Source organism: Megascapheus bottae, chromosome 7 (genome assembly GCF_031878675.1).
Source record: "Megascapheus bottae isolate mThoBot1 chromosome 7, mThoBot2.hap1, whole genome shotgun sequence".
Classification (NCBI taxonomy): Eukaryota; Metazoa; Chordata; class Mammalia; order Rodentia; family Geomyidae; genus Megascapheus; species Megascapheus bottae.
Window position 1 is genome coordinate 53,755,187 of NC_143515.1, and position 71,707 is coordinate 53,826,893.

At 47.7% G+C, this 71,707-nt stretch overlaps 1 protein-coding gene across 1 annotated transcript; it reads right to left on the reverse strand.

Moving 5' to 3' along the window:
- Positions 1-38,352: 38,352 nt before the first annotated feature.
- Positions 38,353-41,199, reverse strand: Six3 (SIX homeobox 3). The gene is given in 6 exon segments (XM_090336159.1): positions 38,353-38,545; positions 40,289-40,491; positions 40,493-40,519; positions 40,521-40,694; positions 40,696-40,800; positions 40,802-41,199. Coding segments are annotated over 6 exon segments (1,026 nt in total). The 5' UTR covers positions 41,126-41,199.
- Between the last annotated feature and the right edge of the window lie 30,508 nt (positions 41,200-71,707).

Consider the following 71,707-nt stretch of genomic DNA (forward strand, 5'->3'; position numbering starts at 1 on the left):
TTATTATTATTATTATTATTATTATTATATGAAGGTATTTAGTAGATCAGAAATATTAGATACATTTTCAACTTATGATAATTTTCTGGGAGATAAGCCCGTGGTAAGCTGAGCAGCAACTGTACTAGCCATTGCTGCAACAAATTTTAAAACGTGTGAACTTACTTCTCAGCTACAAGATCGTCTAAGAGGAATGTTTCTGATCTTCCTGAAGATGGTGGTCTCCCTGAAGGGTGGTGATCGAGGTATGAGGTGCCTTTCAAGGTGGTTGCATCTTGACCTAGGACCTGAGACTCCTGTGCATTCAGTTGCTGGATGAGTAGGTTAGTGGAAGATAGTCATGAGAGATCTAGCATGGGAGCAGATTTAGAAACATTTGTTTCTACTTACATTCTGTTGGTTAGGGTTTAGTCATCTGACCAATCCAATTGTAAAGGAGGCTGGGAAAGGGAGCTACCAGTGTGACTAGGAAAAAGGTTAAAACAGAAAAAAAAAAATTTTCATGAGTCTGTGTGAAGTTAGTTATCAGTGATTTCAGAACATAGGTCTTTGTGCTTTGTAATTTTTTTTTGCCAGTCCTGGCTTGAATTCATAGCCTAAACAGTCCTTGGGCTTTCTCAAGGCTAGAGCTCTACCACTTGCACCACAGCACCACTTCCAGCTTTGTCTATATATATGGTACCGAGGAATCAAACCAGGTCCTTGTGCATGCTAGGCAAGTACTCTACCACTAGGCCAAACTCCCTGCCCCTGTAAATTTTCTTATATGAAGTTACTGTTGGTACAGTTTTTACTATTATGGTTTTGGTAAACAGTAGTATAAGAGATAGAAAACCAGCCAATGTCAACATTGAGGTAAAGTCTGATTTTCAGATTTTATACATTATAATATTCATAGTATCCAGCTTCCACAAAAGGAGGCATACAAAGAAACAAGAAAATGTTTGCTGTAGGTACCAAGACATGTGAAAGGGTATCAATGTATGTGAATTAATGCACCTTCTATCTGGCAAATATCATGTAACCCTTTTACTAATTACAATAAAAAAAAATTTAAAAAAACAGAAAATGTTTGCTGTAAACAGAAAAAATAGGGTTGTTCAAAGCCATCACTGAAAAAAAGAAAAAATGAAACAACAACAAAAAACAATGGACTTATTAGATAAGTACTCTGAGATGCATTTAAGGAGCTAAAGGGAAAAGTGTCCAGAAGAACTAATGGAAAGTATTAGAATGATATCTCATCAACAAAACATTGAAACTATAAAAGGAAGCAAATAGAATCTCTGAAGTTGAAAAGTACAGTAACTGAAATTTAAACTTCACTAGAGAGATTCAAGAGAAGATCGAGAAGAATCAATAAAGCTAAAGATCGCAGGATGAAGAGACGTGAACAGATTTTATGAGACTTGTGGGACACTGGGAAGTGTAGCATATCATAAATATGATCAAAGTCCCAGAAGATGAGAAAGAACACTTGATAAAATAGTGGCCCCAAACATCCCAATCTTGATGAAAAACATAACACTGTACACTCAAATACAAAATGAACTCCAAGTAGAAAATCCTCACAGGGATCCGTGCTGAGATACATTATATACATTCAAAGTAACAAAAGACCAAGAGAATCCTAAAAACATCCAGAGAGAAGCAGCTTATGCATATGGGATCCTCAAAAGATTAACAGCTCATTTCTCATCAAAAATTATGGAAGCCATCAGGCACCAGTGGCTCATGCTTGTAATTCTAGCTAATCAGGAGTCTGAGATCAGAGATTGAAGCCAGCCCAGGATGGAAAGGTTGTGAGACTTTTATCTCTAATTAACCACCAGAAAACCCAAAGAAGAACTGTGGCTCAAAGTGGTAGAGTAGTAGCCTTGAGCACAAAGGCTCAGGCCCTGCGTTCAAGCCCCATAGCTGAAAAAAAAATTTTTTTACAGAAGAAATGAAAAGATTCCTAGGTTAAGTGTGTTTTGCTTACTTACAAAAATCTTCAGATACTACCAGAATGTGTTTTGAAAAAGCCTAGGTCTCTAGCCAGGATGCAAAAAGACATGGGCCTGCCTTTGGTTGTTACCCTGAGCCATCACTTAGTTCTCACTGAGATTCACTCCCATTGGTAGAAATTCTATTCATTTCTAAATAACACATATAAAATCTAGGTCTAGATTCAAAGAAGTAAGCCTCCAGACTCCTTTCTCAGTCTTTAAGGATTCCACTGTCTCTTCGCTTTACAGTTGAGAAGGCTAGGTGAATTGTAAATGGATCTGAGGCTTCCAACGATGTTCCTGTTTTCAGTGCAGGCTTCTCTCAGGCTGAGCTATAGGAAAACAGACTTGTTCTTTCCCAGTTCATAGGGTCTGTAACACATTTGTTTTGTTGTTGTTGTTGTTTGTTTGCTTGCTTTTGGCCATGGGGCTTGAACTCAGGGTTTGGGCACTGTCCCTGAATTTTTTCATTCAAGTCTAATGCTCTACCACTTTAAGCCACAGATCCAGTTCTGGCTTTCTGTTGATTAATTAGAGGTCAAAATCTCATAGACTTTCCTGCCCATCTGGCTTCTGAACTGTGATCCGCAGATCTCAGCCTCCTAAGTAGCTAGTGTGGGGCAGGTCACATCAAGGGCCTACCTCGTGGTCCAGTGCTCACTTCCTGGTTTTGGAAATCCAACCTGCCTGTAGCCTTGTTGGGAGGTTTGGCTGTGGTTTGTGATGTAAAATAAGGCTACCTCCAACCCACGGATTGGCCCCACTTCCCTCTCTGACCACACCTACCTCCCCCTGTATGCTGATAGACTCCTGCATCTTACTTTGGCCCCTTGTACTTTCCCAATAAAGGAGTTCTGCTGTGACAGCCTCCCTGGCCCATCCGTGTCTTCCCTCTAGAGAGGGAGGCTGGGTGAAGGCAGCCAGTTGGCCCTAACCTTTCTCGGTCTTAGTTGGGGCGTGTTCTCCTTGCCCCTCCTGTGGGTCAGGAGGCAAGGAGCACTAAAAACCCCTGACAGCTAGGATTACAAATGTGAGCCCCAGGGGCTCCCTATATCAGAACTCTTTTATCTGACTGTTGTCTGTGATCTGGAAAAACATATTGATATCTAAAATGATCAAGAGGATGGGAACTAATCTGGGAAGCTCAAGCTCGTGGGGGATAAATAAACTGAGGCACATGACTAGCAGCCTGCGGCTAGATGGTAACCTAAGTTCATAAATTTAGTCATGGAATATTGCTGGCTGTTCTACAAATGCATTAACTAATAATGAGCTAGTGTTGTCAAATAGTTCATAAAGTCCAACTACACAGCATTAATCACTAATCCTAGTCACTCAAGAGGCTGAGACCTAAAAGATCAAGGTTCAAAGCCAGCCCATGCTGAAAAGTCCGTGCAACTCCAGCTCCAAATAGCCAGCAAAAGGCTATAATGGAGACATGGCTCAAGTGATAAAACACCAGTCATGACCCAATGAAAGCATGAAGTCCTAAGCTCAAGTCTTTATACACACACACACACACACACACACACACACACACGAATCTATGATGTGCCTGGTATCATAACAAATGCCAGTTTGCAAATTGTGTGAAAGGGCTCTGCCCTCAGGAGGTATCTGGTCCAATGCCAGGCATTAAAAGGAAGGGCTTTACGGGATACCATAATGATACCTGCACATCCATGTTCCTTGCTGCACTATTCACAATATCCAAGCTGTAGAAACACTCTAGATGCCCCACAATACATAAGTGGATCTGAAAAATGTAGTACCTATACACAATGGAATTTTACATAGCCATTAGAAAGAATAACATGCCATCTGCAGGGAAATAGATGGACCTAAAACAAATCATGTTAAGTGAGGTAAGCCAAGCTCAGAGAGACAAACAGTGCATGTTTTCTTTCATATTCAGGAGCTAGATCTAAAATACCAGGACATGATAAATTATACAGGTCTCTAGGCATTCACTCACAGTGAGACCAAGAGGAGATAGTCCTAGGAACAGAAAGGAACAATGCCTAAGTACCTCTGATCATATAAAATAATATTTATTGACATGAACTCCAGAAAATGAAAACAAGAGGTTTTTTTTTTCCTTTTTGTTGTTTTTCTTTTCTTTCCTTTCCTTTTTGTGTATATATGTTTGGGAGTGTAAGGGGAGGCATAGAAGTGAAGGGACAAAGGGTGAACAAATGAAACAATGAGACTGGACACTGTTGAAAATGAACTGTACAACATGTGGGTAGAGATGGGAAGAGCCAGGAAAGGGGTGACATTGTCCAAAAAGAAATGTATTCTTTTTTTTTTTGCCAGTCCTGCGGCTTGAATTCAGGGCCTGAGCACTGTCCTTGGGCTTTTTCTTGAAGGCTAGCACTCTGCCACGTGAGCCACAGCACCACTTCCAGATTTTCTATGTATGTGGTATGAGGAATCGAACCCAGGTCTTCTTGCATGCTAGGCCAAACTCCTGGCCCCCAAAAGAAATGTATTATTATTTTTTTTTTTGCCATTCGTGGGCTTGAGCTCAGGGCCTGAGCACTGTCCTTGGACTTTCTCAAGGCTAGAGCTCCACCACTTGAGCCTTAGCACCATTTCTGGCTTTTTTTTTTTATGTATATGGTACCGAGGAATTGAACCTGGGTCTTCGTGCATGCTAGGCAAGCACTCCACCACTAGGCCAAACTCCCGGTCCCCAAGAAATGTATTCTTTACCTGACTTATGTAATTGTAACTGCTCTGTACATCAGCTTTTTTTTTTTTTTTTTTTTTTTTTTGCCAGTCCTGGGCTTGAGCTCAGGGCCTGAGCACTGTCCTTGGACTTTCTCAAGGCTCTACCACTTGAGCCTCAGCACCACTTCTGGCTTTTTTGTATGTATGTGGTACCAAGGAATCGAACCCGGGTCTTCATGCATGCTAGGCAAGCACTTTAACCACTAGGCCAAACTCCCGGCCCAACATCAGCTTTATAATAACCATTTTTAAAAGAATTTTAAAGGGAAGAACTTTATCCCTACTTCACTGAAAATTATATATAAAATGGATCACTGTCTTTACTGGGACCCTTAAGAGAGGTAGAGAATGCCCAAGGAAGAGGTGCAAAAGGAGGGAAAGTGTCTGTTCCTATGTTCTATTTTCATTTTGACCCTGGATCAAATATTACTTCTTCATAAAGTCTATTTGATTGGCTCCCTCTGGTAGAATTGACGAGTATTCCACATTTCATAAACAATTCTGTCATGATACTTTATTCTAACTAGTTTGTAAGCAAGTGATGTTTAAAACAAGTGAAGGTGAAAGCCTTACTTGTTTCTGTGTTATTAGTACTTGGTATAGTCTGTACATGCATATAGTTCATGCTCAATAAATACTTTCTAAATTAATGATAAGATGGTCTCTTTTTTTCTGATTCTGGGGCTTGAATTCTGGGGGCCTACGCACTGACTCTGGGCTTCTTTTGTTCAAGGCTATCATTCTACCACTTGAGCCACGGTGCCACAGTTTTTCTATGATTTATTGGCGATAAGAGTCACTAGAACTTTCCTGCCCCTGCTGGCTTTGAGCCATAATCCTCAGATCTAGCTAGTTTTACAGGCATGAGCCACCAGCACCTGGCTCTAAATTTTTTCTTGATATACTGCATTAAAGAAATATCTAAATCCATGCTCCAAATGCCTATTTTAAATACACTGTATATGGTATTTTGCACCAGTAAACAACAGATTAAGATAATGAATTTAGTGTTAGTGGCTCATACCTATAATTATAGCTACTCAGGAGGCTGAAATCTGAGGATCATATTTTTTTTTGCCAGTCTTGGGCTTGAGCTCAGGGCCTGAGCACTGTTCTTGGACTTTCTCAAGGCCAGAGCTCTACCACTTGAGCCTCAGCACCACTTCAGGCTTTTTTTCTATGTATGTGGTACCAAGGAATCGAACCCGGGTCTTCATGCATGCTAGGCAAGCATTTTAACCACTAGGCTAAACTCCCAGCCCTGAGGATCATATTTTGAAGCCAGTCTGTGCAGGAAATCCCATGAGACTCTTTTCTCCAATCAATCACAGAAAAAGCAGGAAGCGGCACTGTGGTTCAAGTGGTAGAGTGCTAGCCTTAAGCAAAAGGAGTTCAGGCACAGTGTTCAAGCCCCAGGACTGACAAAAAAAATAATAAAAATTTAATTAGATATAAGATTTTCTATTGCAGAGCCAGCACGGTGGAGCCCACTTGTAATTTCAGCATTCAGGAGGCTGAGATAGGAGATTTATAAGTTCCAGGCCAGGCTGGCTTACATAAAAAGAACTTGTCTTGAAAAGCCAAATTGCTAACATTTTGCTATAACATAATCAAATCAATAACACTAATAGGTGTGCATTCAGGCTATCATTATTTTTACCTCATAGCAGACTAGATGAAGTGACAAAAATAGGAGCTAAGTACCTGCTTTGTCTTGGTTTGCTTTAAAAACAAAAAACAAAACTTTTGGAGATGGGAGCATAGCGTAGTGGTAGAGTGCTCACCTAGCATGCATAAAGCCCTGGGTTCGATTCCTGGATGCCACATACTCAGAAAAAGCCAGAAGTGGTGCTGTGTGGTTCAAGTGGCAGAGCACTAGCCTGGAGCAAAAAAAGTGTCCAAGGATAGTGTCCAGACCCTGAATTCAAGCCCCAAGACTGGCAGGAGGAGGAGGAGGAGGAGGAGGAGGAGGAGGAGGAGGAGGAGGAGGAGGAAGAGGAGGAGAAAATGCTGAAATTGTAACCTCAGCACTAAAATGAAACACAACATTTAAACAAAAACCTTTTTGGTGGTACTGGGGTTTGAACTCAGAGCCTTAGCACTTACAAGGCTGATGCCCCCTACCACTTCCAGTTGACATTTTGCTGGTTAGTTGGAGACAAGAGTCTCAAAAGATTTTTCCACCTAAGTTGGCTTTGACTACCATCTTCAAATCTAAGTCTTCTGGTAGTTAGGACTGGTGTGAGTACTGGTGCCCAGCTTTTTTTTTTTTTTTTTTTTTTTTTTTTTTTTTTTTTTTGCCAGTCCTGGGCTTGAGCTCAGGGCCTGAGCACTGTCCTTGGACTTTCTCAAGGCTAGCACTCTACCACTTGAGCCTCAGCACCACTTCTGGCTTTTTTCTATGTATGTGGTACCGAGGAATCGAACCCGGGTCTTCATGCATGCTAGGCAAGCACTTTAACCACTAGGCCAAACTCCCGGCCCCTGGTGCCCAGCTTTTGATGGTTATTTTCTTTAAAACTTCAGTACTGTGAGCTTTCCTGTGAGGGCTTGCTGCAAGCCCTGATCTTCCTGCTCTCAGACTCCCAGGTAGCTAGAGCACAGGTGTAAGACCACCACTTAGATGTTTTGCCATTTTCTTAACATTATTTTGTTTGTAGTTAGGGCTTTATTTAAAACTAAAGATTGTTTATAAACATCTTTATAAAATTCTTGATAACTTGGAATGGGTAATGATATTAGAACTAGAAATGAGACTAGGTTTGGTAGGGCACTTGCCCAGCATGCACAAAATCCTGTGTTTAGTCCCTGGCTTAGAAAGATGAAAGAGAGAGAGAGAGAGAGAGAGAGAGAGAGAGAGAGAGAGAGAGAGAGAGAGAGAGAGAGAGAGAGAGAGAGAGAGAGAGAGAGAGAGAGAGAGAGAGAGGAAGAGGAGGAAGGGAGGGAGGGAGGGAAAGAAAGGAATAAAAAAGTAGAAAAGAAGGAAATAAAGGGAGAGAAAAAAAGGAAAGGAAAAAAAGAGAAAAACAAAGCAGACTGGATCATCCTGGCACCTACAATGTGTGGCACTTTGGGGACACAGAGGATAAAGGGCTCCCCCAGTGGCCCCTGTCAGGGAACATCTACATTTCCTGAGTGTTACTTTTACACAGCAGGTGACAGATTTCCACCTGGGCTACACCCTGTGGATGAACTCTACCATTAGCTCACACAAGAAATGCTAGCAAAACTTAGTTTTTTAAAAAGCAAACTAACATAAACCATTCTATTCATGTCTCACCCTGAGTGATCATTTCATAGATATAGCCCCATCTACGACATGATTATTTGAGTTGACTGAAAACTTGAGAAGTATTTTTTCTTTTGTTTTGCCAGGTTAGGAATTGAACCCAGTGCTTTACGTATGCTAATCAAACTCCCTACCACTAAGCTACATCCCCTTCCCCACCCCAACCAGCCCTATAGAAAAAGTTTGAATAGAAAAGAAAGATTACATTAGTAAGTGTGCAGCCAGAGGCAGATTCAGACAAAACTTAATCCAATCCAATAGCATGGTTTCTGAACAGGATGGCTCTTTTTTGTTTTTGTTTTATATTCATTACACCAAGAGGCAGAATTTATCTTCCTCACTCCCAACCCAGAAGATATGGTGACAGTGGCATAAAGTGACCTTCAAGGTCACAGGGCTCTCACTTGATCACTCCGGGAGTCTCACCAAGAAGCCCAGTCATGTGGAGGCCTCCCTGCTGGAGAGGCCTCACCGGGAGTTGAGAGGCTTCCAGCCTTCCTGCCAGACAGCAAGAAAAGGTGTCAGACTCTCCTCAGGTCACTGAAAAACAAACGCCACCATACCAGCTCTGTCAACATCACATAGAACACAAGAATCCAGCCAAGCAGGTGCCCTGAATTCCTGACACACAGCATTGTGAGACATAACAACAGGGTTATTATAAATCATTAAGTTTGGGGGTAGCAGTGGATTACCAGACAAGGAAAGTGTTTTCCAGAATCAGATGACTGGGAGCAGGTAACCTCGGGAGGAGGTGACTAAAAGGCTGGATTCTCGGGTTTCTGTAATCCTAGCTATCCAGGAGACTGAGATCTGACAATCCCTCTTCAGAACCACTCCAGGCAGACAAATCCATGAGAATTGGGTCTATGGTTAACTATTCAAAAACTAGAATTGAAGATATGACTCAAGTGGTAGAGCACCTGCCTTGAGCAAAGAAGGCAATCAACAGCACAAAACCCTGAGTTCAACCACAGGACCAGCATCTACACAGCAAAAGCTGGACTTATGTACCAGCGGTTACCAGGAGGTAGTTGGGTGGTTATAAGTGATGCTGAAAGGCTCAGAGGTAGAATGAGCACTTAGTGTGTATCAACACAGGGTTTGATCCACAATACAGGAAGAAAACAAGGAAGCAGGAGGGCAAGAAAGCAGAAGAGAAGGAGAGAAGGAAGGAAGAAGGGGAGGGAGGGAGAGGGAAGAAAGAAGGAGAAAAAAGGAGGAAAAAAAGGAAAGGAGTGAAGGAGGGAGGGAGGCAGGGAGGGAGGAAAATCTATACTGACCTTGAAGTCAGACACTATTAGATTCTGCTACTTGGTAGCTAAACTCCTTGGGCAGTAAAGTCACCATATACATCACAGGACTGTCATGAGCATTAAAAGGAATATAACACCACTGGCAGACAGGAAGAAACTTTTCAGGTTGTCATATTTCAGGAAATATTCTTGTATTGGGTAAGCAGTTGAATTAGGTGAATTAGCTCTGAGATGGTAGAAAAAAAAAAGAGCTGACCTAGTACATCTGGTAAGGTATACACATCTGTAAACATCTGTGCCCCCAACCTTTGGGAAAGGATTTCATCTTCCCCAAACTGCCTCAAGTTACATCTAGAAGCTGTTATTGCTGTTTCCCTTAGCCTCTGAAAGAGGAGAAGGTCAGCCAGGCAAGCAATCTCATGATTAGGCTCCAAACAAAGGAAATCAAATCTCAATCTGGATTCAGAGTTGTGAGTGGAGGCTGAGGGATCTGGGGACAATCCAGAATTTGAGCTTGATTTGTAATTTTCCCAAGTTCTTTCTCACTGGTGTGGGTCTATGGAGAATCGGATTTTCTGACAAGTTTGTAGGGGATGTTCCATGATGCTCAGATGAAGAAATGGAATTATTGAGGACCTCATGAGGAAGTGGCATGAAGAAACAGTTTGAGAAAGGTAAGGGTCTTGGTGAAATGTAAAAGCCCTAAATACCCAGAAGGAAAGCACAGCTGCAGGCACTGGAGAGGCGGCGCAGAAGGTAAAGTGATGGCGCCACCTGCTGGAAAAACATAGGCTCTGCGTCTCTCCGCTTCAAACTGAGCCAGAAGCTCAACACTCCAGACAGCCAAAACTAGCAGTGGAATCCATGTCCTGACCAGGTGGGAACCTCCATCCCTGCTTGCACACATGCCTCCAACTCGACGAAGCCTGTGGTTTGGTATCTCAGAATGATATATGTTAAAAGCCTTACCATCTTGTTCTTAATGACTGGGATCCGATAAACTTGCTCTTTAACACTGGTAGGTCCAGAACAGGAATGCCATCCCTGGAGTTTCTCCTTGTCAGCGAACAGGTCACAGTCCCTGTCCAGCCAGGATGAGGAGGGTCCTGGCCTGGAGCTTTCAGGGCAGACCCTACTACGGTTCTGGGGGAAGAGGCAGGACTATGGATAGACAGGAGTCCGGCTGAGATTGTTGAACCTGGAAGCGCCCACCTTGGGAAGATAGCATCTGAAAAGACCCCAATGACCATGTAAGCGAGGAGAAACTTTGAAATGGCTCCCTGCTCTTGGCATCACAGGAAAGACTGTCTACTTGCTTCTTAGGGCTAATAACAGTGCCAATACACCCCACAAGTTTTCTCACTTTTATGGAAATAGAGGGTTGATTATTTCTTTATGTGCATAAAGGAGTAAAAACCTTACCTGTCTCAGCGGCTGTATTTTATTCTGCAGCTGAATTGTAGCACTTTGTTATGCATTAGTGGAGATCTTGGGCTTTTAACCTTACCACAGTCAACCTCTGGTTTGGGATTATTCTGAAGGAAGCTGGGTACAGTGTGGAAATAATCCATAGCTCCTTCTCTGGGATTTATGGGATACACGGTGATCTTGGCTGTCAGAAGTTGTATCTCATCTTCTTCTGGGATAAAAAGATTCTCAGCAGGGCACTGATGGCTCACACTTTTAATCCTAGCAACTCAGGAGGCTGAGATCTGACGATCACAGTTCAAAGTCAGCCAGGACAGGAAAGTCCATGAGATTCTTATCTCCAGTTAAGCACCAGAAAACAGGAAGTGGTACAGTAGCTCAGAGTGATAGAGTGCTAGCCTTGAGTAAAAGAGCTCAGAGCCAGTGCCCAGACCCTGAGTTCAAGCCCCATGACCCCTTCCCCGCACCCTCCCCTGCAAAAAAAAATAAGAAAAGAAAAAGGGTTGTAAGGTTGAGCATCCAATGGTGTCCCCTGGAGCTTTATTCATGTACAATTGCTGGGCTCCATCTCAGAGTTTCAGACTCTGATTTTCTACTTCTCATGTTACATTAACAGAACTGATTCTGGGAGTACATGGTATCAGGTTCGCTGAGCTAAGAACAGGAGTGTTTGTGTTTGCCAATCACAAGTGGTTCACCTTTGGAATCTTAGCTACAGAGGAGGCTGAAATCTGAGAATCTCAAAGCCAGCCAGGGCATGAAAGACTCTTATCTCCAATTAACTAGCAAAATCCAGAAGTGGAGGTATGGCTTAAGTGGTAGAGCTCCAGCCATGTGTGAAAAACTAAGGGACAGCACCCACGCCCCCTGAGTTAAAGTCTTAGTACTGGCGTGGTGGGCAAGCAGACAGACAGACACACACACACACCACAGGGGCATTGAACTCTTAGGAGCCTCCTCCTACCATGAGAAACTCATGGATGAAATCCAAAGGACATTTGATATTTGCCAGGAGTTTGAGAGAATCTTACATCTTATCTTCACTGACTTCAAACTTAATATGTTCTTAGATTATAAACGTTAGCAATAGACCATTCTAGCATGATCACAGATATTTTAAATCTCACAACAATGTGGCAGGTATCTGAAAATATTATCTCTATGCGTATTACTATTTCAAAACTCTGCTGGTTATTAGTCCTGCCAGTAGATTTTATTCTTTAATCCATTAATGCAGAAGCACACATTAGTATATCAACTACTCTTAAGAAAATATTGTGATCACTGTATTTCAAAATGATTGGTTTCTTTTGAGGTCCTATGTATTTTCTTTTATGCATTTGAGAATGGTATTCTGGCTGCCCGGGGAGGTGTGGGGAGGGAGGCTGGGCCCATGGGATGAATAAAGAAGTAAAAACCCTGCTCTTAGAATGTGAGGGCAAGGGTAGTAGTCTACAGGAGATCCATGGAAATTCCTTCAAGGGGAAGTTTGGAGGAATTGGTAATTCTTGGATGGAAGAGAAGAGGTAGAGGAGCAGGGCGGGTTGTTAGCACTGTGCTGCTAGGAGAGCTGGAACTGTGTGCAGACTCACAGGCCCCTGCTCACGAGGGAGATGAGCAGTGCTGAAGGTCACAGGATTGTGAATAGATTTGAAGCAGACTTCATTCAGGAGCTCGTGAACGACTTACATGTGTGGCTGCACTTTGTTTGAGATTTGGTGGTCAGGATTTTAGGAAGGGCAAAGATGGGAGGAGCTTATCACTCAGTGAGCAGTACTTTTTAATCCCTTGAAGGTGTGTGTGTGTGTGTGTGTGTGTGTGTGTGTGTGTGTCTGTGTGTCTGTCTGTCTGTCTGTCTGTCTGTCCATCCATCTGTCTGTCCATCCATCCATCTGGAGATGGGAGATTTCTCTACACAAGTCTTGCCAGTCACCCCCAGATCCAGACCCAAAGTTCTACCCTCGATACCTGCGCTTGTGAAGGAAGAGGAAGCTGTGACCTTAGGCCCTGGGCACTGGAGCGGCAGGCTTGTGGACAATGGAGCCAGTGGACATGTTCAGTGCTGTCCTGTCCTCTCCAGGTGTGGAGGGAATGGCTGGCTCCTCCTGGAAGCAGCTCAGATCTCGCTGTGTCCTGGGCACCTATACCTTAGGATGAGGGAAAGGAAAGACAAGTGACATCGCACATCTGGGGAGTAATATTTAGTGACCAACCTAGAGTACAAAAGAAAAGATGGAGCGTTGCTGTAAAAGATGTGGATAAAAATGTCCCTGCACGTAGATGTGCCAGGTGTTTGACATGGCATGTTAGAGCTACGAAGCCACAATCCAAGAGCCTGTGAACCCCAGGGCTTTCCAGAGGACAAGGCAACAGAGTAACTCTGATCACCATCATAAGTGTGATGGCTGCAGTGGTGCTCTGCCTTCGGTGAGCACATACTGTATGCCAGGAGGTGGCTGGATGTTTTGCTTTGTTATTTCATTTGCATAATAAACCCACCAGGTGAGGATTATTGTTTTCAATTTGTAGCTAAGAAAACTGGAGCAGACACATGACAGGCTCACAAATGCACACCACTGTGTGTCCTAGCGCCACTGTGGTGCTCTGGTGAGCCAGGCAGACTCTGGGAAGACTCTTTCAACTCTAGCTCCAGGGTCAGGAGCCAGTGTGGACTCTGAACTTCAGTGGCTCCAATGATGACACACCACGGACCGCTTAATAATGGGATCCGGGCACTAATGGCTCATGCTTGTAATCCCAGCTACCAGGAGGCTGAGACTTGAGGATCTCATGAGACTCATGTCCAGTTAACCACCAAAAAGCCGAAAGTAGGGGGCTGGCTCAAGCAGTTTAGCACCAGCCTTGAGCAAAAAAAAAAAAAGGTCTAAGGGATAGCACCCAGGCCCTGAGATTAAGACCCAATACTGGCACCAAAATAATAATAATAATAATGATAATAATAATAATAATATTAAGTCCACTGCTGAGTAGAGCCAGGCTCCAGGCCCAGGTCCTCTCCCCTGGCCATGGGTGTGTGGGCCACCACCAAGCGGGAGGCAGAAGAGGCAGGCAGATGGCAGGAGGGAACTTTTGCCCTCCAGAACCAGCCTAGCTTCTCTGATCCTAAATCAACTTCCTCAGCCCCCTTCTCCTGCTGGACCAGGGAGGGGCATGTTCTTGCCCAGGATTCTTTGCTGAGAGGGACTGGCAGGCAGAGAGGGGACTCTACACCAATTCCTTCTGCACCTGCTCCTACTAACTCCCTGGGGTCAGCAGAGCCCTGGATCCAGAATTGCCAAGGGACCAGACTAAGAAGTTTTGTGCTTACAGGGCCTGGGAATTGAGTGAGAGTTGGGGGTGGGAAATGCTTTCAGGTGCCTGAGCTAGGGTCCTGTCTACAGCTGTGCAGCTTCCCTCTCCTCTCTTTCTCTTTCTCTCTCCCTCTCCCTCTCCCTCTACCCTTTCCCTCTTGAACTCTTGGCCTGGTCATTGTCCCTGAGCTCTTCAGATCAAGGCTACCACTCTACCATGTGAGCCACAGTACCACTTCCACTCTTCTGGTGGTTAATTGGAGATAAGAATCTCACAGACATTAGTGCCTGGGCTGGCTTTGAACCATGGTCCTCAGATCTCAGCCTCCTGTGTAGATAAGGTTATAGGCGTGAGCCACGGCGTGAGCCACCAATGTCCGGAAAATGTGAAGCTTCTCTTTGAAAGCTAGGGTCTCCATTTGCCCTCTTGTCATCTCACAAAGCCCCCTAAGCAGATCTCCCCTTTACCCTACCCCACCCCAGTGTGGAGGAACACAGCAGCTGCTGTGATGAACAAGGAGAGAGTACCTCAGCTCTTGTTGACCCCAAATATCTGTCCAAAAGTCCTAGCATCTTAATCTCTCAGCCTCTGTTTCCTCATCTGTAAAGTGAAATGAACAGATGGAATGTGACCATGCAGCCAAAATGCTGTCTTAAAGCCATGCGCTATGGTGCAAGAAGCCCTGGGTTTAATTCCTCAGTACCACATACACAGAAAAAGTCAGAAATGGTGCTGTAGCTCAAGTGGTAGAGGAGCACTAGCCTTGAGAAAGCTCAAGCATAGTGCCCAGGTCATCAGTTCAAGCCCATCGAGGACTGGCAACCAAGAAAGAAAGAAATGTCTTTATTACCTTACTTATGTAATGATAACCCCTCTGTTCAATAAAGATATAATAAAAAAAGAAAAAGCTGTGTGCTATGGCTCATGCCTATAATCCTTGATACTTGAGAGGCTGAGACAGAGAAAATCATAGTTCAAGGCTAGCCCAGGAAGAAAAGTTGGTGAAATCCCTTCTCAACTGAGAGCTATGCCTAGTGGTGCATGCCTGATATCCTAGCTACAAAGGCAAGCTTAAATTAGGTAGGGTACCAGGGAGGCAGGAAGTGAGACTGTATCTCAGAAATCAATAGCATCAAAAATAGTCAGAGGTATGGCTCAATGGTAGAACAGCTATCTAACATGTGCTCTACACAAGCACAGAAAGGAAGGAAGGAAGGAAGGAAGGGAGGAAGGAAGGAAGGAAGGAAGGAAGGAAGGAAGGAAGGAAGGAAGGAAAGAAGGAACAAAGGAAGGAAGCAAGCAAGCAAGCTATATTCATCTTTTCTGGCCAGTATCACAAAATGCCTTGAACTCTGGGCCTGGGTGCTGTCCCTGAGCCTCTGAATGGCCACATTACCATTCAGTTGTACACAGAAAAAATGATTACGATGGACACTTGTGTTTTATACATATATATATGCATATATATGTGTGTATAGTACATAATAATGTAGTGAAATATATTACACTGATCTATTATAGTGTAGGGTAATATGTATGTATGTCATTACAATGAAAAATTACACATTAGAGTCTGAGGTTCAGAGGTTCAGTGTATCTTTGGTTTATAAGCATGCAGCCCTCCTCACAGGTTGCCATGGATACCTGCATGTTGACTCCTGTTTGTGGAATAGTGGTTGAACCCCTAAGTTCTTAGAGAAAGAGAAGGGGTCCAGGACTAGCACTCTCAGGGTGAGAAGACCCCCCAAAAATCATATAGCTCTCTTGGCTCTAATCCTAAGAACAGGGCTGGAGTAGTGGCTGAATGAAGCATGGCGTTGACCCATTGCCTGAGGGCACCCTGGGACCCCAGAGAGGAGGAGATGAAGCTCACTAGAGACAAAAATCCCATCAAGTTTTCTCCCATCAGATCCTCATGTGAGGTGCCAGTGGCTCACACCTGCAACCCTAGCTGCTCAGGAGGTTGGGATCTGAGGATAGCAGTGCAAAGCCAGAGCAAGCAAGAAAAGTTTCTGAGCCTCTTACCTCCCATTAACCAGTAAAAAGCCAGAAGTGAAGATCTAGTTCGAGTGGTAGAGCATCATCCTTCAGTAAAAAAGCTATGCAAGAGCAGGAATATTGAGTTCAAGTCCCAGTATTGGTATGTGTGAGCTGTCGCCTGTCAAGATCTCTTGTCTCTGCATACCATTTCTACAGTGAAAATCACAGAATGCTATCTCAAACAGCCCAAGGATGAGAGCCAGAAGAGAAATACCATCCCTACTGGAGTTTCACCTTGCAGGATCAGAGACCAGGCGGCAGTACAAGCTCATGTATACTTAGCTCAGGAGCATCCTGCATGAAAACTTTACTGCACATGCACTAATTTCTGAAGATGGGTGGATGGAAGAGAAGCAGTGCCTAGCCTTAAGACAGCCAGCACACTGTTTGGTGATTTATCCAGTTATCTAGATCCTCACATTGGTCCCATCTGTCAGCACTGCCCAGCAGACAACCACATGCCAGCCAAACTCCAGGGAAATCAGAAACTCTCCAAGGCCCTTCCCCGGGCTCTGCTGGAACCTTCATCCAGCCTGGCTTCAATGGCTCCTTCCTATGCTGATGTGCGTTTAGGGAGCCCAGCAGGGGCAGACACAAGCCTGAAGCTAAAGGGAGCTGCCACATCCAGGGCACCGTTGCTTCTGTGCACATGTGTTGGACTGGCCAGAGGATCCTAGGTGAGAGGCAGAGAGGTCAAAGGTGTTCAAAGAGCCATTGAGTCTATGGTAGGAGGACCCCCAGTAGCATCGCTGTGCCCTGGCTGCGGAGTCTCCTTGAGGGGCTTGGCAAAGCGTTTGAGAGGAGTAGAGGACCCCTGTTCCTCCATCTAGTGTTCTTAGAATGATGAGCCAATTCACCCTGCTCTCCTCTCCACCTTCGCACCTCCAGCTCACATAACACCACTCAGGCAATCACGCCAAATACCTGCCATTTGCTGAGTTCTTACAAAGTGCCAGGTTCTGCCACACTCCATTTTTTGTGTTTTGTGTCATTACCATGGCCCCTTTCCTGGAGACAGTTTTTGCACATACAGCTACCTCCTGGCAGTCCTCTGGTGCTCCTGGTCACTCTTCAGCTCATCCTGCTGCTTCTGTCTTTCTCCCTCACCTGTAAGCCACATGTGCAGAGCTCTGCCTTTCCCTTTCCCTGTCTCCATCTGCTGTCAAGTGAGCTCATCCTACCCCAAGCTAGAATTGCCAACTCTGGATAACATGCCAACAAGTGTGGGCCCAAGACGTCTCTCCAGCTCCTCCTGCTCCTCGTTCACTGCCTACTCTACCTCTCTGCCCAGTTGTGCCATACACATTCAGACTCTCTTCTGATAACTGAACAATTGGCACTTCAGATTTCAGAAGCCAGCTTCAGGACTGAGATTCTTCTTGTATTTATTTTTTTCTTATATTTATTTATTTATTTATGCACCCTGCTTTCTGAGAAAATGTGTGACTCTACCCTGAGAAGTCAAAAAACACGTCCCTCTCACCATACCTCAGGTCCTGTTTCCTCCGTCATTTTAAAGATAGAGGGATTTAGAGAGAAAGTCTAAAAGGAAGTCCTCTCTGAAGTTCATCACTGAAGATTCTAGAAATATTCAGCCTTTAGCAGGCTTGGGATGTGGGTAGCTTTGGTTGGTTGGTTTGTTGGTTTTTAATAGATCTGTCTCCTTATTTACCATTTGTTGTTGGTGGTGGTGGTCATGGGGCTTGAACTCAGGGCCTGGGTACAGTCCCTGAGCTCTTGTGTTCAAGGCTAGAACTCTACCACCTGGAGCCACAGATCTGTTTCCAGCTTTCTGTGGTTATTTGGAGACAAGGGTCTCTTGGATAGTCCTGCCTAATCTGACTTAGAACCCTCCTCAGATCTCAGCCTCCTGAATAACTACAGGGAAGAGCCACCTATAATCCCGCTTTTGGTGACCTGAGTAAACAGAAGCAGCACCCAGCCCCCTCTTTACCTTTCTAGCTGATTTGCAGCTATGAGTTTTATGCATACTTCAAGCAGAACAGCCACACACATGCACACACATACATGAGCACACACACACACACACACACACACACACACACACACACACACACACACGGTTCTACAGCAGCTAATCTAAGGCTCCACATAGTTAAAAGATACTTGAATCTGTTCAGTGTTACGGCTGTGACATCAGGACATTGACATGTCCCATAGATAAGCACATGGCTCCAGCCCTGATCATATGTTCCCTCCCTTTGTCTGGGTGGTACTCGAGTCCCGAGCCCCAGGAATGCTGCTGGCTTGCTAGCCCTCACCTGCAGAGGATGGTCTTTTGGCGTGGGCTCTGAGTGTCCACCTTCAATTTAAAGGAACCTGGATGCACGTGGATGAACACACGTACTATTAGTACCCTTGAAGGCACCGTTCTACTGCACAGTCAGTTCTTCTGTTGGCCTTCAGGATTCCCATCCTGTCCTCTGCCTGCTCTTCTCTATTCCTAGCTGTTGCCATTGAGACAGAATGTAGCATGCAAGTGAAAAGAAACATGAACCTTGGAGGTGTACAAATTTAGGTACTGATTCTAAATGTGCCCAAGTGCAGAGACATTGAACATGTCACTTGACATGTCAGCCTCTCCGACTCTCAGTTTTTTCATGATTCAAATAAGTTTACTAATGTTCCTATCAGGAAAGCCCAATAAGAAATAGTTCACATGAAGTACCTTGGACAGCGCTGTGTATCAGTGCTGTCTGATTGTATTCCCTGCGCTTGCATTATTGCCCCAATATCTGCACTCTCTCATAGGGCCTGGGCACTGTCCCTGAGCTTTTGTGCTCAAGGCTAGGACTCTACCACTTTAAACCTCAGCTGTGCTTCCAGTTCTCTGGTAGTTAACTGGCAATAAGAGTCTCACAGACTTTCCTGCCGGGCTGGCTTGGAGCCATGATGCTCAGATCTCAGTCTTCTGAGTGGCTAGGATGATAGGCATGAACCAGCTCACAGGCTCTCTTTTTGAAGTAGAGGTCTTGCCTGATCTGACTTTGTATCATCTTCCTACTCAGGCTCACAGGTCCGCTGCAGCCAGTGCCCTGGCTCCCTTTGACTTCTGTCTCTCACCAAGCCTCATCCTGTCATCTGTTTTAGTGGGACAATCTATATGAGTGTGCTGTCGGGTCAGGGAGCTAGCCCTTTTGTGTTTGGTTGCATCGTGACTATATGTTTTTTCTCATGGGTCCCCTGTCCTGCCGACAAAGTGACAAGAGGGGGATTTTTATCTCTGGAGACTTTGAGAGCTGCTCCATTTCCAGCTGGGATATCCAGTGGTTCTTTCCGACTAACCATAAAATCAGCAGGCCCTGATCTGGCCTTTCCAATCTGCAGTCTCCTACATCACACATGGGCCTCTCCTCTCAGCTGCTACTCTGGCTGCCATAACAAAAAGCCAAGGGAACACCAGCCTGGCTGAGCGAGGAAGGAAAGGAAGTCTCCTCCATAAACTCCAAAGACTTGAGAGGATCCCACAGCACCACGCTCAGCAGGTGAGTCCTGAGGATGCCAGGCTAGATGCACCCCTTCTTTTACTTCTCACCTCACCCTTCTTTCTGAGGCAAATCAAGTCAAACTGAACAGCTTCTTAGGAAGGAGTTATGAAAAAGTCTGACGGGATTGGGAAGAGACAGTCTCCCCATGCAGTTCTGCTTTAGGGTAAGGACGAAGGAGTCTGTGACATTCGGGCCTTTGTGTGATCCCAGCTGTTGAACATAGGCTCCTTGAAGAGCGCCCAGATCTCTGAGATGCTCTCTCTCAGATCCCATGGCAGCGCTCCTTGCTTTCCACACCATAAAAACTTACCAGATTCCACATGGCAATCGACACCAGTATTCACCAAGGCTCTCTCCTGCCAATAAACTTTGCTTGGTTTCAGTGGAGATGGGGACACAGCATAAGCGGCGAGTTTATGGCATTGGTGCAGAAGCTACATTCCTGGTTGTGGTCTGTGTGCTTGTCCCCCCATCCACTCTGGGGCTGCCCGCTGGGATCTGCAGGCCACCAAGGCACAGATAAGGAGGGTGCCCCTCAGCTCCTAAGAACCCAGAACTCACTGAACCTCACTCTTCTGTCAATCAAGTGGGAAGCTACATGTTAAACCATGGGAGAGACTCTGTGCCTCGACTGACAGTTCCAACACCTAGGCAACATTCAGATTCCTGGACTTTGATCACAAGGTATGAATGCTGGGGACCAAATAAGAAGGAAGATGGAGGTGTCCAACACAGAGGCTACCACCAGACCTTTGGGTATCGCTGCCTTCCAGGTGGCTAGGAGGTATTTCATTTCCTGAGCTCTGCTCGTCCCATTTCACTTTGAACAGATGGAAATACAGTTCAGTGTTTCAACATCATTTGCCTTTCTTGTGTTGAAATATTGATAAGCGCTGCCCAGGCTGATGCCCCTGCAGCTCTGAGCAGTAACTGGAGCATGATGTGTACTGAAGTGAGATGTGGCAAAGCCTTTAACAAGTGTTTAAAATTCCTGCAAGAATACACAACACTGTCTCAGCTCATTGGGCTCCTGAAAAACCTTCATTCTGGGCCGCCTCGACGAGGCCCCCTGCTGGCAGCAATTAGCACAACAGCCACTCATCCAGACTGAACAATGAGTGAGGTCTGTCCACATCTACCGGGGACTCTGAAGCCAAGCAGAGATGGGCATTCAGAAGAGCTGGACGTGGGGTGCTGTTCCTTTCTGGTCTTTAAGGCCCCGTCACTTGGTATTCAACCCCTTGAAAGGGGGCACTGGGCACTGCCCTCAAGAAAGGCAAGGAAAGGAGAAGCAGGGGAGAAGACAAGGACTTAGAAGAAAGGGAAGGAAGAGAGGAAGTTAGTAAGAACAGCAAACCTCATGGAAATCTCCTACCTGGAAGGAGAATTTAACTTGGGGGGGGGGAAGAGAGCAGGAAGTTAAGGGAAAACAAGAGGTCCCTGGGCCTCACTCAGGTGTGTCCTAGTCTATGACACCTTTTTACAAACTTCATCTTGACCAAGGGTCTCAGAACTAGACTAAAAGAAAACCTGCAATGTGGAGGTGAGCTGTCGGTTCCAAGACACTGAAGGATCACTCTGTCCAGGATCTTGGCATTCACACACAGAGAGATCAGGATAACTAATTGCAGACTCCCCGGCCCAGGCCAGTTCTCATACACCTTAAGCTCTTAGGTTTGAAACTCATGACTTTTTTTTTCCAGTCCTAGAGCTTGAACTCAGGGCCTGGGCACTGTCCTTGGACACATTTTGCTCAAGGCTAGTGCTCTGCCACTTCCAGCTTTTCTTGTGTATGTGGTACCAAGGAATTGAACCCAGAGCTATGTGCATGCTAGGCAAGCACTCTACCACTAGTTTACTCTCCTGGCCCCAGAACACAAGACTTTTGAAAACTCTTCCCGGATTTTTGTGAGATTGTTCAGAAGACAGTTTCCCGAGAGTCCTATTTGCATGAGACATGCCTTTCTCAGCAGTGACCCCATTAAGCATCCATGTGGGAAACAGCAGGGCCGTCTACCATAAAGCTGCAAATCCCTCCTGGCAAGAATCTTGGGATATGGCTGTATGGAACACATAACATACATTCATGCACACATATACACACATACATATATGCATGCCTACAGTGATTATAAAGTGTTAATTCAGAACTACTGACTGAAAATGTATCTTGTATGTTGTACTGACTAAAAACTGTATCTAATATTGTAGATAATATTTGCAATTCAGGGAGACAGAAATGGAAATCCACAATGTATTGGAAAGCATGGTATAACTAATTATGCTCTACATATGCCTTCCACAAAATACATCAACCAGTTATATAAATAAATGATCCTATTGTATGAGGTGACATGTGACCTGACTCACAGGAGGACACTTGTGAGAATGGAATATAGAATTGGAGAGATGAGCCAGGAAATCTAGTCATGAATACAGAATGACTGTCATGAATACAGAATGGCTGAAACAAAAGAGTTTCCAAGATCACCTGGGGTGGCTCTGCTGGACAGATATTAATAGAGGAAGTATCTGAAGCTGAGAAATTCTGTCTCTGAGCTGGCATTCTACCACATGAGCCACACCTCCAACATTGCTTTTTGCTGGTATTTTGGAGATGGAATCTCACAGACTTTTCTGCCTGGGCTGGCTTTAATTCTCTAGATCTCAGCTTCTACAGTAGCCAGAATTATAAATGTGAGCGATTGGCATCTGGTCTTTCTTCTGTTTTTCATCATGAAATCCATGACCTCATCTGGTATATTGAGGGACCAAAAAAGAGACGTGCAAAGCCAGCTTAATGCACAAATGAGAAAGTCAATTCAATCACATTTTTTTTCCTGTTTTTGGACTTGAAGATCCGTGTTCAAATAGTTGACCCTCATTTTATTCTTTGCATTGTTGAAGATTGAACCTAAGACCTAGTATCTGCTATACAAATGCTCTACCACTGAACTATATGCCCAATCTGTATAATATATGTGGGTGTATACATGAGTATTCCATCCACACACTTAAATATTTCAGTTCAGGAAAGTCAGGTGCCAGTGGCTCACTTGTAATCCTAGTTACACAGGAAGGTCAGATCTGAGGATTCTGGTTCAAAGCCAGTTGGAGCAGGAAGAGTCTGGGAGTCTTTTATCTCCAATTAACCACAAAAAGCCAGAAATGGGCTGGGAGCAGTGGCTCATGCCTGTAATCCTAGCTACTCAGGAGGCTGAGATCTGAGGATCACGGTTCAAAGCCAGCCCAGGCACAAGAGGACCTGAGATTCTTATCTCCAACTAACCTCTAGAAAATATGGGGCTTGGCTCAAGGGTAGGGCAGTAGCCTTGAACTGAAGAGTTCAGGGACAATACCCAGGCCCAGGGGTAGGGTGGTGGTCTTGAGCTGAAGAGCTCAAAGATAGCATCCAGGCCCAGAGTTCTAGCCCCATGACCCACAAAAAAAAAAAATGTAGCTATAGCTCAAATGGTAGAGTGCTAGCTTTGATCACCAAAGCTCAGGGGCAGTACTCAGGCCCTGAGTTCAAGCTCCAGTAGTGGCATATCAAAAAAAGACAAACAAACAAAAAAAGAGGTAGAAAACAAGCAGGAGGTCTCTAGTCATTGAAGGTGTGGCTTCCAATGGGATTGTAAACCTTGCCCCTTCCTTTCTCTCTTCCATCTTCTTTCTTTCCCATCCATGAGGTAAGTGGCTTTGTTCCATCATGAGCTTCCACCAGGATGGGTTACTTTACCACAGGCCTAAAGCACAGATTGAAACTCCCAAAAACTGCGAGCCCAAACAAACCTTTTCTCTGTATAAGTCAATTAACTAAGGTATTTGTTAATCCGATGGAAAGCTGACTAACACACCTATATCCTACGGCCCTTCCCTGAATGATATTTATGTTTCCTATACTTTCTTGCTGCTTCCCTCACCTGTAACCTCAGAGCATCCTCCCCTCAGCTCCAGGCCCTGTGCCCAGGCACTCCTCTTCATTCCTTCTTTTAATACCCCTCTATGGCTCCACATTCTATAATGTCACCTGTTGATTTCTGTAGGTGTGTTCTGGGGTGGGTTGGTAATGTCTAGCTTTCTCATCTCTGGCTCTGGGCAAGTGCCTATTCATTTACTCACTCACCACGTACCTTTATGCACCAGGCTTAGAGGTAGGTGCTGTTGACAGTACTAAACTGTGTTCTATGCCCCACCCCTATGCTCGTGGGAGAAAGAATCTCACAGAATGCACTCAGATCTGCATCAGACAGGCAGAGGTGGCCTGAGGCTGGGTGAGGGCCAGATTATCTGGATGTTGGTCTGGCACTTTCTGCCCTATGCTGTAACAGCTGAGTCCTTTCACTGACTACTTGAGAAATCCCAGGTTCCCTTTTGGCCCAGCAGGGCAGTTGCTGTTCCCTCTGCTTCTTGAGAAGCAGGATGAGGTGGGCATCTGTGCATGGCCCTGCCCAGCTCAGCTTACCAGCCCTGCCCTACACCTCAGGGCTTCTGTAGTGACTGAGGGACAGTGTACAGAAAGATTATCATCACTCCAAGTTCCTAGTGATGGAAGACTTCAAAGAACCATCAAAACAACACAGCTGAAGCTGTCAGGGAAAAGAGCAAGTCTGACCAGCAGGAAACTTGATGGAAGGAGGTGAGCCCTGATGGGGAAGGAGTTGATTTACTGGAGGGGCCAGGGAGGTGTCATTACTGGACTGTAATGGGAGCTCAGGGACCTCCATGGACATCCACTGGGCCCTAAAGCCACGCCTTTTCCTAGGTCATCCCCAAGGCTCAGAATCCCAGCTACTTCCTTACCTCATACCTGCTCAGGACCTGCTAACCTCACCACGTTCTAGACAAGAATCAAGGTAGAAATCTGTAATCCCAGCTATTCCAGAGGCAAAGATCAGGAAGATTGACATATAAACCCACCTGGAGCAAAAAGTAAGGAAGACTCCCATCTCAATCAATAAGCCAGGTGTGGGGGTGTAGGCCTGTTGTGCAGCTATACAAGAGGCCATGGGTAAGAGGACAGTGGTTTGAGGCTGCAGTAATCACAAGGCTCTAGCTCTGGCTAGGCAGTGTGGTGGGCCTTTTGGAGGCAGGGCCTAGTGGAGCTTCACCTGGAATGGAACTGTGGTATCCTACCTGCCTTGTCCCTGTTTTGTTTCCCGTCTGGGGTGGGGAGTGCTTGCTGGGCCATTCCCTTCCTCATGGTGCCACCTTCACCGGAAGCCCAAAGCAAGGAGGCCACCAAATAATCTTGGTGCTGAACTTCCAGAACCATAGGCCAAAATAAACTCTTCACTTAGGAAATAGCCTATGCCAAGAATTTTATTCCAGTCATGGGAGTTGACTAAGACATCCATATAATGGGCTATTACTTAGCCAGAGAATAGCATGATACATGATACATGCGACAAATGGATGAACCTTGAAAACATTCCGCTAAGTAAAAGAAGCCAGACACAAAAGGGCAGATAAAACATGATTCCATTAAGTGAAATGTCCACCTCAGAGATGGAAAGCAGCTTCATGGTTGCCAGGGACTGGACAGGAGAGGGGAGGGGCTGTGGCTGCTTAATGGGTATATTGTTTCCTTTTGGAATGATGAGAAGGTTGCTACAACATTACAGATGTACTAAATACCTCTGAATTGTACACTTGAAAATGGTTAAAAGGAAAAGCTTGTTTTCAGTCTATTTTGTCACAATTTCTAGACATTAAAGACAAAAGCAAGCTAGCCCTTGGTGGCTCACGCCTGTAATCCTAGCTACTCAGGAGCCTGAGATCTGAAGATCACAGTTCAAAGCCAACCTGGATGGGAAAGATTCTTATCTACAATTAACCACCAGAAAACAAGAAGTGGCAAGTGGCACTGTGGCACAAGGTGATAGAGCACTAACCTTGAGCAAAAGAGCTCAGGCACAGTGCCCAGACCCTGAGTTCAAGTCCCATAACTGACAAAAAAAAATAATAAGTTTTCCAGATCTTGAATTCCTTCTCCTCCACTTCCATCCTTCCAACCTTTGTCTCATTTAGGAGGAAGAGTGCTAGAGTTCACTCGAGTATAAAAAGAGAATGTTTATTTCTGTCATTGAGAAGGCAGTGTGCAATGTTCATAGCTCACTGAGAGCAGTCCAGAAAGGCAATGGCTGCACTCTTATCACTCATTGAACTAAAATCCCTGTAATTAAAAAGGAAATGAGGACCAAGAGTTTGGCCTAGTGGTAGAGTGCTTGCCTAGCATACACAAAGGCCCGGGTTCGATTCCTCAGTTCCACATACATAAAAAAAAGACAGAAGTGGTGGTGAGGCTCAAGTGGAAGAGCCTTGAGAAAGTCCAAGGACAGTGCTCAGGACCTGAGTTCAAGCCCAGGGCTGGCAAAAAAAAAAAAAGATAAGAAAAAATCAAAGAGGGGCCAGGAGTTTGGCCTAGTGGTAGAGTGCTTGCCTAGCATGCACGAAGACCTGGGTTCAATTCCTCGGTACCACATACATAGAAAAAAGCCGGAAGTGGTACTGAGGCTCAAGTGGTAGAGCTCTAGCCTTGAGAAAGTCCAAGGACAGTGCTCAGGCCCTGAGCTCAAGCCCAGGACTGGCAAAAAAAGAAAAAAAGAAAAAAATCAAAGAAAATGAGAATAAGGAAGTCCAGAATCATTCCAGGCCTGCATCCCAACCGGCTTCCCCCCTGGCTCATATTGTCTCTCCCCCAACGCTGTGCTTCCCAGTTGGCCTCCTGAGGAAGATGCTCCCTGTCCTGAGACTCTCTGGCCCCAGTTACAAGGACTCTGAGGACTGTGCAGAGGTTCAGACCACATGCAGAGGGCCTGGAAGCTCACGGGGTTGAACATGACCCAGGGCCCATTTTGCTGAGCAATCTTGCAGCTGGAGATAGGCACAGATGACCACAGGAAGACTATGGATTGCCTTCTTCCTTGGACGCAATGAGAACTTCACCTGAGATGCCACTCGATTTGTGGTGACCAAACTGGGCTTGAGAATCACTCAGCCCAACTTACCAAGAAAGGTACAGGAGAGAGCTATCTTGGGCTTGGATGTATCACCAAAGAGAAAGGGTGTTCACAGACAGGAACTAGGCCTGAGCCATCACTTGGAGGAAGGAAGATATCCATAAAGATATTTTCTCTTCCCCACATCCAGAAGCCAAGAGCTATTTTCCTTTTTTCCCCCTTTTTTCAGTCAACAGGACTCAAACTTGGTACTTCACACTTTTGCTCATTGGCAACTACCAACTGAACCAAGCTTCCAGCACCAAAGAGTTGGTTCTTTCTTTTTCTCTTATTTTCAGAGGTGGAAGAAAGTTAAGATTTATCTGTCTATTCCAGCAAAACCCAAAGGAAAGTAAAGAAAAAGAAAGGCCCCTATAAATGGTAACTATATTATATGTTACATAACACCACACTGGTAGGCATTGAGCAGTCAGTATCTGTAATCTAATGCATTAGCATTTCTGCATCTATCCATGCCTAGTGGATGCATAGATTCTAAATGGCTTCATACAATTGAGGCCAGGTTTATGGCAAAAAAACATACCCAATGAACAAAAACCAAATCCTTTCGAATTTTGGATGTGGAGAGGAGATCAAAAATCCGTGTGTATGCCATATAAAAAAAGAAATAGGCAGAGCATAAAAAGCCATAGTTGAGAAAAGGAAGAGTACCTCGGGCAGATCCCTTCCTTCCTCTCGCAGACCAGGTGGCACAGGAGGATAGCCTCCTTTGGGTACCATTTAGGTTCTAAATAGCCCTTAAGCACACTGTGTACTTAACAGATAGTTTCCTTGTCTATTTAGATGGAGAAAAGAAGAGCTTTCAAAGGTTCTTGTCTGATGAGCCTATCCAAAGCTCCTTTTGAACCTAAGCCTCTTTGTGTATATTCTTGCATATATCCTAGATTGTCTTTTCCCTTCTTACCCATCTGTAAAATTCATATTTATGCATTAAAAGGTACTTAACACAAATGCCCTCCTCTAGGCAGAGCATTGTTCAAACTTTCATATAGCAGTTCAAATGCTGATTTATGTGTTGCATTTGTCTGCTTCCACTGAACTGTGATTGCAGGAGTATGGATTATCACCCGCTGCCCCCATGGGTAACCACAGGTGTTCAGCAAACAGTGTGGCTTCTTTCCAGATAATTGTCTGTATAGGTCTAAGAGACATTGACATGAGAAGGTGTTATCCGGGCAGGAGAAAGGGAGCCTTTACCTGTTCCAAGTTCCAGTGGGCAGTTCCTGGATTCAATAGTAAAGCAAAGAAGAAAGAGCTAGAAAGGTGAACCCAAAGAGTCATACACATGCAAAATTGCACTTGTAAGACAAGATTTGGTCCATCCTAGGCTTTAAAGCCTAGGAAGTTGTTGTCCTGGGGGAAGAGATGCCTTGAAAATTGGAGAGGGAAAGAGCTGCAACCACCAACATCCCAAAGCCTTCGATACAGAATGGGATGCTGCACAATGAGACCACAAGGTGGCAGCAACAACCCGCCAATGCTCCCTGAAAAACGGCTCTTGCCTGCATGAGATCTGTATTCGCTGGTAGCCTGGGTTTGCACAGCCAGAGCTGAGGGCTATCTGGCTGAGCAGGGATGAGCGCTTTCTGGGGATTTCTTTGCTTTGCTTTTCTCCTCTTTTTTTGAGGGGGAAGGGAGGGTCTCCGGAGAGCAAGTAAATGAGTATATTTCCTAGGTTTTCAATTCACCAAAGGCTCATCTGGCTCATAGAAACTTGCCAAGGACGTCATGGAGTCTGGCTGCCCTGCCCTGCTCCCCTCACTCCCCTACCAGTCCATTCTGGGGAAACAAGGTCCATTCTCCTGCCTGCTCCACTCGCCGCCATGTGAGCAGGACCAGGCCCCGGTGCTGGCGGAAGTAATGATGGTTTGCCTGTGTTCTAGCCCATGTACTCTCCCTGCCCCCAGCCTTCTGTTTCATCACCAGTCATCACCACTCAGGCCTATCTCTAGAAGCTGATGCCCCATCCTAGAACTTGAGATGTGTCACAACCACACCCACACACCCAGCAGACTATATATACAGGTGTAAAAGCTCATGGAGGCACAGACATGGGCACCCACTGGCACCACTCACCCAGAGAGGCACAGAGGAGTGATGGAAACATTGTAGAACCAGAGGCTGAGAAACTGGACTTAGTCTTAGATTCACTCCATTTCTCTGGGTCTCAAAACCATTGCTTATCCAGTCATGAGAGTACCAATCTGGCAGCTACCTGGTTTTCATGTCTCTACTCAAGTATGAACAAGTTGCACAAAAGCTAAAGTGTTCATATCAGACATCTCCAAGAGATGCCGTGTCTGTTCCTCCATTTCACATTTCACTTCACGATACCTTTATCCTGAGCCACACTCTCACTCACCTAGAGAGTTGTCTTCCCTAGCTACCTTTCAAGAACTCTGCTCTGGAGGGTCTGAGCTTTTGCTGTTCTCCTTCCCCAGCCCCTTCTCCCTAAGAGGGTATCACTGAAACAGAGGCAGAATGAGTGGGCATGACAGGAGACTCACACCCCAAGTAAAGGGTCACCTTACCTGGATTTGATTGGCTGTTGGAGTCCACCAAGTCTCCTCTAAGGAGCAGTGCATGAATAGGTTAAAATGAAAGCTGAAGAATGGCTTGTGTCTTAAAGAACTCAGGCCACAGAGGTGGTATCATTGACGAAGTCACAGATCCAAAATTAAAGGGGGACTAACATCCAGACTAGGTCATCAGGAAGCTCAAGGACTGACTATTCCCCCTTCGAGATGTTTTCAGTAATTCAAGTCCTCCTTCAGTCTTGCTTGCTTGTGGGAATAGCCTCCTAAATTCAGGGTGATCTGCCTGCAGCCTCTTTCCCTTTAAATATGGTTCTTAAGCAGAGCTCAGGGTATGGCTACTGGAGCCTTCTCAAAGGCTGAAGGCTGATTTGGTTTCCCAGACCAAGCTCACATGAGATCAAGAAGACCTAGGTTGTTTCACTTGGAAACGAACCACGTATCCTCTTCTTTCAATCTCAGCAACCAGCTTCCTCCACCAGCTTCTTCCCCACACTCCATGGATGCCATTCACACACACACACACACACACACACACACACACACACACACACACACACACAGCCCAGAGGCCAGGACAACCCCACCACACCACCTCCCAATCTCCTGGACATTAGCGTCCTGCCCTGCCTGTGTGGAAGCCTCTTTACCAACCCAACTGTCAAGATCAGTGCCATCTCATCACTATAACATTCCAAAGTTCCAATGGACCTCAAAGGTGTCACTACTGGAGACATTCTGAATGTACATACCACGTGTCTGTTTCCAGCTGCTAGCCTCAACTGCCCTGCCCAGTGGACAGAAGGTGACCTGAAGACAGGCCTACTTGTGCTTGCCCTTTTTTTGTGAACCTATGGGATATTTTTCTGACTGAAAATCTAATGCATTAAGCCAGGCACCGGTGGCTCACACCTAGATACTCAGGAGGCTGAGATCTGAGGATCATCGTTCAAAGTCAGCCTGGGCAGGAAAAATCCACGACACTCTTATCTCCAATTAATCATCGAAAAAACTGAAAGTGGCTCTGTAGTGCAAGTGGCAGAGTGCCTTGAGGAAAAGGAGCTCAAGTTCAGTGTCTCAGCCCAGAGTTGAAGCCTTAGGAGTAGCAAAAAGGAAAGAAAGAAAATAAAAAATCATACCTAGGAGTGTAAGACTTCTCAACAATCTGTAGGTTGGATGCATCTCACAAATGAGTTAAATATGCTGCTTGCATCTCACCAGAATGTGCATAACAACCTCAGTGCACATTCTGCAGACGTCATGTGTATCCATACCCTTCACAGCCTTACATTGGAAGAGCTCACATGGTTAGAAAGCAGGACTGCCTTCTGGAAGGGGTTGTGCAGGGCGAGCCTGGAGCTGAGTGCTCCAGCCAGGCCTGCTTCCTGCTCTTCTGTTTGCATTGTCTTACTTGCTCACCCGGTGCCCATCAAAAGAGCTCGGATTAAGAATGCACGTGGAATGCACTAATATTAAAGACTGGAGGGGGAGGGAACCTAGTGTGGAGAGGCAGGAGGGTTGAAGATAGACGCTACCTGGGACAGCGGGCCTCTCTGAGCCTCAGTTTCCCCTTTCTTTGCAATCACAACCTCTTGAGCTCTCAGAGGCATGGGGAAAGGTGATGGCTCCTGAGGCCTGTCTGTCAGTCCTTCCTCCCGGCGGGGCCTGCCCGGGAGACGCCAGTGCGTCGCGCAGACTAGGTGGGGTTGGCAGGCAGCGGAGGAGGCACGCTTCCAGGGCGACCGAGCCAGAGGCGTGCACGCCGGTAATTAGCAGCGTGCTCAGTCATTAAGGGGCCTTGCTAAGAATGTGTGTTGAATAATGGTCGTAAATTAATTATGATGGTAAATACTCATCTCAAAATCCAACAAACTAAAGGCCCAGTGCCCGTCTGGAAGGACTCCAGGTCGTCCCCAGGCACAGGCCAGGCCACCGCCTGGAGCGGCCCTGCGCCGCGGGGATCCGGCTCCGCCAAAGGCGACTGGGCTGAGGATCACTGCATTAGGCCCGGAGAGACCCCCGGGGCTGCGACCACAGCGCCTCCCAGCGGCCTGAAGAGAGAAAGACCGCGTCTGAGCCAGAGAAGAGGGGACAAAGGCCCCAGAGAGAGCCTGAAGAGGCAGAGTGCAGACCCACCCAGACACTTGCCACGGAGACGCTTTTCCTGTCTTTACTTCCAGGGACCTGAGAAGTCCCCAGAGGACTCACCCCGGGTCCCAAGCCCCACTTTTTCCTTCAGACACAGAGGACATTGCTAAACCAGCTGGCAAGCTAGGGTAGCACAGACAAGGCCCGAGCACGGTTGTGCATGTCTGGTGTGTGGCTTCTCCAGCGTTCCAGCATGTTCACCAACCTGCCGAGAGGTCCTGTTCACCCGGGAGGAGGAGCCCTCTGCCATACTACTCTATGGGGATCTGCCTGAGGCGATGACCAGTGTCTTTAGTGCATCTGCTTCCCTTTCTTGCGGGAGCGTTCTATAAAGTCCTCAGGTCTGATATCAGCCTCCTTTGGGTTAAGTCATTTTTCTCTTTCCTCTTTCTTTCCTCTTTTTCTTGGTGGCACTTGTGCCACTTGAACTCTTGCATTCAGGACCTGGACGCTGTCCCTGAGATCTTTTGCTCAAGGCTAGTGTACCACTTTGAGCCACAGCTCCACTTCTGGTTTTTTGAGTGGTAAACTGGAGATATAAGTCTCACCCAGACTTCTCTGCCTGGGCTGGCTTCAAACCATGATCTTCAGACCTCAGCCTCCTGAGTAGCTAATATTACAGGTGTAGCCAACTCTGCCTGGCCCTTTTCCTTTGTCTCTTCTCTCTCTCTCTTTTTCTTGCTTTCTTTTTCTCTTTTTCTTTCCTCTCTTTCTCTCAACTCTCTTTTGTGCTGGTACTTTTGGGCTTGCACTCAAGACCTCATGCTTCCTCTCAGCTTTTTTCAGTCGGGGTTGGCAGTATACCACTTTCTAATCCATTTCTAAGAATTAGAAAAAAAAGGTATATAAACCAGATAGGTTTGTATATGTGTGCATGTACTGTGTATTTGAATGCACAGCAACTGTGGCCTTGGACTAAATTTATCTGCTCCATTATTTGTGTGTGAAATTGGGCAAACACCAGCCCTCTGAGCATGTATGGTTCCTGTGCTACTGTTGTGGCAACTTTTTCCCTAAGCAGGCTGGAGTCTCCGAAGCAGCTACCCCATGTTTTTCTCTCCTTCACCCAGTATTTTCCTCCTTTTCCTTCTTGAACTCCTATACTTCCTCCTCCTCTTCTTTTTCTTCTCTTTTCACTTTTTGTTTCAACTCCTCTCTCTCTCTCTCTCTCTCTCTCTCTCTCTCTCTCTCTCTCTCTCTCTCTCTCTCTTTTTCTTCTTGACCTTCCCCTTTTGCTTTTCTCCCTTCCTGTAATGTTTGCACTCCAAGAGCTGTGGGTACTGGTGTTACTTGGCACAGGTGTGTCTCTATTGTAGTGAGTCTGGATCGCACTGGGAGGAGGATATGATTGTGAGAACAGGCAGGTTTGCACATGTGCATTAGATACAGGTTTAGAGTATGCACATCCTGGGGAGTAAGGGAGAAAGATGAAGGGAGATGTGTTTGTGTCTGAGGACCAGTATCTAGGTTGCACCAAGAAGCTCTTATGGGTATTAGGAAATGGCTGTGGAGACAGGTGGCTTTGGAAGGAAGGGTTATGTTCAAATGACTTGGGAGTGAGGTGGATATATAACTGTGGAGGAGAATCTGTGTGTGTGTGTGTGTGTGTGTGTGTGTGTGTGTGTGTGTGTGTGTGTGATGTAGTCTTTGCTAGCCAGCCACAACAGCCCCTCCCGCACAGCCCCACCCTATCCTGCAGAGCTCAATCAGCAGCTGCATGAATACACTCGAATGGAAAGTTATGCTCAGCTGACCGGAGAAATCAGAGCAAGCTAGTACTGTTCCCCTCCTCCCTGACTCCTTCTGGCCCTCCCCCTGCCCTCCTCCTGCCCTCTTCTGCCCTCATCCACCCTCCCTCAGGCCAGACAGCCATCCTAGCCTGCACCCTGGGACACAGGGGCAGCTCAGCTCAGCTGGGACCGGAAAGAGTCCCAGCAGTGGGAGGCGGAGGGGGCCTGAGCATGGAGACCTGTAGCCCAGCTTCCCAGCAGGCCAAGGGGCTGGGGTATCAGGGAACATGTAGAGGGCAGTAGAAACCTCGGAAGCTGCAGCCAGTGGTCCAGGTGACAATGAAACAAAGGCCTTGGCAGGACAAGAGAGCCCTGGAGGCAGAGGAAGACAGGAACAGTTTGGAACAGCTGTGGCTTGGAGAATGCCCAGTTCATCCACAGGCCTGATAGTAGGCTGCAAGGTCTGGCCATCCATGTGAAGGGCTGGGTCCAGAGTGTGGCAAACCATGCTGTTTTCCTTCAGAAGAAACTGAGGTGGTCACTTCACCTCCACTGCCCACACTAGAGGTCATGGCCCATCCTGCTTGGTGTGCCTAGTGCTTTATTGAGTGTAGACTGACCTCCTAGGCTAGTCCCACCACCTCCAGCCCCAATTTCAACCCCAACCACCAGGCTCATGTGCCTCCAGACCCACTATTGATCTTCATTCTCTCACTGTCTGTGGTAGCTGCCCCATCATTTCATTTTAAGCAGTTATACTCTTACTGTGGACACTCAGCTGCTCTGGCAATGGACACTGGATTCCACAGGATTGAAGAAAAGCAAGAAGACAGGCAGGGGCTCTGGGCTGGGACTTTAGGTGGGAAGGGAAGGAGATGAGAGGTGAGCAGGCAAGCAGCAGTAGATTGGCTTGTCTTTCCTCAAGCAAAAGATTTCTAGGTGTTAGGTCTTTATTATGAATTGTCCCAGTTTCACACTCCATCTAAGCCTGTGAGTTTTCCATGCAAAGCCTGGATTGTCATTGTTTTTCTTTGAAGGAAAAATAAAACGTCACCAAATTGGCTGTTATTCCTTAGGTACCTTAGATCCTAGAGAAGGGGGCCAGATACACAACATGGAGAAATTTCAGAGCCAGATGGGACCAGCCAGGACCCCAAGCAGAAGTGCACAGTTGGAAGTAGGTCCAATTCTCTGATACCAGGAGAGGACTTAGCCTGCTAGCTGCTGTGCAGTCCGGAGGAGCAGACTGGTGATTAATACCTAGGCCTGTTTATCTAGTCTCACTCAGTCCCAGGAGGCCCATGCCAGAGCATACATAATGCACATGCTCTCTTGGTCCAGACACAACCTACCATGTTGACAGGGGGTGGGGCTCAGATGGCCTCCCTTCCCCACCCCCCAAACTGGGCTTTAGCCCAGCCTTGCTACGGCAGACCCTTGACACTAGGATCATTTTGGCCAGGGCTTTGGAAACTGGGAAAAAGAAGGGACAGACATTGGAATAAAAGGTGAGATCTGACCAGAAAATGGCCTCTTTTCCCCCCCCTCTCTGTTTAAAGGGGCAGAGGCCAAATCCACTGTACATCAAGGTAAAGGGTGAATTGCAAAAAGCTAAAGAACCCAACCCCCTCAGCCCTCCCGACAATGAATTCCCATTGTAACACCCATACACACACACACACACACACACACACACACACACACACACACACACACCACTTCTTAAAGAGACAGGAAAACTTGTTAGGGGTTGACAGTCTAGTGATCATGTCTATGGACTGACTAAAATAATGAATCACACATATCCATAGGAAAACAGGAACTCAGGAGATACATGTCCAGTGGAGAAAACACTCCTAAACACAGCATTCCATAGCTGCATTTTTACCCTAGTACTTTTTGCAGAACCAGATCTGTGTGTGTTCAAGCCACACACAGATATTGTACCTAGCTAAGCAATATGTACTGGATCCATATCAATGCACTATACATGTGTTTATGCCAAACATCATCACATTTACATGCTTTTTGTACATAAAACTTGATTGAGTGGTGAAAACCCTCTCTCCCCCACACACACACCCCACATTCAAAATTGCATACATATACACCACCCACAAGCAGCACACACATTCCTCCTGCAGGAAACTGTGGGTAAGATCAGAAAGTGCAGAAAATAGGGCATTGGTATTCATGCAGACCTGGGTAGATGAGAGATAGGTGCCAGATAGCAAGCTAGATTAATTAATTGACAGGCTAATGGCTCTAACATGGCCCTGGCATTGCAAGCCTAAAGCTGCTATGAAGTTTGATCCTTGTTTTCTTCAAAGGAAGAGTGAGCACTGAATATTCCCAAACTACCTTTTCTGCCACATAGATTGAGAGAAGGAAGTATAATGCCCAAGTTTGTCCCTTGTCCCCCAGACATAAAGGCACCTGCTCCCTGGTAGCTATCACCAGCCTTGTTTTTTCCAGAAGTTCTCCAGCAGTGCTAACCATTTCCTTCCACTCACCAATTTTTACTACATGCCTTACACTGAAGAAGCAGCTTTTTTGGGTTTCCAGGTTCAAGTTTGGTGTCAAGTATGTAAATGATCATCTAAATATAAGAGCAGTGACACAACCCCTCATATCAGAACAGAGGGTCAAGCAGGTGGAATCCAAGCAGACCTTTTTCCCCAAACTACACCTTCTTTAATATTTCTGGATATTTGGAATCCTGGGAAAGCTTTCCCCAGCAGTGAACACACTGTGTTTCTGATATTATTATGTGTGAGACCACAGAATTTGGAATCTGGGCATGGGGGGAGGTACAAGTAGGGATCTGGACACCAACCCCACTCACCAGGCAAACGCAGGTTCTCTGGCACACTCAAGGCCCCTCCAGATCACACAGCTTCCCTGCCCAGGCTGGCCTGCATAACACCCTCCACACCCCCCACCTCCGGCGCTGCTTGGGATGAGGACAAAGGGAAATCGGAAGTCAAAATTAGTTTGGAATAGCGTGCGAAATTCCAGGCACGTCTCTGCCTAATCCTCTTCACTTGGAAATTGGACATTCAAGTGAGGGCAAGTTTTCTGAAATTATCTCTTGGGTTCCTCCTCAGGCACAGGCTATCCTTCCCTAGAGCAATGAAGCCACCACCAGCCACACTATCCCTGAGAACAGAGCCCCTCACACATACCAAGTGAGGGGCAGGGAGGTCTGAGGCCAGAAGGGATGTAGTTAGCAGTGGGCTGTGGTAGTTTTGGTTTTGGTTTTTCTGTCTTTCGTTTTATACTGTAACCAAATCAGAAATATCTCAGAGCCTTGAGAGATTTTGAGAGCTAGGAAGAAATTTCTGGAAGACACATCCAGAGCCATTAAGGTGAGTCCCACAATCACACACCTGGGAAGTAATGGGTGATGGAGAGGAGGGCTAGCCTAACCCTAGATTCCTAATACCACCAACTACCTTTCTCCCCTGATCAGCCAGTCTGCTGGAATGTGGAGAGAGACTCTCCATTCAGGATGGATGCTTGAGATTAACAACCTTGTGTGTTGTCTTTCTTTCTTTTTCTTTTTCTTTTTTTTTAAAGCAAAGCAACACAACTAGAAGGCCATCTGGGACCCACAAAGGGCTGTGATTCCAGGACGAAAGCATACCTTGGTGGTTCTGGGCCTGGCAACTTGTGCTCTTGTGATTGCATTCCCCTTCACATCACACTCCCTCCGCTTTTTTGCTCAGGATTTGGCTAGGGCTCTGGTCCTCAGGGCCTATTCCCAGTTTTGCATAGGATACCAGAAGAAAAGGAGAAGAAGAAAGCCCCCGACTCATTTTGAAATTCTGTCCCTGTTCCAATGGCTCAAGAGGCTGGAGAGGAAAGCGAAGGCCCAGCAGCTGCGCCCCTGAACTGCAGGCCAGGGGTGGACAAAAACACAAGTCTCTGGGAGTGATAAGAAAATGGAGAATACTGTATTTGCTTTAGAAAGTTTTTACATATAGATAAACACGCAGTTAAGATAACAGTAAAAGCGCCCTATGGGGAGTGAGAGATACCTTCAAAGCGGCTAAGAAATACTTGAAATAGCTTGTGCATAAGAAGACTACGGCCTCACTCTCCACTTTTGCTAGCGATGGGGGGTCCCTCTGCCTAACTCAGGCCACCACACCACACTTTGACTGCAGTCAAAGCCAGCAATGCTGAGCTGGAGGTGGGACCCCCAAAAAGGAAAGAGTCAGGTAAGGGGGGGGGGAAGGGGGGAGGAGGAGAAGGGAGGAGGAGAGAGAAAGAAAGAGAAAGGGAGAGGAGAAAAAGCAGTATCATATACAGGCAATTTCTACACATATATTACAAACTGGGAAAATGACCGATCATTAAGATATACATAATTCATATAAAATTTTGAAATAAAAATAAAAATCTGTTACAGTCATAACTATTCTTTTTTTTTCCACATTTATAACCAGTACCCACACAGGCAGTGACAGAGTGGAGAGAAAAAGGTGCTTACGAAGAAAATGATTGTCTGCTGAACAAAAAAACAGAAGATTGCATCTTGTTTGACCAATACTTGGACTTAAAAACAGGGAAGAAAGAGAAAGAAAGAGCGAGAGGAAGAAAAAGAGAGAGAGAGAGAGAGAGAGAGAGAGAGAGAGAGAGAGAGAGAGAGAGAGAGCGCAACAAAAGGCGAGAAACATTTGCCATTTCTCTCCAGGAGTCCTTTTTTTTTTCTTTCATTCTTTTTTTTTTTTAAACAAATTCCGAACGGAGACGGCTGATTTTTTTTGTCTGTTTTGCTTTGTCATCTTGTCATCGCAGTTATAGTTGTTTTTTTTTTTTTGTATAGTCGACTCTTTAAATCATTTTAAACTAGAGAGAATATTTTCCCAGATACAAATAAATCGTCATGCAGGTGGGGTGCCGGGTCCGTGGGAACCAAAAGGAGAAGCCGTGCTTGTCCTAGAAAGTATACAATGGTCACTTCTTTTCTGTTCTCTGCCCGCAACATCATCATTTGTGACTGTTGGCGTCGCGGTCCTTTTGGGGGTAGCCATGGTGTTAGATGGTGTCAGTGAGTTGTTGATGGTTTGCGGTTACTTTATTTTTCTTGGGTTTTATATATATTTATATATATTGGCTGGGGTGGGAGTGTGTGTGGACTCTGTGTGTGTGTGTGTGTGTGTGTGTGTGTGTGTGTGTGTATGGTTGTGTATCCTGATTTTCGGTTTGTTCTAGGGATGGAGTAGGAAGTGGAGGAAGAGGAGATGGGTCAGGAGGAGGAGGAGGAGGCGGAGGGGGAGAAGGTGGTGGTGGGTGAGGAGGGGGACGGGGACCGGGCTGAGCAGGGGGACGGAGGGGGAGGAGGGCGGCCTTGGCTATCATACATCACATTCCGAGTCGCTGGAGGTTACCGAGAGGATGGAGGTGCCTGTTTCCGCGCGCTCCGTCAGGCTGGACACGCTGGTGGTCGGGCTGGCCGCTGTGGACGGCGACTCGGCCGAGCCGTGCGTCGGACAGCCGGGCTCGGCCAGCGAACGCATGCCGCTTGGTCCGATGGCCTGGTGCTGGAGCCTGCAGGGGAGAGCGAGAGAGAGCCGCGCCGGCCTTGAAACAGTGGCCAGCCACCCGCTGCCTCCCGCCATCGCACCCCTCAACCCGCGCCCCTAAGTCGCCGCCCCCCGACTGCTAACGAGCCCCACGTACCCTTCTTTTTTTCCTCCAGACACCCAGCTGCAGCTAGAGCGCAGGGAGAGGTTTCCAAAACTCCCCAGATAGGAACCCGCCTGGGCAGAGAGGGGGTGCCAGGGGCCTGCCCGCTAAGATCTGGGCAAGCAGCAAAGGCCTGTGAATCCTCAAGGAGCAGAAGTCGGGAGGAACACGGCTTTCTCTTTTCCAACCCCAAAGGGCTTTTCAGTCTTAGCCAGCTGCTTAAAGAGACATGGGGTTCCCGAAGTGACTCTCCGGCTTTCCCAAACACACCCCCAAAGCTTTGGGCTTCTCACTGCTGGCCTCTCTCCTGCAGGACCCGCTGGCTTTGCACTCTGAATTATGATGCAAAAGCGCAGGATCCGGGATGATAAAAAAAAAGTGTGGGGGGCTGGAAGTGGAAAAATGTGGAACGAGGAGGGGGAGAAAGGGAAGAAGAAGAAGAAGAAGAAGAAGAAGAAGAAGAAGAAGAAGAAGAAGAAGAAGAAGAAGAGGAGGAGGAGGAGGTGGAGGAGGAAGGGGAGGAGGAGGGGGAGGAGGAGGAGGAGGAGGCAGAGGTAGAGATCGGTATCTGGCTGTCTCTTTCCTGGGCTAGAAACTGGCTGTGTGAACCTAGGTCTTCTTCCAGCAAGTAGGCCTATCCTGTCCCCTCATCAGGCGAAAGGTGGGCTTTACAGGCAGGGGTGACAGGGCTGTGGCCTCAGGCCTGGGTACCCCAAACCCAAACACACTCAAGGAACCCACACTCAGCCCCTGGCAGCTGACAGCAGTTAGAGGCAGGCTCCCTGCCATATACTAGGCCCTGGGCCTTTTCAAGCTGAGCCGGGACCCTGGGTTCACATCCTAGCTTACAGCTAACTTAATCCTTTCCTTCTCTGCGTTCTTCCACTGCGCCTCACTTCCTTTCAACCTCGCTCCAGCGACCAGCATACCCAGGACAACTTTATGACTTTATGGTTAACTAGCTGCTCCCCAAGGAAGGCTATCTAGTATAGGTGGAAGCCAGCACACACACACACACACACACACACACACACACACACACACACACACACACACACATCGTCTCCAGGCTCTCCAGTTCAGGATCAGTTTGGGGAAGAAAGTCTCCGACCAGGTGGCCACCGGCCTTTTCCCTTTGTGGCAGGCACCCACCCCAGGTTCTCTTTTCCGTCCCTGACGTTTGTGGATTCCCCTCAGGTTCCCCCACCCCGCCGCGAAGCACCCTTGTAAGAATCAAATATCAAGGACCGCTTTCCTGGCGTCCCAGTCTGTAAACTGGGATTTGCGCCCGGTGTCGGCCGGCAGGGGCGGCCACCGTGGGCGGCGAGGCCGCAGGCCGCGCGCCACACTCTCTGCACTTGGACAAAAGCCCCTTTCCGGCAAAGCCGTCCATAAACCCCAGTGCGCACCCGGGATCCCGGGGCAATCCGCAAACTTTCTCCAACTAGCCAGAGAGCCCCAGTGTCTCCAGTGCGGGGCAGCCGCCCCCCCCCCCACTCCCACCGGTCCCCCGACCGCCCGGCGTTCCCTCCCACCCCCACCCCCGCCTTCCTCCCCCCTTTCGCAGCCCGCTCGGAGGAGAAGGACCCCGCCGCCGCCACTGACCTGTTCTTGGCCGCTGCGGCGCGGTCGCGCTGCCGCCGGTTCTTGAACCAGTTGCCTACTTGTGTGGGAGTGAGGCCGGTGGCCTGCGCCAGTTCGCGTTTCTTGCTGGGGTTGGGGTAGGGGTCCTGCAGGTACCACTCCCGCAGCAGGCTCCGAGTCCGCTCCTTGAAGCAGTGCGTCTTCTGCTCGCCGTCCCAGATGGTGCAGCGGCAGCGGGAACTTCTTGCGCACGCTGGTACTTGTCCACCGGGCCGAGGGGGCGGCCGCGCAGCTTCTCGGCCTCCTGGTAATGCGCCTCAAGCCACATGGCCTGAAGCTTGCCGTGCGATTCCTTGGTGAACTTGTGGTTCTCCAGGATGTGGTAGAGGTCGCGGAAGTTGCCCGTGTGGAAGGCGACCACGGCGCGCGGCGCGCAGGATCGACTCGTGTTTGTTGATGGCCTCGCAAGCCCCAGGGGCCACGGGCAGCGACCAGAGGAAGCGGCCCAGCCGCATCGAATGTCGCCCCGTCTCTCTCCAGCGTCTCGCAGACGCTGGCCACCTGCTCCGGCGAGAAGTTGAGGGTGGGCAGCTGGAACATGGACAACTCTTCCGGGGGGGCCCTGGAGCCGCCGCCGCCGCTGCCGCCGCCGCCGCCGCCGCCGCCGCCGCCTGCTCCGCCAGCACCGCCGCCTCCCGCACGGTTCCCGCCGCCGCCGCCGCCGCCGCCCGCGCCGCCGCCGCCCGCACTGTTCCCGCCGCCGCCACTCGCCAGAAGTAGGGAGCAGTGGTGAGAATCGGCGAAGTTTGGCAACAAGAAGTGGGAGGAATAGAGGTCTAGGGGGGAGCGGAAAACCATGGACTGACCTGAGAGGAGAGGAGAAAATTCAGGGAGAGGAAGAGAGAGGGGAGGAAGAGGAGGAGAGGGGCGATGAGGACCAGGAGGAGGGAGAGGAGAGGGGGGAGGAGGAGAGGGAGAGGAGGAGGGGGGAGCAGAAGGAGGAGGAGGAGGGGGAGGAGGAAGGACGTAAGGGACACCCACACCCCACACACATCCACACACACACACACCCGCGCAGCCACATAGAGAGGGAGGAAGGAGAGCGGCCGGGTGCGCGCGCGCAGAGCAGAGAGAGGGGGAGAGAGAGAGAGCGAGCGAGCCAGAGAGCGAGGAGAGAGCGAGCGAAGAGTAAGAGAGAGAGAGAGAGAGAGAGGAGAGAGAGAGAGAGAGAGAGAGAGAGAGAGAGAGAGAGAGAGAGAGAGAGAGAGAGAGAGAGAGAGAGAGAGAGCGAGCCTGAGACCGAGGGAGAGAGCAGAGCGAGAGCCAACCACCGCCGAGTCAAGATTCAGCGATTCCACAGCAATCGCCCTAGTGACAACAGCCTCATAATATCTCCCCTAAATCCACAGTGAGTGCAGCATTGAAACATTTTGTTTCGCTTTTCTATTGGTCTGCGGCGTGTCGTTGTGGTGTTGCCACGGCAACCACTGCCAATCACTGTCAGCCCTGCCAATCAATACCGAGAACGTAAGGACGGTTTTTTCCACTTAGCCAGAGTGGGGGGGGGGGGAGGGGAAGGAGAGAGAAGGGGGAGAAACTGATTTTTTTTTCAAATCTTTGCAACTCTTAATCTCTCCACTTCCCTCTCTTATCTCTCTTTCTCCTCCCTCCTGCCTTCTTCCCCTCTTGCCCAAACAAGTTGGTCCAGAAATTGGAAAAGCCATGGACGCAGAGTAGTTGACTGAAATGACCGATTTCAGGGGTTATTTTTTGTGGGAAAGCAAGAGGCCCTCTTCAGGGTTCCAGGAGGCCCGCGGAGCCCACTAGCTTTGCACTTGGTGCGCTCATAGAGCTGCCTCTTTCGGCCTACGTGAACGCTAACAGAGGAAGGAAGGCAGGAAAGAGGGAAGGAAAAAGAAAGAGAGAGAGGGAGGGAGGGAGAGAGGAACGAAGGAAGGGAGGAAGGAAAGAAGGAAGGAAAAGGCCACGCGACCTCGGGGCCCACCACACACTGACTCAGCTTCCAGAGAGATCCGAGTCTGGGCAAGAGGAGCATGTGGTAACTGGGAGCTTGAGCCCAGAACTCGGGGAACAAGAGACTGTCGCCCTGGTCAGTGCTGTGGGCTACATTTATCCCAACCTCTCCCCACATTGACTCTTCCCCATCAAGGAACCTTGACTTCTAACTCTCATAACTTAAAATGGAGGGAGGGGATGGGTATACTTCAACTGAAAATGCAACCCAACTCTTTATCCTCAAACACTCCCCTCCCCCCCCCCACACACAGAAGACTTTGGTCACCTTGGACTGCTGTGAAGTAACTATAGGAGCCCAGAAACCCCAGCAGCCCTGTGGACCCTGGGAACCCAAAGATGCCTGCGCCCCTTCGGAGCACACATCCTCCCCACAGACAGCAGAAAAGGCTCTGGGCCTGCTCACCAGTCCAAGATAGGCACTGAAACTTTGGCAGCCACCCGGAGGATGGGTATACCTCTGAAAATTGCTTATTTGTTCATATGGTAAATAACAGTCATAATAAATAATACAGCTAATTGCAAACCTCTGCAATGTCCGCACAATGTCTAGAGATTGCACAGCGACTGTGCTCTCCCTCCCTACACTATAGCCCAGACCAGGCAAGGGCATTTATTCTTTAGGTATGGAGCTTTTTAAGAAGATGTAATCAGCATCTTGAGCCTTCCTCCTTTTGTGAGGCTTCTGTAACTATGGAAGTGTGATTTACGAAGATTTGTCCGGGTCAGAGACGTCTTTCCCCACGCACTGTGTATATTTAGACAGGATTCGGTTTGGTGTTAAAAAGTGTATATGTTGAATGGATTCACACACAGTAGCCAACAATGCCCACATTGTCGGCCCGTGTACAACGCGTATTGAGACGCAGCGCCCAGACTTCAACTAATCTGCCCTCAATAAAGCTGAAATAATTATCCTAAGCTGCCTTTCCAGAAGAAAAAATCATTGAGGAATTCAAAACTTAAAAAAAAAAAAAAGATCTTTTCTGCATTCCAATGCAGATCTGGGGGCCCGGCGCTGGGTCTACACCACTTTGGAGATCTCAATGAAGGAGAGAAAAAGAGACTGAGGAAGAATTTAAATGGGAATCTAACGTGACTGAAGCCGAGTCTGACCTAGCCCCTAAACTTAGAGCTCATATGCCCCGCATTTAGGCCTGGACTCTTGCGACGACAGGCTTCCTATGGCTGCATTAGGAGGCTTGGGGAGCTTTGGGGTTGGACGAGGGGCCCACGTCGGACTCCTTCAGCCACAGGCCATAGGGGAACGCACCTAAGCCCCGCTGACTGGAGCAAAGAAATAGTCCCCCAAACCGTGGATCTGTCAGGCCTCACTTTGGAGGTCCCTTCCTTCTCTCCGAATATCTTCCTCTGGGTCCGGAGTCCCTTTCCATTTAGCTGTGAAACTCTGGGCGGTCGTCCACGGCGGGCCTAGAAAGAGCCCAGAGGTTGGGACACAAAAACAGACACTTCATCTTTTCTTCCCTATCCCTTTCTCTGGTAGGGGAAGGATTACAGGCTGAAAGGTGGGAGGGGGAAGGGGCAGGAGGAGGAAGCGGGGGAGGAAGGAATGAAAAAGGGGAGGGGAGTGGGTATTGTGCCGCGTATGGGGGGAGCATTCCTACGGGTGGGTTTCCGAATATTGTGTTCAACTTTTTGAAAGCAGCTCGTGACCCCGAAACTGCATTCCCCCCCACCCCCCGCAGGAGCCGGGGACCCAGGCGCCGGTCGGGCGGGTGAACCCGGCCAGTCCCTCCCAATCCCTACCACCCCCGCCTCTGCGTGGGGTGGGGGCGACCTGGCCTCTCCCCGTGGCGGTGGTGCCAGCCCCGAGGGAGGCTGGGCAGGTGCCGCGGGGCTCTGCCGAAAGCGTAGATTGAAATCGAAAACCCGCCACTCCGGGAGACTTGAGAAAAGAGGAGCTGGGGCTCGGCTCCGCGGTACCCCGGCTTCTCCAAGCCTCTGCCGGGGAGCCCGCCCGCTCGCCGCACCCCAGTCCGTTCCGATGGCAGCCGCGGCTCTCGGAGCGCAGAGGCAGGAGGGCAGCCGTAGGGGCGCGCAGCTTTGTGCGCCCGGACTCGGCCGGGCGCGGCGGGCAGCGGCGGGCAGCGGCTCTCAGCCGCCGGCGCCTCCCCGCAGAGCCGAGCTCCGCGCCGCCCACCCAGACCCGGTCGCCGGCCCGCCGCCGCGAGCGCCGCTCCGCTCCGGCTCGAAGCTTTACGCCGGCCGCTAGAAGCCCGTAAGTTGAGAGTCCCGGGAGCTGGGCGGGGAGGCGGTTACTGCTGGCCCTTGGAGCGGGTGGAAAGAATGGTTTCTGGCGGAGCCGGGAGCGCAGGCTCCGCAGGGTCTCGGTTTCAGGGGGATGAGTGCGTGAACGGATGGAAAGGGGGTGCTGTGGAGCTCCAGAGGCTTCTTCCCTCTGATTCCCAGGCTTTGAGCGCTCGGGAGGAGGGGCGGATCGGTGCCTCGGCTCCTGAGACTCGGGCGGCCTTCCTCGCCGGCTGGTCTGAGGACCGAGCTCGAGGTCTAGGACGTCAGCCTGGGGGAACGCCAGGAGGAAAGGGCCCGCTAAAAAAAACACGACTGCACCCCGAGTCTTTCCGAGCCTCGAGGCCCTAATGAACAGGTCGGCTTCGGGGGACTGTAGGTCTCCCCCTTGGCCTCTGACCGCTCACATGCTTAGGTCTGGGACTTGGCATTCGTGCAGGCCTAAAGCACCTGTGCTGAACAAAATTGCCCTCACCGCCTCCACTTCAACCCCGCCTCTGTGATCAGAAGATGGTGCGGGGAGAAAAGAGGGCCTTTGAAGACTGGACATTGTTTACCTATCACCACCGACTGGGCCCCAGCACTGAGAAACCCTAAAATCAACCAGGAGACAAATCCTGGCGACCCCCGCCCCCACCCACTCTCTCCCTTGTTTCTAGTTACCGAGAAAGCCAGAGGGCTGCAGACCTCCGGGGGAGGATGGTCGGCAGGGTTCAGGGGGTGGGGTAGGGGAGATGCATTCGGGGCTCGCTCAACTCTAAAATCAGATTCAGGGAACCCCGGAAGGTTAGTGCTAGAGGTTAACGCTCTTCCGGCTCTCAGGACGTTTGGACGTGAAGGCTGAGCGGGTGGCCCGTCGTCGTGGCCTCCCCGCCAGCTGGAAACTTAGGAGCTTGGCGCGGACCGCCAGGGAGGGCGCAGGGGAGCGAAGCTCGCAGGCGGGGAGGCCGCGAAGCCCTTCAAGGACCCCGATTACTTTCCTTTGAAAAACAACAACAACAACAACTACTCCCTCCCCTGCACCCCCGCCCCCTCCCTTAGCCTCCGGGGACCCGCGCTTCAAGCAATTGACGCCCCGAACCGTAAACACTGCTCAGTTGCCTCAACTTTCTCCGTGCATAAAAGTTCCCGGCGTGCGGGGAAATTTGAATATTTGATCAGCCCCTTTGAGTGACCCTCATTAGCCTGGCGCCCTGCTAAGGCCCCGGCATTGCAAGAAAGCTGCTAGGCCAGGCATTTGTACGCCTTGTTAACGCCGCTTAATGAAGCTGCCCCGACGGCTCAAAAGCGGCCTCGGGGGCCGGCAGCGTGCACCTCTCTGCACCCCGCTCTGCCTAATGAGTCCCGCCGCCAGCTAAAGACCCCATCCACCCCCCACATCCTCAGACAAGAGAAGTTTGGCTCCGTCTTGGGCCACAACACCTCCCGCTGCCAGGCCTAGGAGGGTGGGCACAAACCCACAGAGCTTAGCTGGCTGCCATGATGTAGCCCTAAGAGAAAGGAGCCAGAGACTTAGGAGACTCGAACCGTGCTGGTTGTGTGTGGGGGAGGAGGAAGGAAGGAGGGAGGGAGGGAGATTTTGCAGTCTGGGATCTAGCCCATGGGGTTACACCTTGAGCCTCTCCCTAGAGAGACAACCTTAAATCAATTAGCATCCCAGTTTCCTTAAAGGTGCACCTGGACTAAAGTCTGGGTGGCAGAGGTCAAATGCCCAAGGGAAGATCAGTTTTCCACCCACCCTCTCCAAGTTCCTCTGGTTTCCACTAGCCAGGAGGCCTTGCATTTCTTACCAGCACTCCTCTTCTGACAGTAAGGACCAAGGGTGGGTGTGTTCAGCACCCCATTTCAGCATTGTTCCCATCACCCACAGAGCCAAACACTCAAATAAATGACATGAACTGTTGTCAGTGATACTGCAGGGTATCATAGCCTATCCAGCCTTTCATATTTCTCCCCTAACAGTCCTTTCAGAGGTCTCTCTCTCTCTCTCTCTCTCTCTCTCTCTCTCTCTCTCTCTCTCTCTCTCTCTCTCTCTCTCTCTCCACAGTACCCTAGGCAGTACCACTCTCTCATAAGTGAGTCAGCATATAAAACAGGCGAGGAGAACTGAAGAGCGGGAAAGCTCTGGAAGAAAAGCGAGCCAAGGCAATTATTTACTACTCACTTTCTCCCTTTCTTGGGGGGCAAGTAAAGGCATAACTCTCTCCCTACCCCCTTTCTCGTCCATGTCCTCTTTCCCTGGACAGTTGAAACTAAAATTCTCCTTCTTGCATCTACAGCTCCCCGGCCCTTAAAGATTACTTTTGGGGGAGTGAATGCACTGGGCTTGGAATGTGGGGTGCTCTCAGGTCCACCATTAGGGCCTTCTGGAATCCCTCACAATCCTTCTGACAAGATGCAAGCTTGGTGACTTTAAGATCCCATACCAGGGTGAACATCCCTAGGAAAGGGCAGCTCGGGCCCAGCTTTCACCTTCTGCCAAAAGGCTAGGTGGGGCTTGGGGTGGCATAGCCTTTCTGGTCCATCTGGCCCTCCTCTGTGGCATTCCCCTTCTTCTACCCGGTGCCACTGGCATGCTCTGCCTCCCTTTCCCATCCCCTCCCCCCTAGCCAAGCCAAAACTGACACTCTTTAGGAATCATCGCTGAGCTAAGCAAAAGCAGTGTCCAGAGCATGACCCATTTATCGGGTAAAAGTAAAGGCAGAGATAACCTGGAGAGTTGGGGTGTGGGGGTCTGTTGGACATAGGGGGCGGAGGGGTAGAATTTAGCTCTCTGGCCCCGAGGCCAGGCCCACCGGCTGCTCAGGGGAGGAGGCGAGAGGAGGGGGCTGAGAGTCCTCGGGCGTTGGTCGGGGCAGTAGGGACCTCAGGCATTGGCGTCGGGGGCTTGATCCGGAGGAGAGGGGAGGGAAGGCGGGGGTCTGAGCGCGTGGGGTGGAGGGGTGGGGGCGAAGCTCTTTAAGAGCCTCACGGCTGGCTGGAGAGGCGCGCGGCCCGGTGCTGGTAGCGCACTGACCCCGAAGGGGATTTAGCTGGAAGGGTGCGGCTGGACTCTGGGGGCTTTGTCCCGGGGCGCCCAGAGAGGCCGAGACACAAGAATAAGGAACGGCTGCAGCATGAAAGGCCGGCGCGGAGCGGCGGCGCTGCTGCTCTTGACTTCTGAGCAGGGTTTAGAAAACCTGCTCCGGCTTAAGCCGAGCTGCCAACTCAGAGCCCCGTTTAGTCCGTGGGTTCCAAGCCTCTGGCCTGGGAGGCGAGGAGGCGTGGGACCAGGGGGTGCTGGTGTGGTGAGGGCGCCTGGCAAGAGTAGTTCTTGGCTCTGCAGCCTCGCGACCTCGGCGCAGCCCCGGCGAGCCTTGGAGGAGTCTGTCTGACCAAGTCAGAGAAAGAATTTGTCCCCCCAACTTGGTTTTGGGGTTGTCCACCTTCGCAGATCCGGAGCCAGCCGCCCTCAAATGGATTCTCAACAGGTGGCCGGGTAAGTCTGTTTAAAGAATTCCGGTTACACCGCCAGCCCCTCCCCAACGCTTTCCTTTTCCCCTCCCTCTTCCTCCAGGCGGGCACGGGTTCTCAGGGCTCCTCCCGCGGGCGCTGGAGACGGCGGCGGGCGGCGGGACGGCAGAGCCCTCCCTGGGGAGGGGGGGTCATCGGTCACGGGGTTCCAGCCTCGGAAAGCTGTTAGGCAGCTCGGAGAAGTTCCACCAGGTACCCCTGGGTCCCGATCGTCACTCGAGCTACTTAGATGGTGCCCAGGCGCCCCAAGAGGAGAAAGGAGAAAGAGCGCGGCGCAGCAGCTCCGGAGCAGAGCCGGAGGAAGGGGTACCGGGTACCCCTGGCCAACGGCGCGCGCGCGCATGTGTGTGTGTGTGTGTAACCCAAACCATTCATCATTCATCCTCTTTCCGGAGGGGGGTATGGAATCAGCCGTAGCAAAGGCCGAGAGGAGAGCGGCTCAGCAGCTAGGGGTGGGAGTGAGGTTGGGGAGATGGAAGGGTAGACCCATCGAGGGCTGGAAGAGAAGCGAAGAAAAGCCTAGATGAGGAAACCGAGAAGTCCAGGTGAAAAGTCGGAACACGACCCCCCCGAGTCGACCACACCTCCAGCCCGCACCTCCTCTCCTCCTTCCTGTTTTGCACACACACACACACACACACACACACACACACACATTCTATACAGGTTGACCTCGAACACGTTTCTGGTCGAACTCCCCCACCCGCCCCCGCCCACCTGGAGCCCTCCAGTCTGACACCCGAGCCTGGGGGGAGGCTCAGGGCTGGGGCGCAGGGAGGGTCTTACCTGTGGAAAGGTAAGGGAAGCCAGGAGCCAGAAGCAGCGGCGGATAAATATTCATTAGGAAGTGTAAGTCCTTTCAAACAGCGCAGCTCGGGCTCTCGCACCAATCTCTCTTTCCCTCCCTCCCTCTGTCTTCCAGTTAGGCTCTCTCTCCCGCTCGCTCTGTCTCCCCCCCGCCACACCACCCCCCCTTCCTGCGAAATACCGGGTGGATCCTAGTCTAGGTAACCTGTTGGGAAGCTTGAGCCGCCGGCAGCGTCTCCCCAAGCTGGCAGTTAGCTTGTGCTCTTGGGGAGCGTTTCCCCCATCCTCCCCCCTCCCTTCTTTTCGCCCAGCCCCTCACCCCTCCTAAATTACTACCTCATTAGCTTTATTGGGGGGGGGGAAGGAGCAGCCAGATGTACCTCTCCATAACAGGGCGAAAAGCCCACTCTCTTAGAAGCATCTCCAAATCTCTCACCCATGTCTTCATCTCTACATCCCAACTCTGCCCAGTTTCTTTTTCTTGTCATTTTCCATCTCCACCTCCATCCCGTGGCAACCCAACTCCCTCACCATCCCTCCCATTCCGCAAACGCCAATCCGGATCCCAGACGGGGTGGGCACTCAGCTGTCGGGGCGGCGGGTCGTGCGTATGGAGGTTGGAAGTTCTCCCTGCAGTGAAGGTGGGGGGTGTTCCCAGCCCTCCCTCCCCTCTTAGGTTTCTTTCCTGGCCCTCGACGGGCCTGAGGCAGCTTGGGCCTTGGAATCAAAGCATTCTGTGGTGAGCCATAAGGACCGAGCCCTCTGGGACCCGGGGACTCTGGTCCTTTGACCTGGCCTGGGAAGCTACGGGAGGGAGCGGGAGAGGTGGCTTCACTTCACCCGCACGCCAGAACAGGCGGACAGACCGACTGTGGAGTTGCTCCCAAAGGACGCGAACTACCCGAACTTAGCCACAAGTCCGCGTCCCTCTCGATTACGAGAAGACCCTGGTCGAAGATTCCAGGAAACTGCTGGCAGTCGCACGCGAACACGTGCAGACGCAGCCCTCACTCTCAAAGCCCTGCTAGCCCAGCGCCTCCGCCGACCCCGCACCAGAAGGTGCGCGCGCCGTCCAGGCCGACCCGGCGGTGGAGTCCATCGCTTGGCGACCTTAGGGAACTGTGATCTCCGTTTCTACCTTGATCCAGGCCCCTAGACTCCCCCAGGGGCTCTGAAAAAAAAAATGGCGAGGCCTTCGAGTGCCTGGAGGTGACGGAGACTCCGGCTCTGGCAGCCTCGGGGCGGGTGCGGGGAGGCCAGGCTGGAGGAGGGGCCGAGGGGCGGGTCCACGGGAGTCTCCCTGACAAAGCTGCTGCTCCGGGGAGGCCGAGTGGAGAGCTTTGCATACTTCCCCCCCCCCCCAGCTCCAAGATACACTCAGCCGACCCCGAGGTGTCGGGACGACTCTAGCCATGAACCCCCAAATGACTTCGCTACTCCTCAACCATTTGGCCTGGCCCAACCACAACAAACCATTAAGAATGATTTTAGAGGCTGGTCCTACACTCTTCGAAAGATGGTGGCTGCAAATCTTCAGACAGTCTTTATCTTTCTTTTTGTGGAAGGATAAGAAAGTAAATGAAGGTGTAAAATAAGCCTACGGGGTCATAGCTTAAGGCTGAAAAGCCTTATCAACCTTGCAGCCACTCAAAGCCCTTATACAGCTTCCCTACTCAAGAAGACCCAGGGGTCAAGCCCTTTTGAGCTGTGGGCTCAAGATGAATCACCTGACTGCACAAAATGAATGGTACCTGCAATTGTACCCAGACACACACGGGATAGTTAAAGGAACACTAACAGCAGAATCTGAGGAATAAAAGAAGTGTACACAGGCATATTTATTTGAATGCTTAGGTGCACGTTTGTTCAAATGCCAGACAAAAGCCACAGTGCCCAGGTGGAGTGACCCCACATACACAAGAAGAAGTATAGGAAACTGCATACAGGGATGGGCAGGGGTGAAACTTTATGGAGTTCACTGGGAGAAAGGTCTCAGGTCAAGTCCTGGAAACTAGAAAGAAATAGCACTCAGCCACCCTGAAGCCAAGCATTTCACCTCCTCCTTGTTCTGTTGGAGACACCCAGAAGAGGGCAATGCAGGAAAAGATTCACTATGACAGATATTGTTTATATTTTTATTTGTTGTTGTTATTTTACAAAACTAGGAGATTGCATTCTGGAGGATTTGAGTAGAGAGCCTTACTTATCACAGCTTTCTAATGTCCAATGTGAACACTCAGTTCTCACTGGGCTTTCTCTTGTCTAAGTTTAGTCCTTAAAAAGAACTGGTAGTCCAGTTCCAGTCCTTCTTACCCCAACTTTCATCCCGATGCCCTACATATCAAAATCTGCAAACAAACACTCTAAAACCAACAGCATCATTTATGAAACTAATTTTGTGACATTGAGAAGTTCTTTCCCCTGCTTTTCAATGCCAGGCAGAGGTTGGGGTCGTGGCCCAAGTGAGGGGGCTTCCAAGAGAGATTTCCAGAGTGGCTCAGGTCAGGACTGTGTAAAGCACAGGCTTGCTTTCCACCTCAGCTATCTGACTAACAAATAGAGTCTAGGGAACAATCCTGAACAGTGGTTACCATTGGTTAACTACAGAACTGGCTGGCACACGGGAGCATTGGTGCTCTCCTTCCTCTTCACTTCCTCCCCAACTTTCTCTCTTTGGGGCTCATTTTCTGAACCTATCTTTTTCCTCTGAAAGTATATAGTGTAGATCTGGGAAGACTTGGTTTTGTTTGTTTGTTGTTGTTGTTTTCAAGAGAAGGATAGAAGAGAGTTTCTGGGCCAGCAAGTTGGATAAACACCTTCCCAGAGGCAGAGAAGAGTCTGGTTTTTGTTGTTGTTGTTGTTGTTGTTGTTTTGTTTTTGTGAAGAAGTAGCAAACTATCAAAAACACTGCAGGAGGACTGGCGGAGCTGATGCAGTTGCCTGAGAAGCAGAAGGGACATGAATAGAGAATAGAGAAGAATTTCTTCTCTTTTGGGGCAAGCACTGTCCTTTTCTTTTTCCACTCATCACTTAGTTCCTGGACATTTTAGTGAGTTTGTTCTTGTGGGATTTTTTGAGCAACAGATAGCGAAGATCACTTTGGAGTTGTGTTATTTTCATCTTTGTTGGAAAGATAGTTTCTTCAAAGGCCATTTATCTCCACACAGGTTTGTTGTTTTCTTTATTCCCAATGAGAATTCATGCACTGACTCACCTCAAAAAGTGACTGGGATAAAAGGACCAAAGAAATGACTGGTTCATCATTGCAGACCCCAAGTGTAACTTTGTAGATGAGATCCAGAGCACAAAGAAACAAATTGACTTGCTTTAGAAGTCTCCCCATCTTGGGGTAGTTTATGTAGAGTTCTTCTTATAATAAGCAGCAGCTTGTTATTTATTTTAGGAAATATTGTAAGGAATTATTTTCTGTTACTTTCCAATCGTACAAGAATTTAAAAAAAAAGTCACATGTGTATTAGTTGTGCCCATTTCAACATTTATCACATAATCAGAAAGGTAACACCTTTTCTCATAGTCCCAATTTATTTTTCTCTTTCAAAAATGTTCTTGTTAACTCTTTGGAAGATAAGGCATAGGAGAGCAAAACAGGAGAGGTTTGGGATTTCTTGAGCCAGATTCCTATTGTGAGATGTGTTTTGTTTTAGGGAAGAATTCTAAACAGCTTTATGATTCCATCCATCACCATCATCATCGATCTATATCTCTCTCTCATATAAGCAGACTAGCATTGCCCACTATTCTTCCTCGGCAATCTGGTTGCCTAGATGAAACAAACCATTTTTGCTTCCCGGGGCAAAGGACTGAACAGCGTGGTGGATTTCAGACTGGAGTGGAAAAAAGTGTGAGGGGAGGGTGAGCGGAGGGGGAAGATGGCAGTCGTCACCTCCAATAATAATAATAATAATAATAATAATTAATAATCAAATACCTCTTTAATCCTTTCCATAACAGTACCAACACTCTAGAGAGGCCATCTCACTTCCAAAGGTGTCTTCACTCCTGAGGGCTCCGCTCTCAGTCACAACCCAACCGTGGGCCCGCGCGCCGAGAGGAGGTACTCCGACGGCAAAAATCCCATACATTTTTAACTACAGTGATTACTAAATTAATAGCAGGCACTAAGACAGATGTCAAAACGTCTTGAAAATGTTTATCTGTGAATAATTGAGAAGGTGGTGGGACGCATTATCTGATTGTGTAATGAAATATGTATGAGGAAGAGCTGTTTGCTACAGTCCCCTCCCGCTGCCGCCTTAGCCAAGGCCTTTCTCCCCGCTAGCAGGAGTCGCCGCCAAGTTGGTGGCCTGCTTAGCGTTCTCTGGGGAGCTCCCGGGCCCCCTCTCCGGCTGCCCTGGGCTAGCTCCAGCTCGTCCCAGCGTCACCCCGTTTCCTGATCGAAGACTTTAGCCTGAAGTCTCCCCATAGCCTCGCTCTGTCTTGGAGGCCTGAGGGTGAACTGTCTGTCTGTCTGTCTGTCTGTCCGTCTATCTGTCCCTGGCGCCGTTGGGGGCTGCCTGTAGGCTGGATTTGTGGGGACGGAGGTCGGTGGCTCCGGAGCGCGGGCCCGGAGCCCACGGTGCGCCCGACGTGCGCCCTTCTAGCAGTGCGGCCTGCACGCAGGCCAAGCCTGACAGTCCCGCGGCCCAGCGGGTGGGTCGGGGTCACTGGAGGTTGACGGGGCTCCCGAGAGGGCTTTGTTTTGAGTTCCAGCCACGCCGGGCACTTCCTTCCAGCCCCCAGCCCAAGCCTCCGCGCCCCGGCCCTGTTTGTTTTTCCAGCCCTGCGCCCTCCACCCTGACACGCAAGCAGCCTGGAAGGCTGCGTCAGTGGCCCTGAACCCCTCCAGGGCGAGTTCTGGACCCCTCAGGAAACAGCCTGAAGAGGTGGAGCGGGGGTGGGGTGGGGACTCTTGGGACGGGAAAGACTAGGCTCAGCGAGGTAGGGGAGGTAGCCCGACTTGGCGATTGGCCTACGCCGACCGTGAAGACCCCAACTCGGGGCTAGCTTTCCCCCCGGGACCTCAGCCCCAGCTCAGGGGTCGGGGACAGCGGGCGAGCAGCACATCTCGCAGGCCTGGGTCTTGAATGCGATGTCACCCAGTGACTCCCGTGTGAGGGTGTTGTCCCCCCCCCCCCACCAGCCCCAGTCGGGGCGCTGCGGGTGGCGATGGAACAGTGTCCCCAGCACGGCGCTCCCGGGGACTCCAGGCGGGACCTGCGGCAGGATCGCGAGCCCTCCACCCGCACCCGCCCGGCCCCTCGCCTGCCCAGTACGGGACCACGTCTCTCAATTCCCTGCGCTCAAGAAGCCTTATCCCTAAGCAAGCCTCGGACCACGCTGGCTCCTCCAAACCCACCGCCCCGAGCCGCCCGAGATCGGGGTGAGGAGCCCTGGAAGAGGGTCCGGCGCCTCGGCGCCCCAGCCCGCAGCAGCGCCCCCGAGTCCCGGGGCGGCCTCTCCGGGAGATGCGCTCGGGCGTTCTTTCTTAAGCGTCGCCCATTTCCCCTAATCCCTTATGCTTTTATTCTAATCCTCCACATTACAGTTAATCTGTAATGATACCGGTTCGGAGGAACCTGTTGCATACGAGGCACGGTAATTTGTCACCTTGGAAACAGTTTTAAATAAAGATTGTAACCGTGATGTCAACTGTGTTTATTCTCTGCGCAGGGGGCGGACGCGGCCGCGGCGGCCCTGGGGCGAAGCGGACGGAGTTTCCGCGGCCGGGCGCGCGGCCGGGCGGAGTGGCCGGGGTCGGGAGGCCTGGAGCGGCCGGAGCCCGGCGGAGCGGCTCCCACCGCCCGCGCCTGGATACTCGGCTGAGTTTTTCCTCCTGGGAAATCGCGAGGTCTCTAACCGCCGAGTCTGGGGGACCGGAGACGGGCTTGCAAAACTGCAGGAAACTCGCTGAACTTGAGCCACGAGGTAGCCCGACTAGCCACCGGAGGCCCCGGCTCTCCCGGGACGCGGAAGCTGCCCGGAGCAGCGGGGTCGCGGGACCCATCGGCTGCCCCGGGGCGCAGCCGCCTCGGCTCCGATCACTCTGCACCTTGGGCTTCCTTTTCTGCTAAATTCACTGGCGACGGCGGCAGCAGCAACAACAACAACAACAAAAATTGCTCGCACGCGGAAGCAAAATTAAACATAATTGCTTTTATTTATCTATTGCTTTTATATCATTAAAATATTTTTAGTTACATTGTATAAAATAGCATCCACGCTGATTATTACCTGCCATATCTGTTGATCTGCTTCTGTGTATTCAGCAGAGCAATATTAACAATTTTGGGGGGGGGGAGAAGCACATCTTATGTGTTGTATCTGTCAAGATACGTTACAATTTCCATTAACAAAAAAATACATTATTCTTGTTGAAGAAGCTATGAAGCATATCTCTCACGAGCACTTTATTAATAATCATAGTTGTCAAAAAGAATTAGATATGCATAGATTGGAGAAGCAAAGGAAATATTAGATGCACGGAATAAAATATAGAGTGGGACAGCGGCATGACTATTTTTCTTTTTAAAATAATTTTTTTTTTACCGAGGTGAAAAAAAAAAACCTGAGCTATTAAGCTTACTTAAAAGATGGCTTTGTTGGTTTAATTATACTGTAGTTATTTTATAAATATGTTTCAAAGGAAGCTTGCCATATTGCATGTCAATGAGGATTGTAAAGAAAAGCTCACAAAAGCTAATGCATACCAAATACCAAATTTTAGTCATTAGTATTCCTATTTATTACAAACTAAAGGAACCTATTAACAGACAAGAATTTCTATTTAGCTAGCATTACAATGTTTGGCCATTAAAATAAAAAGGGCCAAGTATATACATCCCCCCCCTCCCTTGCAACTATACATTCTGTTTGCCTAGCCGCTCACAGAGAGATTAGAGATGTTTCTGATTGAGGAAACAGGACTCTACGGGCCGGAGGGACCAGAACCCCCCATTTTTAGTTATGGGAGGTTAATGCTAGTCATTTGGAATCTGGAATAGTGTAGGGCTGAAACCCTACGGCAAGCTGAGGATTGCATGCTAACCACAGCCTGTGAGGGGTCCTTTGTCTTTAATTTGTGTCATGAGCATATGCAAATTATTAATTGTTTCTCCTGCAGATGAGAGAATGGATAGGGATGGTAACACTGCTTTTGTTTGGATATTGAAATTTCCTTAAATGCTCCTCAGACTGAGGTACTTCTCCCAATTCCGATTTCCCTAATAGAAAATCCCACCACTAAAATGAATGTATGTGTATTAATTCCAAAGCATGCACATGTGGACTGTCATTAAAACACACACACACACACACACACACACATACACACACACACAACTCACCCTTTTAGCAAGGCAGCCATTCTGTTCTTACTCCGAAAGTAAGTGTATTCATACATATTTTTAACGGTTATTTGAGAGAGTGAAATTCATCTCAACTATTCTTCTTTCAGAAACTTTAAAGGCAGTTTAAAAATTTTCATAAATGGCCAGGGAGATAAGAACATCCTAAAAGAACTGAAATGAAATATTTGAACTAATAAGAGTTATTTTGAATCATGTTAGGTGCAGTTTTGTAGTAAACCAAATGGTAGTTAAACGAGCTTGTTAAAAACTATGTATTTATCAAGTGATTCAAAGCTCGGCTTTTTCTTAGCTTTTATTTAGCCCAGGCATGATGTATTTTGACTCCTGCTTTGTGGATTCTTTGGATGAGGAAGATTGAATTTATTTTGGGAAAGATGCTTCCATGAAAGACTCATGGAAAAATAACAAGAAACAGAAGGGAGGAGGGGAAATTCCTGAATCCTTGATTGAAAGAAAGAAAGAAAGGAAGATTTCTTCATCCAAAGTTGTCATTGACATTTGCAAACCTACTTTAAAGTTTACATTTTTAATAGTATAATTAGTAGTGTGGGTTTGGAGAGGTAGAAATCCCCCCACAGGGCTCCCCCTCCCACCCCACCTGGGGAGAGATACAAGAGGGAGAGCATAAAGATCTCTAAATAAACTTTCTGGAAGTTTGCTTCTCATGATAGTGGAAGTCACTACCATAAGAAGTGTGGTGTCTTGATGCTGATAAATCCCAGACAAAACCTAAGCTGTATCACTACCCAGTGTATCTAGAGGAGGTGTCAGCTCCCAAGTGTGTGAAGCATATTTGATGCAGAGGTTGTGTGTGTGTGTGTGTGTGTGTGTGTGTGTGTGTGTGTGTAGTTAGCTTTAGATACCTCACTGTATCACAGAGAGTGACACTTGCTAGCAAAGGTGAGATCTACACAGTTATTTGGCCAATTCAGCACTTCTTACCCTGAGAAATGCCCACCTAATCCACGTGAGCCATCCACAAACCTTCCGCTCATCTGCATATTCCCCTTTTCATGTGCTGAATACCAATAGTCAAAGAGAATGCTGTTTCTCAGACATTCAGACCCAAGTGGTTTGAATCTCAGTGTGATAAATAACTGAGCTTTCAGTAGTCTTCAATCCCATTTCAAATCGGAGAGACCACAGCAGATAAAATCAATTCTTTCCTCTCTCCTCTTGCTACCTTCCTCCCATCTCCATAGGGAGAAGACAGTACAGAATGGTCCCATTGTATGGGAATCACACTGGGAGCAAACAGGATGGAAGTAATAGAGATCACAGAAGGCTTCCTGGAAGAGGTGGCATTTCAGTTGGACAATAGTGGTATGAGTCCAGTGAGGAGTATGATATATAAGCAAAATTGGTACTCTCTCAAGCACCACATAAGGCAGTTGGGTAAGCACTTGCTCAAATGAATAACTAAATGCATGAATGAGATCGCTTAACAATGAAATCCTCTGGACATTTTTCTTGGTATGACCTGCCTGCATTATTAGTCTGAAGTCCACTTATTTCCTCCCACTGTCATGTTCTATCCCTCTCTCCCTGGTATGTGTGGGGGGCATTTTAGGTGACTGATGATGTAGACAAGGCCTGACTCAATAATGGCTACTGTGACCACACAGTAAGTGAAGGTTCCTGCCCAGAAGCAAATTTGCCTTATATCCATGTCCTGTTTTATAAGTCTTGAAGGAATAAGGGGATTACTGCAAATTTGGGGAACCTTTTCATTATTTAATTCTCTTCCTCTCGTGGTACCAACTTAATATTTTGAATATTTCCCAATGTAGAATAGGTAAAGGGGTCTGCTTCATTATGAATGCCCAGAACAAATCAGAATCTACAGCAAACAGCCTCTGGATGAGAAACAAGGAATTCTAATCCTGGTGCTAAGCAATGGGCAGATCCAGCAAGCTTACTCAAACCAACCATTTCTCATCTGAGAGACAATGTTACCTACCCTTGTCTATATACACAAAGTGTTTTTGTTTTTATTTCTTAAGGACAAAATTAAGAGGAAGTGTTTCGTTTTGCTTTGCTTTTACCCAGGATTCAGGTGACACGAATCAATTATAAAGTTATTCCTCCCTTCCCTTCCCTTGGAGATACGTATTAGTTTGAGCCAAATTTAAAAATTGCAACCAGGAAAAATAAATAAATAATGCTGGCAAGATGAGAATCTATACCTTTTTGTTTCTTTTTGTGGTTGTTTTGTTTTTTAGACTTTAGACTATGTTTTTATGCTGTAGAGGGGGTTTGGGTCTGGAATATTCAAGCCACGTTGGAACCTCAGAAACCTGGGTCTTCAGAAAGTGCCTAAGCCAGGGAGGGCCCTTTTACATTTCCATCCTGCCTAAAGGGTTTCCCATTTGCTCTTACATACCGCTCCACCTCTGGTCCAGACAGCTGGCTTTCATCCTCTTTTTTTTTTTTTTTTCTCCTCTCCCCCAAACAAGTCACCGTTTCTTCCTAAACTTAGCTTGAAAGTCAACAAGTTGAGGGCAATTCAATTTCAATAATAAACAGATGTCTTTTGAGTTTCCAAGACCCCAGTAAAGGTCCTTCCACGGGAAGTCCTTAATTCAAAAGGAGGAAACCCCCGGATTAAGAAGGGCTCTGCAGAGCCTGTGGTGGGAGTCTGGAGTCGCCTCCAGCTTCTCACGCCAGGACCCACCGTCTGGGTTCATCTGAGGGAAGCGCTGTCTCCCAAGAGCCCATCTTTTCCTGGTTGTAAAATGTGTTCGTTTGGTTCCAATGGACACAGGCTAAACATGCGGCAGAGCTGTGTGAAGAGGGAAGTCTATCCATTAGCACAGTCAGGAACTGCGTCGGGACGAACTTTCAACAAAGGCCTTCTTGTGTGGCGGCTCACACGGCAGCTTTGGTCCAATGCGCAAGGAGCTGACCTCAATTTGTGTAGGCCATGTGCCTGTGCGCATGCGTGGGGGTGCCATGGCGTTACAAGTCCAGATGACTTCAGACTACTTAGTAAGTCTTTTGGTGTAGAGGAGGAAAAAAGTATTGGGTAACTTTCTGAGTATGTGTTGGAAAGGGGGAGGTGTGGAAGAGCCTGCAGAGATTAGGAAATGAAGAGAGGTTGGAATTTGATTTTAATGAGTCTCACATTTCCCTGAAGAGTTGTGTTGAGAATATGATCTTTCCCATTTATTTCCTGCAGTAAAGTATGGAGATTCACCAAGCTGAAGAAGAGAGGAGAAGGAGAAGGAGAAGAAGAAGAAGAAGAAAAGGAAGAGGAGGAGGAGGAGGAGGAGGAGGAGGAAGAGGAGGAGGAGTTCAGACCAGGCTGAATTCTGAAGAAAACTTAACCCCACTTTCCAAACATTTTTTTTTTTTTTTTTTTTTTTTGCCAGTCCTGGGCTTGAGTTCAGGGCCTGAGCACTGTCCTTGGACTTTCTCAAGGCTAGAGCTCTACCACTTGAGCCTCAGCACCACTTCCGGCTTTTTTTCTATGTATGTGGTACCGAGGAATTGAACCCGGGTCTTCATGCATGCTAGGCAAGCACTTTAACCACTAGGCCAAACTCCTGGCCCCTTTCCAAACATCTTAATGGCAAAGAGGCAACGTTTAAGGGCTGCATTCTTTTTTTTGTGTGTGTGCTGATTATGGGGCTTCAACTCAGGGCCTGGCTGCTGTCCTTGATCCTCCTTGTGCTCAAGGCTAGCACTCTACTGCTTGAACAACAGCTCCACTTCCAGCTTTTTCTGAGTGGCTTATTGGAGATAAGTCACTCGGATTTTTCTTCCCAAGTTGGCTTTAACCATGGTCCTCAGAGCTCATCCTCCTGAGTAGCTAGGATGACAGGTGTGAGCCATGTATTCTTGAGTGGTGATTCCCAGGACCTGTTGTTTAGCCTGTCTTGGGTCACACTCTAAGGGAGGCTAGATAAGGAGGGGCTGGAGCGCACGAGGAGTTCACAGAATCAGCCGAAGTATCCAGCTAGGCAGCAAGAAGTTAGAGAGCATTCTTAGACACAGCTGGCCTCCATCATACAAAAGAAAAGCACCTAACTTGGACAAAAGGGGTTATTAAGTCTTGCCCAGAGCCACAGTCCAGACTCTTCAGAAGGTCTCTAGGCGGCTGAAGCAATCTCCTTCATGCATCCATGTGGCTGCAAAAGCGTCTTCTATCAAGTTGAACAACTTTCTGGTGTAACTTCTAAGAGGGCTGATTGCTTATTCATGCGGAAGCAAGACGCCCAGTTCATTTTGCCTGTTTTTGCTACTCTTTGTTGGGTTTGGGAGTGTTATGGTAGCTGCAAATGGCTTCTCAAGTGACATTTGCTGACATTCAGTGAAGTACATTTATCAGTATTCACCAGCTCACCTCTACACATGCAATCCATTTTGTTTTGTTCTTCATAGCAGCCTCCTTCGCGACACCCATGCCCTGAAAATGATAAATGGCAAGGTGGCATATTTCTCAAGCTGCACTCAAATGTCACTGTGAAAAATCTTTAATGGACTAAGTGTAGCTTTTCACGTTACAACTTGTCAGGTACTGAGAAATTCTAGAGTTTCTCCTTAATCCACAAGTCTTTGGAACCATACATCTGCAAGCAGAGACTAATTACAAGTTACACCAGTCAGACCTGGGCAAGCAGAAATCAAGGAGAAAACATCTCATATCAGCTAATTCTTTACTATTATTATTATCATTATTATTTTCATTCCAATTTGTTACATTTTTCTACTCATAGGATATGCCAGGTATTAAGTCCACGACAGTCCCCATGAGCTCTCCATGAAAGCTTCAAATCCACTCAGACACTCAGTCTTATCTATAATATCTATAATCTTTTCCTCCAAGACTCAGACTCACTGAGACTTCTTCCCTCCAAAATGTCTGATTCTGAATCACAAATCCTGGTTTCTAAAGGCTGGATGTACTGGAGTAGCTGAGCTGTGTTTGAGATGAAATGTCTGGTTGAGTGAGTCCCTCTTCTTTTCTGCCGAGTTATCATTTTTATGAAGATGTGGCCATTTCTAGACCCTGAACGTCTCATACCACCATGTAAATCAGGCTTGCTGTTCAGTTGCATGCCTGTTTACCATCACACCACTCTCAAGGAAGTGACCCTCAAATACTCTTGTGCCCAACTTATTCATTCTGCACTCTCTCTCTCTGTCTCTCTCTCTCTGTCTGTCTCTGTCTCTCCCCCCTACCCTCTCTCCAGATGGGCTCAGTTCCCTGGAGTGTGCTTCCATGGGTGAATTAGCCTTTGTCCATCATCTGTGGTCTGAATGTTGCTGTCTATCCCTCCCTCCCACATACACAAATCCACACAATGAAATTTAATCACCAGTGTGATGGTGTTAGGAGATAGGAGGTTATTAGGCATGTAGACAGAGCTTAATAAAAGGGGCCCTGGAGAGCTTGCTTGCCCCTTCCACCATATAAGCCACCCGCTATGAACTAGAAAATGGGCCCTCACCAGCAAAGAATCAGCTGATACCTTGACCTTTAACTTTGCTACCTTTAGAACTGCGAGAAACAAATTTCAGTTGTGTGGTTTATGGTATTTTACTAAAGCAGGCTACATGGACGAATTCCCTGGAGGAAACTTTGCTGATTTGCATATGTCTGTGTTGTGTCCCAATGAAAGCAGCAAATAAATATCATCCATCTTTGAAGATCAAGAATAGGGGAAAGGGTATTTTGAAGGGGCAGGGATACTATGGGAAACTGTACCATCCATGTTTGGCTGGAAACTAAAGAATGTTGGGCTAGGAGTTTGGCCTAGTGGTAGAGGGCCTGCCTAGCATGCACGAAAACCTGGGTTTGATTCCTCGGTACCACATATATAGAAAAAAAAAAAAGAATGTTTAGGTTTTAGTTTTACTCCTTTAAACCCTACCCAAGTTCTAATTTTAATGTGCGCATTTGGACTTCTGGGTTTTAGCAACCTCCAGGCTATTCTGTTGTGTTTGTCTTGTTGTTGTTTTGTTTTGTTTTTGGTTCACTTTACTGGGATGCAATGCAGGGTCTCTGAACATGCTAGGCAAATATTTACCTATATCCCTAACTTTCACACTCCCACCCCCATATTTGTTATAAATATAGTCTTCAAGAACCATGAGGATAGGCACAAAAACAAAGAATTGTCTCAGCAAGGCAAATTTTATTTCTGCAAAAGGAAGGCCATCAGCCAAACATCTGGCAAATAAATACACAGAGACAGGCAGGGCATCTCCTATACATCCCTAATTCAGCTGCCCTGTCCCTCTGATCAGATTGGTTCAGCTCAGGTTCACAATTTTTTTGGATACAGATTAATTTTTTATTGTAATGTATAGAGGGGTTACAGTTATATTCGCCAGGTAGTAGGTGCATTACTTCTCACACATTGATACCCCTTCTCATGTTTTTATCCCCAATTCCCTCCCTCCACTCCCTCCCAATCATTTTGTTTCTCCCCTTTCCTTTCCTATTTCAAATAAACAAATAAACATATGCAATATGCCAGGTAACAAAGTCAGATACTGTTACAATATGAGATTAACCAAAGGGCAACAAAAGAGAAGAGAAATAACATAGCACATTAAGAACAACAATTGTGTGATATAAAGCTCTTGTTTCCATATCCTGAGATCCTTTCATTTAGCCTCATCAATAGATGATTGGATCAAGAAGATATAATATTTATACACAATGGAATTCTATGCTGCCATCAGAAAGAATGACATCACTCCATTTGTAAGGAAATGGAAAGACTTGGAAAAAGCCATATTAAGTAAAGTAAGCCAGATTCAAAGGAACATAGGCTCAATGATTTCCCTCATTTGTCATAATTAGTACACACCTAGGACTCTCCTAGCAGAGGATTACTATAGCTCAAAACCTAGATATAGCAGGTTCACAATCTTGTAGTTGGCTAGTTTAAAGAGGGAAAGATGCTTTTGTATAAAGTGACCAGTGAAAGAATTTGAAATCAGATTAACAGCACACAAACAACCTCAAAATATACCCAACACCTCCTGCTATTTCTTGAACAACCTCAGGTGTGTCTTCTGCAGCATCTTAATTGCATCTTGGTAAAACCAGTTAAGCCAAAAACCTAATTTCAAAAACCCTTCCTCATCCCACAGCAGCTCCTCTTTTCCTTTACATGTTGGTATTGTCTTAGCAGAAAGATCAAGCCACCAGGACAAAAGAGGAACTTTTAAATAACCCACTTTGACAGAAAAGGCAGCTTTACTCAAACTTAGCATCATCCTTTATTTTTGTTCTTCCTTCTATTTGGCCTCTGTCTCTGTCTTGCTCTGTCTCTGTCTCTCTGTCTCTGTCTCTCTCTCTTTGTCTCTCTCTCTGTCTCTGTCTCTCTGTCTCTCTCTGTCTCTCTGTCTCTGTCTCTCTGTCTCTCTCTGTCTCTCTCTGTCTCTCTCTCTGTCTCTCTCTCTGTCTCTCTCTCTCTCTCTCTCTTTCTCGTCAGTTGTGGGGCTTGAACTCAGAGCCTGGGTGCTGTCCTTGAATTTTTCTTGCCCAAGGCTAGCACTCTATCACTGTGAGCCACCATTCCACTTCTGGTTTACAGATGTTTCATTGGAGATAACATTCTCCAGACTTTCTGCTCAGGCTTGCCCAACACCTTGATTCTCAGATCTCAGCCTCCTGAGTAGCTAGGGTTAAAAGCTTGAGCTGCCCATGCCTGGCTCTGGCCTCTCTCTCTTACACACTTGATCCTTTGCCTTCCAATCCTTTGAGACACCTCTAGCAAATACCAGTCTTAGGCCACACAGATACTCAACAACCAAGTTTTAATAATCTAAAATCCATAAGCACCATCACTATTTTTGTTAAGCTTAAACAAAAACTTGGCTTATTTTGTCTCCATTTTGAGTTCTTTTTGAAGTGCTCCAGTTCTCCAGAACTAGCTCATATTACCTTTGTTCTCATTCTGGTTAAGAAAAAACAAAGGAATCAATTGTACCCCGAGTGATGAGGCCTGGTAGGGCAGAACTTGTGTCAGCCCTTGTCAGATGCCTGTCCAGAAAGGGCAGAGGTTAGACTCCAGCTTAACTCCCTGAGCGTGGGTCATATACTGTACACTCCAGGCCTTTAGATGTCGTATTGCTTTTAGCCAGCCAAGACACCACCAAAGAAAAGATGTGGCAGTTGTCTATGAAATTTTAGTAGGTGAGATAATCAAAGCAGGTAGTTGAAGGTAGGAAGTAATGTGCCGAGTTTGGGACCCACGAAACAGACACAGTAGGAGTCTAGGATGACTTTTTATATTTTCAGGGCTGGGGATTGAATCTAAGGCCTTGCCCATGCCAGGGGTGACTTGGGCTTGAGCTCCGGGCCTGAGCACTGTCCTTGGACTTTCTCAAGGCTAGAGCTCTACCACTTGAGCCTCAGCACCACTTCCGGCTTTTTTCTAAGTGTGTGGTACCCAGGAATCGAACCCTGGTCTTCATGCATGCTAGGCAAGCACTTTAACCACTAGGCCAAAGTCCCGGCCCACCAGGGGTGACTTTTAAACGAATGATTATATCTTTATTTGCTCAGTTGTTTCATGGGTTGCCTATATGCTTTAGATATAAAAGACAAATGATAAGAGATAGACATCTCATTTTCATTATGGGCTTTCAATTTTTCCATTATTTCTGGACCCTAGAATAATCTCTACTGAGACTCAGTCTCTTGGCTAATGAGCACAACACCTAGGCCTCACTGAAATTAAAAGTGAGATCTCAGAGCTAAAGTACCTGAAATGAGCTGTGTGCATTTGTTGTATTTGTGTGTGTGTGAGTATGTTACTGTGTGTACACCTGCAGGAGTGCCTGGGAAGAACGTTGCAAAGCAGAGGTGGGGGAAATACTTTTTTATAATTAATAAGGATGCCTGGCATTCTTTTTTCTCACATGACACATGAAAAGCCCTCCTTTTAGTCTGCAGTTATAGTCTTCCTATGATAACCAATATGAGGTTGTTTTGTAGATGTTCTCATACACTCTAAGTGTCCTTTTATTTATGTATTCATTAAAAAAGATGTTGGTTCTGGGGCTTTGACCTCAGGACTTCCGTGCTGTTCACTTCTGGACATTTTGGATCGAGTAGTTAAGAGTCTCCCAGACTTTCTTACCAAGCTGTCCTCAAACCAGGATCGTCAGATTTCAGCATCCTAATTAACTAGGATTACAGGTGTGAGCCACCTCCACCCTTCCCTCCCTTTTATGTAACCATTTCAGAGCATTTTACTTAACCATTTCGGAACTCTTTTGGGTAGGAGTTAGCTCTCAACAATCGTGAACTGTATACCTCAGCATTTATTTGTGTTGCTCACTGCATAGAAATTTCCCAACAATTCCCTTTGGACCCCTCCTTCTGTGTCATTGACTTTCAGGCTCTCTCTTCTCTTCTTGAATGCTTATCCCACACCCTATAACCTCTCCCTCCATCCATTACATGGTCACTGTTCTGCAGCCTCTTTGCCACCAGGTGGCAAGGTCCTTGCCAGGGCCGTGTTTAGGCTGTGGTTATAAGTAGCTCTCCACACATCCCAAGGGGAGGGATGAGTAAGGATGTGGAGAAATTGCTGGAGTATGACAGGGACCAAGAGAACAGGCAGAACCAGGAACACAAAGTAGAAGAATACTAGGTTATCCTGAATCAAATTGTTGCAATTTTAGGCCCTTCCTGGCTCTGTCTCTATCTTCTGAGTTCTCCAGATATTTTCTTTCTTTTTCTTCAATTTTCCCTATACACTATTGCATTGTCCAATAAACAATCAGGGCTCATATCTGATTTTAGTCAAATAGCATCTCACATGCTCTTCAGTTTATCTTTCCTATGGCTCCATCTTCAGGGCTTTTTCCCCCCACTTGATTCATATTTTGCTTTCTCTTTTTGATTCTCCATCTTCCATTAAGAGTCTGTCTCATATCTGAAGTTCTATCATACCTTCACTGACAGAGCATATCACTGCTTTGCCTGTTAAGAGGCTACACAGCATCCTTGACTGGGCAGCGTACATGCCACTTGATGTATGGTAAGTCTTTCTGGGGACTGTCATGCCCAGTCTGGGCCTGTGTTCATGTTGTCTCTGCATGCTGAATAGTTCTGACTACATAACCCATCAAGCCTGAACTACTGAAGTCCTGTGCAGGAAAAGTTTGATGAGCCCTGTTTAAATTCTAGAGAGTATGAGTATGCCGATGAGGACCCAGTAAAGGTAAAGAACTAATACATCAGAGCTAGAGGGAGCAGGGTTTAGAGAAACAAAAAGGGTGAGAATTCAAGAAACAGATTCCAGTCTGTGCGAAGACATTTGTTTCCAGTGTTAGGGATGAAACCAGAGCCTTGCACATGCTAAGTGCTCTACCATTCATCTCTAGCTCCAGAAATGCATTGTAATCAGGATGAGGAAAGATATGATACAGGGGCAGCGGGCAGTGTGCAAGAGAGGCCCCATCAAGAGGAGCAGTAAGTGTCAGAAAGGACTACGTTGCCTGGCTCTTGAACCCCTCAGTCAGTGCTGACATTCCCACACACATCAACCTGTTTCATAAAAGCAAAACAACTCAACCACTACAGCACTACAGCAGATGCCTCCCTTGAACTTAATGACCTCTTCCATTTAATGTTTAGCTTATCTGCTTCCCTCCACCCCAAAACAGGTCCAAAGAATTCAGAATGTTACTATGCTCTGAATGCCCCCAAACACTGCACTCAGATATTTCCTCTCAAGGACGAGGGCAAGCCAGCTTCACGAGCTTCTTTGAGCATGTCAGGTGCATCCTGCTTCAACACATTTGCATAGGCTTTTCTCTCTTCCCTTATATTTCCATGCTTGGCTCCTTCTGGTCAAACATTCCCTAAGGAGCCAAGGATGGTGGTGTACACCTGTAATCCCAGGGCTTGGGAAGTGGAAGCAGGAGGGTAAAGGGCTGGAGATAATAGTTCAGCAACACACACACACACATACACACACACATACACACACACACACACACACACACACACACACACACACACACACACACACTGTGTGTCTGAGACTGAAATAGAGAATATGTATGCATCTAGGTTAAAGAGATAAGAAAACCCCAGCAAGCCAAATGGTAGAAGGATCTGCTGCTCCCAGACCCTGGGAATACAGGTAGCCATCATCTCTTTTGCTCAACTTGTACCTCTTGTTCATTCATGCCTCTCTGCTGCTTGATTGCCTGCCTTTCTCTCAGTTCTAAAACTACTATTTCCCTACTCCAGGAGACCCAGAAGACACTCACTTCCTTATAGGTTCCTTCTGGATCTCAGTTTCCTCATTTATAAAATGAGAGGTCCAGCTCAAATTCCTCAGATGAGAATCCATTTGGCTTATTGAACTAGAAGAAGACCCCACAGACCACATGCCTTTCTTATGCAGGGATCTACCCCCAAATTAGAATTTCAGAGGTAGAACTAATGCAGGAAATCTTCAGATCAAATCTTGTACAGATGAAGGAAAAGAGCTTATCAGGTTGTTAACCCAAGATGGGTACCAGAAAGTGGGGAGATAACTATGAAGTCAAAGCGTGCTCAAGGGAGGCCAGAGAGCACACTGGAACTCTGGAACTCTCCTCTCTCTCTCTCTCTCTCTCTCTCTCTCTCTCTCTCTCTCTCTCTCTCTCTCTCTCTCTCTCTCTTCTCTCTCTCTCTCTCTTCCCTCTCTCTGTCTCTGTCTCTCTCTCTGTCTCTCTCTCTTCCCTCTATCTCTGTCTCTCTCTGTCTCTGTCTCTCTCTCTGTCTCTGTCTCTCTCTCTCTCCCCTCTCTTTTTCATCCTCCCTTTTCTTTCTTTTCTTTTTCTGGTTCTGGTCTGGGGTTTAAACACTGGGCCTCCGTGCTGCTGTCCCTGAGCTTTTGTGCTCACGGCTAGTATTCTTACTACTTGAGGCACGGCTCCACTTTCAGCTTTTTGGTGATTAATTGGACATGTGAGTCTCATGTACCTTTACCTGCCCAGGCTGGCTTTGAGCCATGATCCTTAAATCTCAGCCTCCTGAGTAGCTAAGATTATAGGAATGAGAGCCAGCTTTTGACACTTATCTTCTGGGAGCTCTGTAGCATGTAGACACACAGAGGAAGGGAGGAAGGGGGCTTGGACAGCTATCTCTGTGTTAGAAGAGTCGTGCCCTTGACATTACAGGAGTACAAACTCTTGAGTAGCTGAATCCACATGGATCAATGCCTCTTGTTGCTTAGTCAGCTCATAGAAGAATGTAATTATTCTATGGATTGGGGGAGCCAAGGGGCTTCTCTGGAAGCCTGATCCTCATACCCTCAGAGGCTATGGGGTGTGAAGGGGTGGAAAATCAGGAATACTGTATTCTCCTTCTTGTTCCCTAGAGAGTCATCAGGCCAGATGTGGGGATGAAGGTTGCTGAGGAGCTGACCACGAAGACCAGGCACCAAGGCCCCACAGGGCTGTCACTGGTTGCTCCAAGGACAAGACTATTCTTTCCCCCTCAATGATTTAACGTGATCACCTTCCTAGCATCTTCTCCTTAAAGGAGTTATTCCCCTTCTCATGAATCAGAGCTCAGCTTCTTTGCTCTCACATATTACCTGAGCTGATACTGTTGTCCAGGAAATCAAGCACCCAGACAGGGTACCGAATTCAGCCTTCAACAATATGAAGGTCTATGAAAGCAAGAGATACAATGTCTAATGGGGTTTGGGGCCTTGTCAGTATACTAGATGAGGGGACAGGAACCAGCCCAATTTACAGCTTAGGAGCAAGTCTGTGAGTGGGACTGTCAGCCTCTTAGAGGCAAGGCCTCAGATGGAGTGTCTTGAAACCCAGTTGTGCTCCCTCTCACAAACCAGGACCTGAGAAGCAGCGCTTCTTCCATTTTTCATATCCCTCCCCAGAACAAGAGACTTTGTGTCACTGAGTCCATCATTCCCTTGCTCAGTTGAGTCTCACTGAGTGCTTAGCTTTCCTCAGGGCAGGTGCTATGCATAGTACAATGAGGGAAGAGGCTTAGTTCCTGCCCTGACTGAACTGGAAAGGTAAGTTTCTTCTAGGCCTCAGTTTCCTCATCAGTAAAATGAGATAATTGGAACATATCAATGGCCCCAAAAGTTTAGCATGCATCAGATTCCTTGGAAACCTTATTAAAGCAACTCATTAGGTCCTACTCCTGAGTTTCTGATTCAAGAGGCCTGATGATTTCTCTTTCTAGAAAGTTCCCAGGTGTTACTAAAGCTGCTGATCTAGGGTAACATTTGGAGAAAGGGCGGCCTAGATGGCCTCTCTGGCCTTCACAGGCTGTGACAATCAGTGAAGCAGATTTCTTGGTGGTTCCTGGGGTAGCTGAAGCAGAAAGAGATTGTACAGGGCTGGCCTGGAAATGGAAAAGTCCTGTGAGTTTCTTGAGGTTAGGGGTAAATGGATCAGCGCTAAACCCCAACAGGACCACTAAAGTATTTGCCTCATTATTTTTTTAAAAAAATGATTAAAAAATAATTCTCTAACATGAAAGTTCAATCAGACACTGGAGAAATTATTTCAACTTTCCATAGGGGGAAAAGGCGCCACTAAAAAGCTACAACAGTATTGATGTCTATTAAATATTTGCTTTTCTCTCTAGCCCACACTAGACTGAGTAATTTGTATTTGGCAGAAACCAGCTGCAATTACATTAGTCAATCCAAAAGCCCAACTTGCTCATACAAAATGCAAACAAATTAGTTAAAATGGCCTAATTAGTGGACTGTAAAAATACAAACTGAGGCTGGCAGCCTGATGTGTGTTAGTCAAAGCCCTGTCTTCCTACACAGAGGGTTGGAGCTGAGCAGCTTCTGCTGGGTAGAAGGTCTTCTTAGGGGACCGCTGATAGTCCATGATCCAGCTAAACCCAGTAGTTTTGCCTCAAGTAACCCAATGGCCCTACCGTAGGTAAACCAGGTACAATGGAAAGAACATAGAATTTGGACCCAGAACTTGAGTTTGAATTCAGCTCTATTCTCTCACTAGTTACCTTAATGTTGCTTAATGTTCCTGAGGCGCTTGTTTTGTTTTTGTCCCCTTGACATTCTGGAGATTGAATCAAGGACCTCTCACATGTGAGTGTTCTACCACGGCACTGTATCATTTCTTATTTTTAAAAATGTCCTGAGTTGAAAGGTGGATGTGAGGGCTAGCAACTTCAGATATCTGTGCCAGATGCATTGTAGCTACTCCGCTCCTAGTTTAGAGCTTTCCTCCTTTGTTAACACACCAGAATGGCCCTCAAGGTGAGGATGTTGACTCGATTTGGGTACCAGAGAACAGCTGCATGGAGAGAGGGGTAACTAGGGTGATGACATCACACAGCATCGGTCCTGGGTGCTGCCAGTATGACTCACACTCTCATGTGGTGATGCCTACCAACGCCACAGCGTTAGCCCGACAGAGCCATGGTTACAGACTCCAATGCATGCAATAAGTTTCACGCTACCATCTGGTCTTGGGGTTCAAACCCTCACAGTGCATCAGGAACCCTGATGAACTGAATAAAATGCTGTAGTCAGGACCCCTCTTCCAGAGTTCTAATTCAATCAGCCTTGGAAAGACCCAGAGCCAGAATCTGCCTATCACCAGGCCTCTGCTGCCTAGAGACTTCCTCCCCAACTCCTCTGTAAGCCCTATCACCTTGGTCTGACTAGGAGACAAACCCTTCAGCTGAGGAGTTGGAGAAAGCACACTAAACCAGCCATCTGACAGGACAGTAGGAAGTTTCATCTCTAAGTGACAGTGATAATACATCTGAAGATACTCAGGCCTCACTCTGTCAGGCACAGAAAGCCCATGAATATGTTTTCTCTTTGCTTATAACCATGTTCCTAAAGACCTGGGAATGGAGGAAGAAGATGTGATTGAACAAACAAGGAATGGAGGTAGGACGGGGTCATTCAATAGTTTAAATAGTCTTTTAATTTTTTCCGCTTAATTCTTTTTGTTGAGGGGTTGGGGAGTGGACTGTATATATTGGAGCTTGAACTCAAGGCCTTGTGCTCTAGCTTAGCTTTTGGCTCAAGGCTGGTACTCTGCCATTTGAGTCACAGCTCCACTTCCAGCATTTTTGGTGGTTAATAAGAGACAAGAAGCCTATGGACTTTCTTTGCCAGGCTGGCTTTAAACAGCCATCTTCTGATCTCAGCCTCCTGAGAAGCTGGGATTACAGGCATGAGCCTGGATGCCTGGTTTAAACTATTATTTTTATTTTTATCTGTAAGTAGTTGTAAAAAAGGAGTTAGTTTTCAACAAATCAGTTTATAAGTACAATGCATTTTGATAGAGGCACCCCTCTCATCATTCTCTCCTATCCATCTGGGCAACCCGTCCTCCCCCCCCAATTTTTTTTTTTACTTTCATAGGGTATGTATTAAATATTATGATTGCATTCTCCTTCCTGATTCCTGTCTTTATTTCTCTAACTCCTTTT